The sequence below is a fragment of the Cyanistes caeruleus genome, chromosome 8, assembly GCF_971803275.1.
Source record: "Cyanistes caeruleus chromosome 8, bCyaCae1.hap1.1, whole genome shotgun sequence".
NCBI classification, from domain to species: domain Eukaryota; kingdom Metazoa; phylum Chordata; class Aves; order Passeriformes; family Paridae; genus Cyanistes; species Cyanistes caeruleus.
In genome coordinates, this window is record NC_141708.1 from 31,753,269 (window position 1) to 31,823,653 (window position 70,385).

General features: G+C 46.9%; 1 protein-coding gene and 3 long non-coding RNA genes across 5 annotated transcripts; 2 read left to right on the plus strand and 2 right to left on the minus strand.

Annotated features, from left to right (window-relative positions):
* The first annotated feature begins 4,833 nt into the window (after window positions 1-4,833).
* On the plus strand, window positions 4,834-7,446 carry LOC147651975 (uncharacterized). The gene is made up of 4 exons (XR_015289881.1): window positions 4,834-4,972; window positions 5,809-5,923; window positions 6,395-6,549; window positions 6,941-7,446. It is a non-coding gene; the product is annotated as an uncharacterized LOC147651975 (long non-coding RNA).
* Window positions 7,447-38,143: 30,697 nt separating this feature from the next.
* Window positions 38,144-39,773, minus strand: LOC147651976 (uncharacterized). Its single transcript, XR_015290083.1, has 2 exons — window positions 39,486-39,773; window positions 38,144-38,949 (listed from the first exon to the last, which is right to left on the minus strand). It is a non-coding gene; the product is annotated as an uncharacterized LOC147651976 (long non-coding RNA).
* A 6,250-nt stretch (window positions 39,774-46,023) lies between these two features.
* On the minus strand, window positions 46,024-48,158 carry LOC147651977 (uncharacterized). 2 transcript variants are annotated; one of them, XR_015289851.1, is made up of 3 exons: window positions 48,100-48,158; window positions 46,523-47,263; window positions 46,024-46,131 (listed from the first exon to the last, which is right to left on the minus strand). It is a non-coding gene; the product is annotated as an uncharacterized LOC147651977 (long non-coding RNA). The 2 variants fall into 2 exon arrangements; XR_015289852.1 differs by lacking the exon at window positions 46,024-46,131 and having other exon boundaries at window positions 46,203-46,677; window positions 47,149-47,263.
* A 5,874-nt stretch (window positions 48,159-54,032) lies between these two features.
* Window positions 54,033-55,081, plus strand: LOC147651978 (uncharacterized). The gene is made up of 2 exons (XM_086900377.1): window positions 54,033-54,311; window positions 54,627-55,081. The coding sequence occupies exons 1-2, from the start codon at window positions 54,057-54,059 to the stop codon at window positions 54,822-54,824; spliced, it is 453 nt and encodes a 150-aa protein (XP_086756503.1). The 5' UTR covers window positions 54,033-54,056; the 3' UTR covers window positions 54,825-55,081.
* The last annotated feature ends 15,304 nt before the right edge of the window (window positions 55,082-70,385 follow it).

A 70,385-nucleotide genomic window follows, 5' to 3' on the forward strand; every position in this document is an offset into this window, starting at 1 on the left:
CAAAATCTCCCAATATCCAACAAAATTCCAGGAAAAATCCCACAAAATTCCCTAAATCTTCTCAAAACACGACCAAATTCTAGAAAAATATCCCTCCAAATCTCCACAAATTCCCACAAAATACATGAGAAATCCCTCAAGATCCCTAAATCGCCTCAATATCCCACAAAATCACACAAAAATCACACAAAACCTCCACAAGTTTCCACAAAATCTAAGAAAAATTCCTCAAAATTCTTCAAGTCTCCTCAGAATCCCACACAATACCAGAAAAAACACACAAAATTCCAGAGAAGTCCCACAAAACTCCCTCAATCATTTCAAAACCCTACCAATTCACAGGAATGTCCCACAAAATCTCCACCAATTCCCAGAACATCCCACAGAAATCCCACAAAAATCCCTAAATCTTCTGAAAACTCGACCAAATTCCTGAAACGCCCCATAAAATCAGCACAGTTTCCCACAAAATTCAAGAAAAAACACCACAAAATTCCCTAAATCTTCTCAAAACACGACCAAATTCTAAAAAAATATCCCACCAAATCTCCACACATTCCCACAGAATACATGAAAAATCCCTGATAATTCGTCAGTTCTCTACAGAATCTCACCAAATTCCAGAAAAGTCCCTCAAAGTTCCACAAACATCCCACAAAATCTCCCTAATATCCAACAAAATTCCAGGAAAAATCCCACAAAATTTCCTAAATCTTCTCAAAACACGACCAAATTCTAGAAAATTATCCCACCAAATCTCCACAAATTCCCACAAAATACATGAAAAATCCCTCAAGATCTCTAAATCGCCTCAATATCCCACAAAATCACACAAAAATCACACAAAACCTCCACAAGTTTCCACAAAATCTAAGAAAAATTCCTCAAAATTCTTCAAGTCTCCTCAAAACCACACAAAGTTTGTGAAAAGGCCCACCAAATTCCAGAAAAATCCCACAGAATCTCCACAAATTCCCACAAAAATCTAAAACAAATTCCTCAAAATTCTTCAAGTCTCCTCAGAATCCCACACAATTCCAGAAAAAACACACCAAATTCCAGAAAAGTCCCACAAAACTCCCTAAATCATTTCAAAACCCTACCAATTCACAGGAATGTCCCACAAAATCTCTACCAATTCCCAGAACATCCCACAAAAATCTCACAAAAATCCCTAACACTTCTGAAAACTCGACCAAATTCCAGAAACGCCCCATAAAATCAGCACAGTTTCCCACAAAATTCAAGAAAAAACACCACAAAATTCCCTAAACCTTTTCAAAATACCACAAAATTCTTGACAAGCCCCACCAAATTCCAGAAACATCCCACAAAATGTCCTCAATATCCAACAAAATCCCAGAAAAATCACACAAAATTCCCTAAATCTTCTCAAAACACGGCCAAAATCCACAAAAATCCCACAGAATCTCCACAAATTCCCACAGAATACATGAAAAATCCCTGATAATTCGTCAGTTCTCTGCAGAATCTCACCAAATTCCAGAAAAGTCCCTCAAAGTTCCACAAACCACCCACAAAATCTCCCCAGTATCCAACAAAATTCCAGGAAAAATCCCACAAAATTCCCTAAATCTTCTCAAAACACGACCAAATTCTAGAAAAATATCCCACCAAATCTCCACAAAATCCCACAAAATACATGAAAAATCCCTCAAGATCCCTAAATCGCCACAATATCCCACAAAATCCCACAAAAATCACACAAAACCTCCACAAGTTTCCACACAATCTAAGAAAAATTCCTCAAAATTCTTCAAGTCTCCTCAAAACCACACAAAGTCCTTGAAAAGGCCCACCAAATTCCAGAAAAATCCCACAGAATCTCCACAAATTCCCACAAAAATCTAAAACAAATTCCTCAAAATTCTTCAAGTCTCCTCAGAATCCCACACAATTCCAGAAAAACCCCACCAAATTCCAGAGAAGTCCCACAAAACTCCCTAAATCATTTCAAAACCCTACCAATTCACAGGAATGTCCCACAAAATCTCCACCAATTCCCAGAACATCTCACAGAAATCCCACAAAAATCCCTAAATCTTCTGAAAACTCGACCAAATTCCAGAAACGCCCCATAAAATCAGCACAGTTTCCCACAAAATTCAAGAAAAAACAACACAGAATTCCCTAAATCTTCTCAAAACTCTACCAAATTCCAGAAAAATCCCACCAAATCTCCACAAATTCCCACAGAATACATGAAAAATCCCTGATAATTCGTCAGTTCTCTACAGAATCTCACCAAATTCCAGAAAAGTCCCTCAAAGTTCCAAAACATCCCACAAAAATCTCACAAAAATCCCTAAATCTTCTGAAAACTCGACCAAATTCCAGAAACGCCCCATAAAATCAGCACAGTTTACCACAAAATTCAAGAAAAAACACCACAAAATTCCCTAAACCTTTTCAAAATACCACAAAATCCTTGAAAAGCCCCACAAAATTCCAGAAACATCCCACAAAATGTCCTCAATACCCAACAAAATCCCAGAAAAATCACACAAAATTCCCTAAATTCTCTCAAAACATAACCAAAATTCCGGAAAAATCCCACCGAATCTCCACAAATTCCCACAGAATACGTGAAAAATCCCTGATAATTCGTCAGTTCTCTACAGAATCTCACCAAATTCCAGAAAAGTCCCTCAAAGTTCCACAAACATCCCACAAAATCTCCTCAATATCCCACAAAATTCCAGGAAAAATCCCACAAAATTCTCTAAATCTTCTCAAAACACGACCAAATACTAGAAAAATATCCCACCAAATCGCCACAAATTCCCACAAAATACATGAAAAATCCCTGATAATTCGTCAGTTCTCTACAGAATCTCACCAAATTCCAGAAAAGTCCCTCAAAGTTCCACAAGCATCCCAGAAAATCTCCCTAATAGCCAACAAAATTCCAGGAAAAATCTCACAAAATTCCCTAAATCTTCTGAAAACTCGACCAAATTCCAGAAACGCCCCATAAAATCAGCACAGTTTCCCACAAAATTCAAGAAAAAACACCACTAAATTCCCTAAATCTTCTCAAAACACGACCAAATTCTAGAAAAATATCCCACCATATCTCCACAAATTCCCACAAAATACATGAGAAATCCCTCAAGATCCCTAAATCGCCTCAATATCCCACAAAATCACACAAAAATCACACAAAACCTCCACAAGTTTCCACAAAATCTAAGAAAAATTCCTCAAAATTCTTCAAGTCTCCTCAGAATCCCACACAATTCCAGAAAAAACACACAAAATTCCAGAGAAGTCCCACAAAACTCCCTAAATCATTTCAAAACCCTACCAATTCACAGGAATGTCCCACAAAATCTCCACCAATTCCCAGAACATCCCACAGAAATCCCACAAAAATCCCTAAATCTTCTGAAAACTCGACCAAATTCCAGAAACGCCCCATAAAATCAGCACAGTTTCCCACAAAATTCAAGAAAAAACACCACAAAATTCCCTAAATCTTTTCAAAATACCACAAAATTCTTGAAAAGCCCCACCAAATTCCCGAAACATCCCACAAAATGTCCTCAATATCCAACAAAATCCCAGAAAAGTCCCACAAAATTCCCTAAATCTTCTCAAAACTCTACCAAATTTCAGAAAAATCCCACAGAATCTCCACAAATTCCCACAGAATGCATGAAAAATCCCTGATAATTCGTCAGTTCTCTACAGAATATCACCAAATTCCAGAAGAGTCCCTCAAAGTTCCACAAACATCCCACAAAATCTCCCAATATCCAACAAAATTCCAGGAAAAATCTCACAAAATTCCCTAAATCTTCTGAAAACTTGACCAAATTCCAGAAGCGCCCCATAAAATCAGCACAGTTTCCCACAAAATTCAAGAAAAAACAACACAAAATTCCCTAAATCTTCTCAAAACACGACCAAATTCTAGAAAAATATCCCACCAAATCTCCACAAATTCCCACAAAATACATGAAAAATCCCTCAAGATCCCTAAATCGCCTCAATATCCCACAAAATCACACAAAAATCACACAAAACCTCCACAAGTTTCCACAAAATCTAAGAAAAATTCCTCAAAATTCTTCAAGTCTCCTCAGAAGGTTCTGGATGAGGGTAGAAATAATTAAAAAGCATCTTAAAAGTAACATCATATTTTTGTCAGCCATCTCTTCAGGGACTACTTTAAATCCCAGAATGTTCAAGAGCCATCATCACTGTACAAACAGAAGCTCCAACTGAACGAAACCAGAAGAAGTGGATATGGCAAATTCTCTGGTCCAAGTGGTGATATTAATCTGGTGAGGCTCTGGATTCCCATTTCAGACATACTATCACAGCTTAAATATAGGAAAAAATTGGGATTTTACTTTGCTGTGGTCTCTTTTTGTTTTGCAAAATATGTGATAGTTAATATATGAGTAAAATCTTGTATAAAAACAGGTTTGTTTTTTGGTTTTTTTTCTAACAAATAGCCAAATGCATATTACCTGCCTTGCTGGAAAATAATTGAGGTCTTCCTCTAAGAAATTTTTTCTCAGAGTGCCTTTCTTTGTGATTTGTGTTCTTATCTTAGGAAGATACAGGAGTTGCTCATTTTAATGCTGTCCAGCAGACTATTCCATGCTTTCTCAGCTGTTTGGATCTGCAGTTCAGGATTGGACCAAGAAAAATGGTGATGGGATGAAATTATTTTTATTCTTAAATGAGGACAATTCCATTTTTAAACATACACATGTGCTTCCAATGCTTTCAGTAGTCAAGGATGAAATTTTGAACAGACATGAATTCCTCAGCCTTTGTTTCTTTTTCCCTGAAGGATGGAATTTGGACTTTGCCCACCAGTGCAGTCCTTGCTATGGGCAGATGTTTCTTCTGTTCTTCTTACCAGCAGTAGGAGTGGTTGGACACTGAACCTCAAAGAAGAGGGAGCTAACATCCCTTACCTGGATAAGTCCCACAGGTAAGCACCTTGGAGAAGTTCTTCAACCAAAACCAGTTCCTGTAAGGCTTTCCAGCCCTTGACAGGAAATAAGCTGATTCCTGCAGGCTGCAACATGAAGACTTCCAGACTGAAGTGAGCATCCTGCTATAAGGAAGGATTTGGGAGTAGTGAGTCATCATTTGTATGGGAAATTAATCTGTGATTTTTATTTATTGTTTTTTTTCATTTGAAGTAACATCACATCATCATAGAGAGACATTGTCTGTCATTTCTGGTGTGGATACCTGAATAACTCAGCTAGACAGGTAGCATGATAAGGTAATACAATGCAGATATTGAAAGGAATTTTTTGGATGATTTTTTTGTTAGTTCAAGCTGCAGTCCCTGATTTATTCAGGCTTTGAAGTACCATGCAAGCCTTTCCCACAGAAGAAATTCTGTTTTATGTAAATAATGCACTGTGCAGTAAACTAGAAGAAAGCAGGGAGCAACAAAACTTCCTAGAACTTAAAATCTTCACATTTGGTGTGACTGTACAGTAAATGTTAGAAGAAAATTTTTAAAAGCTTTCTTCCTTTAAGTTCCATTGAAGCATTCACCCATTGTTTAATGTGCTTTTATTGTTACTCTCCATAAGTTTTCCCTGTTACATTTTTTTGATTGCAAATGGTTTACTGTGCTAGCTTTTTCCATTGTCACACAGTAAGAAGCCATAACTAAAGAATGATCATTTTTTTGTAATTTGAAATAATGATGGAAGCTTTATTCAAATGGAAAATATTGCCAACTCTGCTCTCCCTTGCCCCCTTGAAATCCAGTTTTAGAATTACAGAACTCTGTATTCTCCATTCCAGAAAAATGAATATGTAGACATCTGCCTGGACTAATCAAGTAATCACTGCTCTTTGTGATCTTCAATGCCGTTCTTCACTCAAAAACCTCAAAGCACAAAGAATTTTTCTGAGGCAGGTAAGAGAGCCACTTGCATTTCCTCTTTCAGTCTCGCAGCCATTCCTGTAGCTCACGTGACAATCATTTGGGCAGGCACATAAGAGTTGAAACTATGGGGTGAACTATCCTTCAGATACAGTCTCTTCCTGTACATCTTGGAAAACTCTGAACCAAATAGTGTAGTTCAGCACAGTTCAGTGCTTTGACTTTGCTAAAATGAACTTGGCAGTAGCAGCAATACTGGAATATTGTGATTCTGGTGCCTATCATGAATAATTATAAATATCAGAAAAAAATGAAGCTGCAGCAGTAGTGGAATATTGTGATACTGGTGCCTGTTACAAGTGCTTCTAAACATCATAAATATTTAAAATGACTAACAGAAATCTAAATTCCTAAGTTAATCTCCAAGACTGCAATTTTTAAGGACCCAAATTTTACTGATCCTGAAAAACCTGGGGATTAATATTTCCTTGGCTTTTGTGTCAGAAAGCCATGCACAGTGGAGCTGTTTGTGCATTGAGGGCAATCTCCTTTGGCTTTTTTGAGCTCAAGTTCTTCAAGCAAGTATTAGTGTGAACAGCAGCAGCTTAAAGCACTCCCTAATCTTGAAGAGACCATAAGTAACACACTGCTTGAACAAGGTGGGTTTGGACCAGATTTAACAACGTGATTTGCTTTTTCCTGTGTTTTAGTTTAAATTTTGCTTAAAACGGAGTTGTTTTAGCACTGGAATAGTTTAGATTATTCAGCATTTATATATACAAGAAAAAGGTTTCTAGAGTTTTGTTCTTAGTGTTCATTGTAATGTGAGTTATGTATCTAAACCCATAGAAATTCTGTGAAATTTTAAATTCTAAGGGGTCAAGGATTTGGTTTTGGGTTGGTTCTGTTATTCCTGTGCGGATTGGAATGATTTGTTCAAACTCTGTGCATGTTACATGACATCTGTAGTAAGTGAATCCCAGAAGATTTTAAGGTTTATTTTGAGTCTGTTTCAATCTTGAATATAATTCCAAAATTATTTTTATCTAGTCCCTGTAGATGGAAGCATCTTTGAGACTAATTCCATCATATCTTGGGGATTAGAAGAAATGGGGAAAATCTGTGAGAAATGAGGAGAGCAAATTATTGTCTTTCAATGAAGTAAGCACCAACTCAGATCTTGTCATACATTATGAATAATCTCATTTTTGCTGGAATCCTGTACTATATTAAAGACATTATGGCAGGTAAAATTACCTAGGGGAGTACTGCTTTCTTAGGTACCTTTGTACCAGAAGATGGAGCCGGAGAGCCTGGATTCAGCATCTCTGCAGGGTCAACGTTCTTTCAGTAGAGCTGACCCGGCTTTTGTTATCTCCATGGATGAGATCAAAAAAGGAAAATGGAGGTCACAGCTATTTCACAGTTTAATAGCCCTGTAACCATTAAAACATAGTAAACCCAAGAATAAAAACAGAACCCAAGTGAAGTCAATTTAAATAGTTAAGGAACAAGGACGTGTTTCAGTGGGAAACATCCATAAGGTAATGCATAACTTTTTTTTCCCTATCACATACTTAGAGATGAATTTTAAATTCCAGTGTGACAGGTCTCAAAGGTAAAGCTGAACATGATAATTAATATAAGATCATTCATACCTGATTCTCTGCAGGACTTTTATTGAATTGTGAAAAGTAAGAGATATGATTCTGCAAACTTTTTCCCCGGCAGACCTCACACAGAAAGTGTTGCTGTGGAAGTTTTAAGCAAGATTGCCAACACCAATTAATTTGAAGAGCTAATGCATGTTTGGATCCTCTGATGAATGGTGCTGAGGATCAGTATTTTGCAAACTATTTCATATCTTAGAGAGCCCCAGCCATGAAATATGCCCACATGAATGCCATTTTCAGGGTTTCTAAGCAAAACAAAAGTATGTACATTTTATTAACACAGATGGCGGCATTTTTAAAAAGAATCCTAATCATCCACGGACATTGCAACTTCCCCCTCTCCCTCCCACCACTATTGCATGCACTAAGGATCTAACTCACATTACAAAAATAACTTCAGAGAAGGCTTGAAACTAAATTTCATCATTTCCCTTTTTTAATGGCAACAGTTTCAAATGTGTACATAATGTTGCTGCCACTCAATCAGTTTATTGTAAATACCACATACAAATCAGTGGGGTTTTTTTCTGTTTTCAAAACAAATCTTGAATATTTGAAAAGCACTCTGAAAAGAAGTCCTTGTTTCAATATTTAGCTTAAAAAGTAGTCTATTCTGTTATTTATTTTTGCCCCAAACCCTCGTTGTTTTATTAAGAACTCCTCGGGAAGTTTTGCATTGTTGGACATGAATTCATTCCATCCTCCAGACAAAACAGTGCTTGTGGAACTTGATCAGCTTGAGGTTGCTGTTGGAGTAATAGACAGCTCTTGGACTTCTCATGGGAAACAGCCCCGTTTTTATCATCCTTGCCTTCTATTCTTCTTCCTAGCAGCCATTTGTGCTTTAAATTATTGTGAACACTATCTCTGGCTAACAAAACACCAATAGTTCCTGGGCCAGGATTTGGTTTCTGTTCCCAAGGTCATGATGTGGCGCAGTGCGGGTCTGATTCTCTGGTGTGCTACTGCAGATTTTTGAAACAAGCAGGAGAAATGATATTTATGTTGGTCATATTCTGACACCAGTCATTTTATGAAAGAGCTACAACCTTTGAGTCACTTGGAAAAATTACTTGAGTGACGCTGTGTGCTTCATTCAGTTATTTCATGAAGTGCCTAAATGCTTCAAGCATTTCTTCATATGAACATTACATTACTATGATATGGAATCTCTTGCTATGAATGTTCTGTCAAAATGGGTTTTTGTGAATGGTTAATGCTTGCATAGAAAAATAAACCCATGCACTTCAGAGTTCTCAGAGAGGTAGGGCTGTAATTCCAGAAACATGCCTGCTTTTGATATTCCCAGTGGCACCCTGCCTATGTTTTAGTAAGTGAAACACAAGCGTTCATGAAACTCTAGTCCTTCTACTTTTTTATTTACTTCTGAATAATGAACAGAAATGCATCTGTGTATTGTATCCAACTGCATATGGGATTCTTGCTAGGTGATTGTAATTCTGTGGTGAGCCCAGAGTGTGATTATTAACAAATAATGCTGTGTCGTGATCAACAATAAGCCAGTGGGCTTGAAAATTTGAGAAAAAACCTCTTGTATTAATTTTCTGGAATGTGAAGCTCTCAGGTAAATCAGAAGAGCTGGCTCACAGGAGTGGCAGAGCACTGCAGATTTATTCCCTAGGTCAGTAATTTACACCCACTTCTACTTGACTCCCTGTTCTAATGTGTAATGTCAGTAACATTCTCCTGCTTATTAAAAATGATTAATAGGCAAAATATGGGGTCAGAGGATGCAGAACTCATCTTTTTAATCTGCCCCCAAATATCCAAAGTACTGTTTCCTTTCAATGGAGAAACGAATGAATTTAAATCTTCTAGTTTTGCTTAAAATTGCTGCATCATTTCTGAAGGCTTTGCTATTACACAAATTCCACTCAAAATTGGTAGTGAGGTCTCAAGTCACTCTTGTTATGGGTCATGAAGTTCTGCACAGAATAGAAGAACCATGTGAGTCTTGGTGTGAGGCCACTGAAGCAGAGTTTTCTCTCTGGTTTCACTCACCCAACTCTCTTGTCATTCACAGGATCCTATAAGCACGTGAGATCAGTCTTAGAAAATAAATCCAAACTATTGCTTCTCTACCATAAAAAGTGTGGAAGTCACTTTCTGTTGTTTCCATTCTGTTTTGTTTGTGTGAGTATTTCAGGTCCTCAAATTTGTCAGTGTCCTACTTGATCATCACATTTAATCCTTTAGAGGTGCTAAAGATGCTCTTGTCTAAAATGACTTTGGGGAACAGTCATTCTTTGGTCTGCACTCAGTAATTGTGTGATTTACTCAAAGGACTGTAATCCTATGACAGAAGAAGAGCAATTAAATATCAGAATTATTCAATTACTCTTAATGTAGGGATTTAAATGTGTTTTGTTGCATTGTAGTGGTTTTGAATACTTTAGGACACTTGCACAGGCATAGGGTCTGAAACTCATAAAACAAGAAAAATGCCTAATTGCTCTATGCATGGATTATTTATAACTGTGTGGTCTATGAAGGAATAAGAGTCCATAAAAAGAATGCCACTGAGTGTTAAAACCAATCTACTTGCTGCATTTTAATTGGGAGGAGAGTCTTAGCTCTTTGGTTTCAGAATCATTGCGTTATGGATATGGTGCTTGCTTTCTAATTTTAAATCAGTAGGAGGAGGAGTAAATATTGATTGAGGAACTTGGTGTGTCAGGGTATAATTACTCTATAACAGATGAAGCCATGAAACCTTTGGAGATTTCTGTTTTCTTTGCTCTGAAGTTTAGACCTGCTAATTTACTCGGGAGGGGCAGGGAGAGGTTAGAATTACTGTATCTGCATATGGATTTGGGGAGGCATACCCTGAGTTAGGCAGAAGTGTTTATGTCAGCCTACCTCTCTCTCTTCCTATTTATTTCCTTGATTTGTTTGTCCTCAGCTCTCTTAATGAACACATGGATTTAAACCTCTTGGGGCACACTGAGGCTTCCTTCTGGTTCTCTCCTTGTCTGGAAGATACCAGCATAGGTTATGCCGGTGCACGGGTTTTGTCTAACAAGCTTGGCACAGAATTTGTTCAAGGTTGGCAAATGGTGACATCAGGAATGCAAAATACATTTAATTTCATTGAACGTGTAAAATTATTTCCTCCTGAATTCCCTTAAGTGATGCAATTCAGCCCAGAGTCAAGTTTTACATCCAAGTTGTTACAGAAATAGTAATAATTCAGTCATATAATGGCTGAAACAGCACTGCTATAGTGCACAATTCAAATCTGTCCCTACAGTGGTACTAAAATCAGTTATCACCTTTGAAAGCTTCTCTGGACACTTGGCACTTAAATTGATCAATTGATCCATTAACGCTCCCCTTTTGCTAACCTATTGGTTAGCTGGTCTCCTTTAATTTTCCCCTTTGGTGAAGCAGTTCCACTGGTCTGCATGTAATTATGGTCCTACATGCATGCCTTTTCAAAAACTGCATTTTGGGAAGCTTGTGCTGGTTTTTGTGTGGGAGAAGTAGGGAAATTGTTGTTACCTGTGGTAACTATCCAGAAAAGGAAAAGAAACCCCAAACCCCCATAGCTGATGTACTGTATCTATCTGGTTTATATTTCACATGGCCTAGAATTTGTTACCTGTGGCTGAAGGGAAACAAACAAACAAAAGCTACAAATGATAAAAAAGTCACAACTGAAAGAGGTGTAAGTTGTGAAAATGAGTTGGAAAGAAATGGCACTTGGAGTTGGATTAGATATAGCAAGACCAGGCTTGCTCTGTTCTGAGAGTGAGGAATAATAGAAGAGATTGAAAAGTAACCTTAGCACTCAAGGGTCAAGAAGAAATAATGTTGGTTATTTTTCTTAACAACATCTTTTGATTTTAAATTTTCCTCTGATAATTGGCAGTATAGCAGAAGATGTATTCAGCAGCAACAGCAAATCTGTGCCACATTCAGTTTAACCATTTACCCATAGACTAGGAAATCAGTGCTGTTTAATAAGGATAAAGGAGGGCAAAATTGTGATTCAAAACACTTTTCCTTCATAAAGCAAGTATTTTGTTTAAGCATTTTTAAAAATACAATACTGCTTCAGCAGAGTGTCCTAATAATGAAATAGTTTGTTAAATGTATACATTCAAATAGCCAGTAACTCTGTATTTACAGAGCTAATAGTGCTCTTGCTGGAAACACCAGGGAGGATAAAAACACTAAGTGGTTATTTTGCTTGGGAGAAAAATGATTTGGCTTCAGCAAATTGTCTGCTGATATTGAGGATTCTCAAACAACACATACCTTCCCATCCCTTGTCTACCTTGAAATCCCATTTCAATACGTTTCATTATCCTGTAAGTTAAATAAGAAAAGCTGAGAACGTAGGCAAGGCTTAACAGTGATGATCCATGTGAAGAGGGGTTATTTTTCTGTTTTACATTAAAAATTGAACAGGCTTTGAAAAGAAGCAGGCCCAGGTATTGTTTTGAAGTAAATTGTAACATCAGTACATTTGTAGTGAAATTGTTCCTGGTTGCTATTATGTAGCAGCAAAACTGCAGAGGTGAACAGAAGATGCAGAATGGATTTGAGGTGGAATTATTAACTACTTGGTGTAGGCTTCAAAGAGACAAGAGCTGCAACCATCAGCTCCTTGTGGTGCCTGGTCTGGGTGCTCCTTTAGGGTTTGGAGGTGGGGTAGAAAGCTGGTGCTTTGGAAGGCTTGAGTGTGTTTGTATCCATCTGTGCATGCCCAGCTTTATGATGGGTGGTACTGATTTAGCTCTTCACTTCTATTTCCTCTGGGAACCTAAATAAACATGATAGGACTCTTGGGAAACCCAGCTACTAGTACTGCATCACTGGCACCATGGCAGAGCTCAAATTATTAAAGCAAGGCAAAAAACCTCAAATCTAGTAAGTAAAAGTTCTATTTCATTTCTATTCCCTGGCAGTCGTATTTCTGGCCTATGACTGTAGTGTGTTGTAGATGTTCAAGATAAAAGTTGATTTCAGGTGATAAAGTACACTTAAATTTTCATAAGTCTTCATGTAAAAAACAGATCCTAAGCTTGTACAATTTTATGATTCACCCTTAGTCACTGGAGCTTAGAGTAGAGAATATATTCTGAAAGTGCCATGTTATCAGTGGCTTGTCAAGTCCTTTCTGATTTAGCCCCTGGCTCTAAGCAGACTGTCCTGCTTTCTGTGAGAGTAATAAAAAGATAAGCCTTGAGAGATGTGTAGGGGGGAGAAGGAGCTCATTTGCATTCAGATGAGCTATTCTTCCAGCCTCTCTCTCTATTTGATCTTATAAAAATTATCCTAGATTTGATCAAGAGCAGAGAAAAGATGGATAAATCCAAAGACAGGTTAACAGCAGAGTTTCTCATCATGGTAACTCCAGTAGAAAAGTGATGCATAGGAACACATCTTTGCACTCACTGAAACCTGTGTACAGTGTCTTGTGTCATTGGTCAGGAGTATTAGATGTGACACTGAGACATCAAACAACTTCACAATGAGCTGAAATAGAGAATTCCATCTTAATAACGCTTCTCCTAAAATGTTGGTAGGGTCCCTTATCTTTGATGACATTAATTTTCTTTTTGGCCACCATTGCACATGGCATGCCAAATATTTTATTGCTAGAAACTATATTCCAAGGCTGTAGGGTTGTGTTCATGACACAGATACCATAAATTATCTTCAGCCATAGCATCTGATAATTCTCCTAAAGTAGAGCTACTCATACAGGCCTGTGGGGCAATGCATTTGTAAATTTGTATTTCTAATGGAAGTGTCCTTACATTCATTTAGTACAAATGAGTGCAGACCCTCAGTGGTGTAAAGTCATTGGGATCCACTAAGCCAAGAACACTAGGCAGAGATATTTTCCAGCCCAGAATCCTGCTAGGATGCACAAATGTAGACCCTTCTCAGCCTTCCCCAATGACTTTGAGCTTATGGAAATAAGATTATAGGACAGGATGTAAAATTTGGTGGCAGATAGAGAACACTGCTGTTTCTTCTTCTCTGGCAGACTGTTCAGGAGGAAGTTTACTTGTAGTAATACCTTTTGGACCCAAAAAATGAAAGTAAACTTTAGAAAGTACGTACCTCTGAGAAGAGCTGAACTCAGAATGTGGTTTAACATGGCAGATAAACACAAGATGCAGAGCAGGTATTTTTCTTTCACCTTTTTCACATTAATTGCCACGGGGGGAAAAGCTCCTACATCCTTGTTCTGTATGAGACTCTTTTTCTCTTTTACCAACTGTGGAGGAGCGAACCCAGGAATGAGCTGGGGAGGAAAAAGGACTGAACAGTTCTTTATTTTGGCCTCTGGAGAATCAAAGTTGTGGCCTGAAACCTACCCGAGCCAAGTGTATTTTCAGTTTGTAGAAGCTTGCTCTGCTATGAATTTCTGTCTCTTGGCTGGATACTCAGCATCTCTAAGTGCAGAATCCTCCCTGGCACCGTATATCCTCGCCTTGTCCCTGCCACCACCACTCAAATATTTTCCTTTCATTGTAAAGTGAGTGAGATTTTACTTGGCTGGAATTCTGCAGTGCTGGGAATGAAGGTTTTTTCCTTCTTCATTTTTTTATAATGAATTTCTTTTTTATTCTATTCACACCTTCTGAGTGAGCCTTTCATAAGGGCTTCTGTATTTCACAGCGGCTACACCTATTTGGGCCTGAAGACTTTGATACAATTGTAATCACTTGGAAATGGAACCTGTTTGATTTGTATGGAAGGCAGCCATTCTCCCTGTTCCAAACTTCCTAAAATTGTTTATCCACGTTGAAAAAAAAAATACCTCTTGGAGATAATGAAGAGAGTGCATGATGGTGATTCCAGGGATGGAGAAGAAGGACCATCACCTTCCTCACACCATCAAACTTGAGACTAAGGTTTGCAGTTCTAATTTTAATCCACAGTAATCTACAGACAATCCTTTATTATCTAAAAAAGCTGATACCGTCAAGTTGGAAGCAAGCTGAAGTTGGAAGAGTTAGGTTTCTTCAAAGCTCTTGTTTCCAGCAGGATTGGAGAGCCTTTACCTTTTGTACCAGGAAGGTTTTAAATTTGTAATGCTGACCTTGCAACTGGAACTTGGTCGCTCCATTGTTGCACTTGCAGCAGCCAGATGACCTCAAAGGAGAAGTGCGTTGTTCTGACTTCTGTGGAAGCAGTGGCTGCAAATACCATCAGGAAGTGCTGGACTGGCAGGACATTGGATGGATGCTCTTAGGCCACAGAGCTGGAAATATCAGCTGTAGCCACATGGTAAGTCCATTTATGTAATTCCAAATCTGTTCCTCACACGATCTGTGCTCCTCTATTCCGTATCAGCTTGGTGAGGAGGTAGATGAGACTGTTGGGGGAAAGAAACCACTTATATTTAAAGCAGAGTAACTGTCCTATTATAAATGATGAAGATAAACCTGTGAGGCTACCAAAGAAATCTTTCTTTGTCTTCCAGTTAATAACTTCAAATGGATAACAAATCTATGCTGTATAATCTGCTTTGAATGGATTTCCTTTGGAACGTGTGCTTCTTCCTGAATGACAGAACTGCAATATTTTCACACTTGCAGTTTCACCCTCAAATGGCCACAGGAAATGCAGCAGCTTCTGTTTTCTGTTGCTTCTGTTTGTTAATGCTTCAAGGTGTTGCTCTGTATTTGTACCCAGCTGTCATGACCTTAGAAAGAGAATGTTCTAAAGATAGGAGTAAAAAAGCCAGAGAGCTCCTCCTTGCAGCAGACACGGGCAGCATTGGATCCTAATAGTTTTTGCAAGGCATCCTGATGGGGAGAGGCAGATGTCAAGAATGGCAACTTCAGCAGGTGTGTGGCTGCTTCGTAGCTTGGGCTGGATTCAGGAAGGGCAGTGTTCCAGAGAGCAAAGTCAAGAGTTTGAATCAAGTAAGTGTGAGGTGCCCAGAAAGGCAGGGCCCACACTGCTCATGTGTGTCGGGGGAAGGTGAGAATCAGGCCCATCTGCTCCTAGAAATGCAGGTTCCATCTTTAGCAGCCAAAGGCTATGCAAATAAATGGCTTCTATGTATTGGAGAGCATAGAGCATGAAGTTAGTGTTTCATGCAGTTGTTTGAAGGCAATATGGGATTCCAGAGCTTAGTGTTTGAATTGCAACTTGAATTTCCTTCTTTGCTGTTATTTAGACTGCTCTGAAGTAGTCATGAGAAGCAAAAATGAAAGGCAATGTTGTTTGATGGGGACTGTGGTAGGGCTTTCTTGCCAGATTTGAAATGGCTTGAATTGATTAAAATCTCCAGGTGAGGGGAAGGTTGTATCCATTCCTCTCTCTTATTAAAGCAAATTTTCCAAGAGGGATGTAAAATTGCAGTTGAGGGTTGGGGTGGTTTTTTCTTTTTTCCCTTCTTTCATGTGCAACCTAACAACTCCAATTTCACAGGCCTATTTAACATTTGATCCCTAAAAGTCAGTCCTTTGCTTTGTATTTTGGGCACTTGTTCATCTTGGGGAATTTGTCATCTTCTCAGGGCATTGAAGGTCAACCAAATGCTGCAGGTTTCATTCTTCCTTTCATATGGTCTATGTCCTGGGGTTTGACTCTTAAGCAGAGCTATTTTTTTATTTTGCAGCCTAGCAGTTGTACGGTGGGGCTGTGTGCAGGTGAATTCACTTGAGAACGATGGGTAAATCAGCTCCTGGGAAGATGTGCACTGCCTGGCCCCGATGCTTCAGCATGCTTGAGGTCAGCTTGGCTGTCTCTGACTGTCTAATAATAATGCAGAATAACAGAATTAAGTATTCATTGTAATTTGTGATCAATAAGATTTGTTTTCAGCTAAGTCTGCGTGCTAGTTTCTAAAGCACTCCAGTCTGTTTCATCAATGACCTTTGTGGTTTTAGCTTAAGCTAAAAATCTAGTTTCTGCTGTTGTTATTTTCTGCCCTGTCGCTGTGAGAGGAAGGGATGATGGCTGGAGGTTTGGCAGTCAGCGAGGGCCTGGCCACCACTGCAGTTCTGTACACTCAGCCTTGGAGATAGGATCAGGAATGTGCTGTTAGTTGCCAGTTTTGTATTGCAAAGACTGAGCATGCTGCCATCACTGTGTTTGATGAGTGAGTTTTCATTGGTTTGGTCCAACTCCAAAGCAGCCTTAATTTGAAGGTGGAATTCTTTGTGGATGAGGCTGTGAAGAATATGGTGTTTATACTCCCATCCTACGGGCAGTACGGTAGAACAACTCCTAACTGATTTGGTAATAAAGACCTAGTTTTTCTTCACTAAACCTGCCCTAGCCAAATTCATCAGCTGGTGATAGCTATCTCTGGAGTGGGAGTTCTTTATTGAGTTGATTGACAATTTAATATACTTTGTCAAGCTGTGTTGTTTAGTTTCTGTTGATCCAGAGACACCTGAGGCTCCTTTTGCTTCCTAAGGGATTAAAGTAGCAAGCACTTAGAATGAGATATTGGGAAGATGGGTGCAGGAGACTTTGTAATTTACTATGGAAAAACATAATAATGATGATGAATATTTCAGGTGGAAATGATAGTATTTCACTATATACTATGTGAAATGCTTTTATGTGATTTTTTTTCATTTCTCTTTTATTTTTTAATCCTGGATAAATTAAATGAGGCTTTTGGGGAAAGCATGAGCTGGAATTTCTATTGAGGTTGATAATCTCTGATTCTGCTCTTGTTTGTCTGTCTGCTGGAACTTGTAGCAAACTAGCTATGTCCAAGTTTAATTGTGTAATAATTATCTTTCAAATCGAGCCTTTCTCACTTGGTGCTGATGTATTTGGGGGAGGGAGGGGAATGGAGAGTAAAGAGCTCCTTTCATGAATACAATTGAAATTTCATCTTGCTGATTTGAGCCTTTCCAAGATTCAAGTGAGCATTGGATCAGGTTGGAACTGAGGGGATGACTCATGACTCTGGCATAAAAACTACATTGCATTCCACATATTGGGAGTTTTCTGTTGCCCACAAGAAAGTTCAGGAAAAAAAAGAAAAATATAGAAATGGGTTTCAAATTTCCTGTGCTATTTTCAGTTGACTCCTCTTTCTGGAGGTGCCTTAGCAAGTGTAGGACATCTGAAAAACTTGGAACTGCAACTTTCTTGTTGAGGCTCTGATGAACATTGCTTCTGTCATCAAGATCTTGTGTTCATACTTTGAACTTAGCTGAGTAATGTTGGTATCAGCAGACTCTACTAAAGCCATGCCTTCCTAATTAATAATGCATTCTTAATAAAAAAAAAAAAATCTATTTCTTCATGTATTTAATTACCTAGTGAGTGTAAGACTGAATGAAGTTAATACCGTGCAGATTTCAAGCAAAACGCTGCTTTTTAATGTGCTTCAGCATAGGCTATGCACAAGTCAATAGACATGATTTTTAAGCCTCAGTTACCTTTCATTACCCTGTGCATATTCAAATTCAGATTGATGAATGCTGAACCAAAAGCAGACATCATAGAGTTAATTGAAGTTCTTTAAATTCAGCGGCAAACTATTTTCATAGCTTTGTTTTGAGGGTGGGTTGCTTTTGATGTCTGGGGTTTTTTTGGCTAAGGCAATGGCAAACATTTATTTATCCTGCTCCCTCCCCATTTTCCACCATCGTTGTTGCCAGTGATGCCTGCAGTGCTCAGTGGTCAATGACCCTCAGCCAGGGTGAGCTGCAGGAGCCTTACAGACGGGCCTGTTCTTTCTCCCAGTGCTAGAACAAGTGCAACAGCACAGTGCCATTTTGCTAAAAGCTAATATTTTTCCCAGCAGCTTCTTCTCCAGGCAGAATGAAATGCTTTCTTCAAGAGCAACCACATCTTTTCTCTGCCTGAAAGGTTGTGTTTGTTTGGGTTTTTTTCTCTTGCTTTAGGTGAGAGATAAAAAAAAAATGAAGAGGAAAGCCCAAGGAAATGCCAAAAGTACCACCTGGTAGTAATTTTGTGTGAGTGTCTCCATTTACACTTCAAACTTGCTCTTGGAGAACTTGGAGCTGCATTTAAAATGTATTTTGGTAGGTGGTCAGCTGTTGACTATCTGCATTTCTTCTTCCATTTCTTTTCTGTGCTTGTTTGGTATTGCTGCTGAATGTCCCCAAAGAGTAAAGTGGTGTGGAAGAGTTGAGGAAGCAGCTTTTGAAATTCTAAAGCTGATGTGTAGGTTTTGTTCCTCTTGGATTTTTAAAAGCAGGTATGTCATCCAAGTTAACTTTCTTCAGCAAGTAACAAGATTGTCGTCCTTCCACTGATGCTCTGTATTTTAACAGAGGTATTTGATGGTGCTGGAAAGGAGCAAGATGCAGAATGAGTTTGAGAGAAGTGATTTAAAGTGGGAGCACAGATGGTTGATTCCTAAAAATCAAAAAACGGATGTTTTGTTTTGTAGGAAAATGAAATCTAATCCTATTTGAGGGTCAACAGGATAAATACAAAGAACTAAATACAGATGTAGATACAGATATACATATATGCGTATATATATATATATATATATATATATGTATAACCCCGCCCCCCGAAATCTATGAAGCAGGACTGATTGGTGCCATAGCCCAGGCAGCCTGTGGATCTAATTGCCTGCCTGTATTCAGCCCTTGCCTGGATGCCAGGGGAGACGTCTCTGGATTTGTCTCCAGACAGCTTTCCAGGGATGATCCTGCTCCTTTCCTGGTGCCCCAGAGTGCTGCAAGCCCCCCGTCCTGGGGCCATGGTGATGCCTGCCGGGGCCTTTAGGGTCCCCCCTAAAGGCAGACAGGGTTTGACTGCAAGCTTCCTTGGAAGGTGGAGGCAGGTGAATATTGGCCACCTTCTTCTTTCCCGCTGCCCTCTGCCCTCTTGCAAAGCCTGCTGGGGCACTGGGGCTCTCCATTGCAGGCAGTCTGGAGCTGCCATGCAAAGCCATCTCTCAAGGAGTCCCCAGGTCTCAGGTGCAACCTCAAGAAAATGACACAGCAACGTGTAGAAAACGTGAACTTTATTCACTTGACTACTTCTAAAATCTACAATCCAACGTTACTAGAAGACTATGGGGTAAGAATCTTAAGGCTAAAAAACTTCAATGCTTCAACTGTTTAGAACTGAACACTAAGGGAAAGGTCAACTTCTTGGGGGAAACGTGGTGGGGAATCGAACAACAACAGGGGTGTGGCTAACTTGTAAGGTGGGGAACGTCGCAGTGCCTGGGCTGGGCACTGGTCACCCGTTCCCCGTAAGGTTCTTTAGATGGAGCGCGACGCCGGAGGTCAGAGCTGTGGGGAGGTGCGGAGTCTCCTGTCACTGCCCTCTTTTGCCGCCATCTTGGTGGTTGGCCTCCTCGGCTGAGAGCTGTAGCGAAGGTGCAGCCGCATCAGGTCACGGTTTTGCCTGAGCAGCTGCATCAACTTGGTGGGACAGCCGAGTCTTCGATGGCGGCGGGGCCCCGCACGGCCCGAAGGGCTCTGGAGATTCCGCTGCAAGGCAAAGCACAGGGATCCCCATGGAAGAGGCAGAGAGGCAGAGCGGGGCCGGCACCTGTGGGGCTGCCTTTGGCCTGGGAGACAGAGACTCGGGCCCAGTTGGGCTGGGCTGGCCCGGGGAAGAGGCTGCAGCAGGCAGAGCTCTGCCGCCTCTGCTTGGTGCTGTCCATGGAGCTCAGCCCCTGGGCCACATTCCCCAGCCAGGAGCTCAGGCCCCTTCTGCCGCAGGGCATTGGCCAAAGGGTGCCCAAGAGGCCCTCAAGGTCTGCCCCATCCCACCTGCCCCTGACCCCCCACCCCCTGCCTCACCTCTCCCCAGCGTCTCTGAAATCTTCTTCCAAGGGCCCATCCCATGGCCATTCCTATGAGGAGCACGTCAATGAGCAGGAGTGTCCTGGACGCCCACCAGAGGAGCGCAGAGTCCTTCTCCTCCAGGTCGAAATCCTCCGGAACCAGAGGAGAGGCACCCGTGCTCCTCTCGGGTTTGCTCACAGGGTCGAGGGGATGAGCCAAGAGCAGCAGCACGTAAAGCTGCAGCAGCGCGGAGGAGCCGTGAGCAGCCATAGTGCTCCGCCAGCAGCACCGAGGCTCTGGGCGTCTCTCTGCGAGCAGCTGTGCCTGGGCTCTGGGGCGCAGCAACAGCTGGGGACAGTTGCCAGCCAGCGTGCCGTCCCCAGAGGCTGTGATGTCACAGAAGCACAGAACGCCCTGGCTGCAGAGAGCCCTGAGAGAATGTTGAGTCCAAGCTGGGAGCCATGGCGGCAAGTATGGCCAGCAGAGCGGGGCCCGAGCGCTGCGGCCTGGCTTGCCTTGCACCCGTGCCACAATGATGACTCCAGCAGCCCCTGTCAGGCCATTGCAGTATCTGATGGCCCACGCTGGGCACAAGTTCTTCCCAATGGCCAGCGTAAACCTCCCTTGGCCCAGCTTCCAAGCCTTGTTGGCATCTGCTCTCTCTTGTCCTTGCCCACCTGGCTGGCGCTGCCGTGTTGCTCGCTGGCCTGTCTGTGGGAGAAGAGGCTGTGCCAATGAGTGCTGCTCAACTTGGAGGCCATTCAAAGGAGGATTTGATTGTGCCTGCTGTGGGAAGAAGGAATATGCGTGCACATGGCCACTTCCCATAGGTTTTACCCCAGATTTTCATGAGCAGCTGTCCTAGTGAAAGTCAAGTCTGTTTTAGTGAGTATTTGAGGGCTTCCAGAGCACAGTGCCATCTCAGGGGAATTCTGCTGGTTGAGTTCTACTGAGGCTTTGAGATGAGTTGCAAATCCTGAAAATGTTCTCCTTGCCCAGGTAGTAATTTCACAGTTTAGACTGTGGGGATATTGATTGCTCAGTGTTGAGGACCTCATGTAACTTTCAGCCCCAGAAACTTTCAACCTCCAGTGATTGTCCTTGAGACAAAACCATTTGAAATCTTTTTTTCTGTGGACAGGAATTGCTTCGGTGTTACTTCACATCATCCATTAAAAATTTGATGCCTGGAACAAGTCCCGAGTGCTGTGTGATTTCCTTGGTCGTGTTCCTTGGAATGGCTTCCCCCCCATTTTCTGAAGCTGGCCCCAGAAAGGTCATAGATGGGTGAGAAGTTCTGAAGGGTCAAGTGGTGCAGATCTTTGCCTCCTGTTTCGAGGCCTGCGGTGAGCTGTGAGTCAAAGAGCTGATTTGAAGTGATGGTGAAAACACAATTGAACCTTTTTGCAGCAGGGTGGATGGATAGAAGCAAAGCACAGCACGGCTGGCAGCAGCAAATGAATTAAAATGCATCCCTGGAATATGTTTCTTGGATTGTTCTTCTAGTATTGTGGTAGTAATTCTGATGTCTGAGTAGTGAACAAGCAACAAGTAGTGAACACGTGATTTGTAGTCAATTTTCTATTTCTTATGTAGTGGAGAGTATGGATGCTAGCTTTGGAGCAGGCTGCAGAGAGCTGCAGAAACTGCAGGCCCCATGGCCTATCAGTCCTGCCCGAGAAGCTAGCCTGGGAATTCATAGGAGGATTTCAAAACAATCCTCACAGACAGAAAACAACTGCCAGGTGCTGTTTGTCTGTCCTCTTGTTTTCCTTGCAGGAGAAAGTCGGGGGGGGTGGTGAGCCCTGCTGACCAATGATGGTGATGTAGCACTTTACTAAGCAATAAGAGTTTCCTTTCTGTACTTTCCACATATCTGTCTATTAGACAAGCCTAGAGTAATAAAGTAGAGAAGATTCTCCTGTTGTGACTCCCTTGAGAGTCCGTGTCGTTCTTTCCCACCGTTCCCAATCAGAACGACAGAAGAGATTTTTAAGAATTGTGTTTTTCTCTCCTGGTTGAGGAATGTGTTCTTCACGGGCTGAATCTTCATATCACTTTGTTTTTGTAGAAGAGCAGTTTCAGCAGCAGATGATTCTCCTTGCCCTCCTTTTCATTTTTCTTGTCTGTATTATTGCCTGGCAGGTTAACCTTTTCAAATTGCGTGCTGCAAAACGTTGCTACTAAGGATAGTTGGTGTCCAAACAGGTTCTTTTCTCGCTTGGATTTCAACTATTGCAGGATGAAAGGTTTCTAATGAAGCTACAGAATTGCATATCACTGGGACCTTGACTTCTTCCCTGCTTGGATCTAGATAAAGAGATTCTTGCCAATTGAACTGCTGACATATTATGTAGAGATCAGGAGTGGCCACCACAAGTGGTACTGAATTCTTGGAAATGTGGTGATTTTTGTTAGAAATGATTTTAGCTTCGACAGTGCAAGCTTATCATATCCATCTGCATTTGTGTTCTATTAATCATGGGGTTTTGTATTAAGCATGGGCTTCAGTTTGCTGTCTTTTTGTCACTTCTTCAAATACCAGTTTTCTACACCTGCTGGCTTGTTCCTTCTGACTTCAAATGGTATCTCTTGGGCACATAACTTCATCTTATTGTGAACAGCGCAAAGAACATGTTTTGGTCTGTCTTGATTTGATGGAGTGATTGCTGTGGAAAGACTGGGAGGTTTTGTGGTTTAAGGTGAAAGAAGTTCAGCAGCCTTGGCAAGTAAGTGTGCCAGTTTACAAGGTGAATCTACAGAAACCCCCGTGCTTCAGCTGCAATGTACAATCTCTGAGGCTGCTGCTGTCGGGGTGCCTTTGTTCTGTTGGTTTGGGAACCCATATTCTACACAGCATCATTTGTCAGAACTCCATTTCACTTGTACAGTCCCTCTGTTTTCCCATTTCTGAATGATGGTTTTCTCTGTGCCTTTAACATGGGGAATTCTGGGTGATAAAAATAATACATATTCCATAATGTTTTACGTTTCCTCTTGGAGTTTTTTCTAGTTTTCAAATAATTACCTTTTGTTTCTAGCTGGGGGCAAAATGCATTTGCAGTTTCAGTGGTTTTTTTTCCCAATTTCTAATCTTACTTGGGCACTAGATAAGGGAGAAAAATGCCCTAGTTTCATGGAAAAGATTCTGTGTTATTCCATGCCTTGAAATGAATTAAAATACGGTTCTATTGCTCTCTGTTTCATTTCTTCACTTCATTTGGTAGAGTTTAGAAATCTCTTGCCATGAACTAGGTAGTGCAGAGTGCCTGCCTTGCTGTGTTGAACTCCTGGGTGAGCATGCCAGGCTTAGTTTAGAGATTTGCTTATAAACATCCCTTATTCCTTGTGAAATCTATCATTTGGTTTGTTTGTAGTTGTGTTAGAAGATAAAGAGGAGGGGGATCAGCCTGGAAAATTTGTCATCTGAACTGAATTTGTACCCTTTAGGCCATCAGTGACTGCTCCTTAGCTTTCTCAAGGCATGAAGGACACTGGGAGTTCCTCCCAGACTCTTCTTTTGGGACAGCAGTCCTTTCTCTTTGGCTCCATGAGATGCTCTGCACAGGAGTGCTTGAGCTCTGAAGGGCAGGGGCATTCCATGAGGGTGAATAATAAAGAACTCCTGTAGCCTGAACTGTTTCCAACTTAACCCAGCAGAAGGAGTTGTTTCCCAATTCTGAGTCTAATGGTGCTGCTGACAAATTGTGCAGTTTCAGAGCAGCAGTGCAAGATGTGCAAGGGGCTTGTGTAGAGGGAGAGCAGCAGCTTGTAACACTGGACCTTTGTCCCGTGGGCAGCTGTGCGGTTTTAAGCGGGAATGTTCCGGAGGGGTGTGGAATTGAAGAAATGTTTGGAAGATTTGTAGGTTTGTTGCTGTAGGTGTGAAGGGTGGGGACAAGTCTTGTCCAGTGACGGAGCAAAGATTAGGTAAGGTACTGGGAGAGCATCTGAGGATGGTGTTGCTGTTGCATGTGATTTTTCTGGAGGCCATCTGATGCACACAAGATTTGTTATGACTACCAGGATTGCAACTAAACAGAATGCAGTCATTTTTCTTGTAATTTAGTGCAGCATCTTTTGATCCGTGATGAGCTGAAGGCTCAGTGCACAAGGCTGAAAGGAAATGGCACGCTCTCAAGAGATTTTGGTCTTTGCGGCTTCATGAAGGTGGATAGGACATAATTCCTTCGCTCATTGGAGCTGCAGAGTTTAGTTTGATCTCCTCTGTTTCTAAGCCGTGCTAAAAGGTGTTCCTTCCCTCAATTTTGATGGCAGCAGAGAGTCAGCTAATGAATGTGGATCTAGGTAAGGTTTGTGGAACAAAATCAAACACAATTGTCTGAAAAGCTGTTAGACATGCCTACAGTCAGTGTCAACAGAGAAGGAAGAGGTTAAAATTCCATCTTAATTTTAGAGCTCTTCCTCTCTTCTGTCTGCTTTTCCCATAGTGCATATGGAACCAGCATAGTTCATTTGATCCCTACCCCTGAGTGCAGCAGCTCACCTGCTTTCTGCTGCCCGCCTTTGCTTTCTTGTCAGATGGAAACACTGAAATAGAAAAGGTGATGTGACTTAATTGACTTCATTCAAATGCCTTGGCAATTGAATTTCTGTCTCTTGGCTGGATACTCAGCATCTCTAAGTGCAGAATCCTCCCTGGCACTGTATATCCTCGCCTTGTCCCTGCCACCACCACTCAAATATTTTCCTTTCATTGTAAAGTGAGTGAGATTTTACTCAGGTGGAATTCTGCAGTGCTGGGAATGAAGGTTTTTTCCTTCTTCATTTTTATATAATGAATTTCTTTTTTATTCTATTCACACCTTCTGAGTGAGCCTTTCATAAGGGCTTCTGTATTTCACAGAGGCTACACCTATTTGGGCCTGAAGACTTTGATACAATTGTAATCACTTGGAAATGGAACCTGTTTGATTTGTATGGAAGGCAGCCATTCTCCCTGTTCCAAACTTCCTAAAACTGTTTATCCACGTTGAAAAAAAAAATACCTCTTGGAGATAGTCGAGACAGTGCATGATGGTGATTCCAGGGATGGAGAAGAAGGACCATCACCTTCCTCACTAATAGTCAGGTCTGCAGTTCTAATTTTAATCCACAGTAATCTACAGACAATCCTTTATTATCTAAAAAAGCTGATACCGTTCAAGTTGGAAGCAAGCTGAAGTTGGAAGAGTTAGGTTTCTTCAAAGCTCTTGTTTCCAGCAGGATTGGAGAGCCTTTACCTTTTGTACCAGGAAGGTTTTAAATTTGTAATGCTGACCTTGCAACTGGAACTTGGTGGCTCCATTGTTGCACTTGCAGCAGCCAGATGACCTCAAAGGAGAAGTGCGTTGTTCTGACTTCTGTGGAAGCAGTGGCTGCAAATACCATCAGGAAGTGCTGGACTGGCAGGACATTGGATGGATGCTCTTAGGCCACAGAGCTGGAAATATCAGCTGTAGCCACATGGTAAGTCCATTTATGTAATTCCAAATCTGTTCCTCACACGATCTGTGCTCCTCTATTCTGTATCAGCTTGGTGAGGAGGTAGATGAGACTGTTGGGGGAAAGAAACCACTTATATTTAAAGCAGAGTAACTGTCCTATTATAAATGATGAAGATAAACCTGTGAGGCTACCAAAGAAATCTTTCTTTGTCTTCCAGTTAATAACTTCAAATGGATAACAAATCTATGCTGTATAATCTGCTTTGGATGGATTTCCTTTGGAACATGTGCTTCTTCCTGAATTACAGAACTGCAATATTTTCACTGCTTCCCAGCTCTGCCATCCCAGCATCTCCCCTGCTTCCCAGCCCTCTGCCATCAGCATCTCCCCTGCTTCACAGCTTCCCAGCCAGGTCAGTGCACTGGGGGCCGGGGTGGGCAGTGAGTTATGGGGTTTTGGGATGCGCAGGGATCCCAAAGGAGCCCCTGTGGAATGGGCCCGACATCCCAGCGTGCTCCCGGTGCCCCGGCAGGGCGGTTTGCCTGGAGAAGCTGTCAGGCAGGATTTGCTGGGTTTTTCACAGCTCTGATTTCTCCATCCCCCGGAGTGCCCTTGCTAAGAGGAAGCATTGATTGCTGCCAGGCAGCACACACACGTGGGAATGTGATTCATTCCGGCCCAGGCCTCAGAATAACTTCTGTGAGCTGTTATCCCTGCTAAAATGAGCCTTTTCACAGTTCTCTCTTTCCACCTAGCGCACACACACACACACACAGTAAAATTACAGAGGGAAATAAACTTCCCTTGGCTTGGGAAGAAATTTTGTGTTGTTGTAGGGAGCTCTTTCTGAAGGAATAACAGGTGCCTTTCTACTACAATAATTTATATGGAAACCCAGCACCGTGTTTATTTGGTGTCAGTCTAGGGTGAACAGAAACCAGCACAGGCAGCTGGAAACAAAGGTCCTCTCGTCCCATTCCACAATATTGGTGTTTAAAATCTCTGTTCAAGGCCAGATTCCACCACAGGAATCTGGCTAAGAAAATAAGAGCTTATTCAATAAGAAAATGCCGCACTCAGAATGTTTCTTTGCATTAGGATTTTCCCAAGTATCTCGTTTAGCTTTTGTTAATAGGTTAAAGGTAAAAGGGTTTTGGTAACCCTTTTTAAGTGTACCTATTTCCTCTGTTAAATGGGAGAACAGGAGTGCAAAGCCCTATGGACGGGGGCTGCTGGAGAGATCCTATAAACCTGATTATGTCCTAGAGACCTGAGTCATCATTTCATCCCATTGCAAAGTCTCTTATTCTTTCAGTTCAGTTAAACCTGCAAAGAATTCAACCCTTAGAGCTTTAATATTTTTAAAGAGACATTCATGTCCAGAAGGTGTCTCAAGGTGTTTGTTCCATCAGGCTGGGTTTGATATCCCTATTAAAAATATATATGGCTCAATTGATGAGAAAATCTTCTTCAGAGAGAAGGATTTTTCTTCAGCTTAAAATCTGAACTATAAAATTGAGTACAATAAAGTGAAGAGTTGAGTCATGAAGCAAGGGATAGAAAAGAAAAATGACCATGCACATCTTGTGCTGAAACTGTTTGGATTTATTAGGAAAGGTCCAGCAAAATCCTCTGTTAGGAAGCCAATTAGAATTATTTATTCTATTGAGGGGGTTTGTGCCAGATCTGAAGAAATCCCTTGAAGAAGGAAACTTATTTGAAAGCTGCAAACATAAATGTTCTTTTTTTGACCGAGTGATGGAGAGGTGAACAGAAAGGGGTGGCTTGGGGCCTTGCCTTGTGGCAAAGAGCAGAAGGGGCTCTGGCAGGACAGGGAGCAATCCGAGCGCTCGGGTTTTGTTTCATTTGTGGCTCAGCACGGTCGGCTTCGCTGCGGGCAGGCCCGGGAGCAGCGGGTGAACAGCGTGGGGACAGCCCGGGCACGGCTCTCTGCCCTCTGCCCAGGGCAATCCTGGCACTGCCGGGAGCTCCGGCCGCTCCCGCTGATCCTTCCCTGCGCCTCCGGGAGCAGGGATGTATCCGGTAACGTGGCACAGGCGAGGGCAGACGTGTTAAAGGTGAAACTTTGCCATGATTGTCCTTACAAACTCTTGGTGCTCCTTTTCCTTCCTGCTGCCGTCACTTACCTCCAGGGGCTGCTGGGTCAGTGTTTGTGTTTGGTGCCGCTGCTTCCTACAGCAGAAACATTTTGTAGCTACAGATTTGGAAGGAGAATAATGCTGTGTTCTAATTTATTTTTGAAAAAGCTGCGCTTAGCAAAGGTTCAGAAAGCGTGGGCCTAGGACCCTGCTGTTGCAGCACTTGATGGGAGGAATCCAGGTAGGCAGGGAAGGGGCAGGTTTCTCTTCCAGCTGTTGTGAGCTCTGCTGCCAGGTTTGGAGCAAGTAGGAGTGGTGCTGTGACCCACGCAGTTGGAGCAGGCAAAGGTGACCTGTCTCTAAAGAAGTGCCACAATGGTGCAGTGATGATCTCCATCTCAGCACTCTGACTCTCTCGGGATGCAGGGACATCCTCTGGTTGATGGGCCTTTCCTGCTCAGAAAACTCCATCCTGGGTCTCCTGGCCCAGTGTCAGAGCAGGGGCAGCAGACAGAGAAATGGGGGTGGTTGTGCACTTTTGTGATCCAGTGTTCTATGAAGCATATTATGCTAAGAAGCATAATCAGTGCCAGAAGTTGAAATTATTTGTCAGTAGCTCAGGCTTTCGCAAGAGCTGTGAATTTGGGTGGAGGTGAAAATCAGTCCCTGTGGTTTTGTGTTCCATTACAGGAATTCACAGCTAGTCCTGGGCTGAGGGCTGACCCTCTCCAGGACTGGGGCTCCTATTTTATTCCTGGGTAGAGGATTGTCCTGGGGGCATGGTTTGGCTGGATGATGGCTGTGATTGCTGTTTGTGGGACACCTATTCAATTTCCAGATTTGACACTGAATTTCTCTATGATTCTGAACCATTGCTGTATGAGCTTTATCGATAAAATGCTTGATCATCCAAAGTAGGAAACAATAAATGATCGTTCAGCAGATTTGGAAGATGGGTGCAATTAGTCAGATAGACAAAGCCAGGCCTTTCATCATTCCATTTCATCATGATGGGTTATGATATGAAATAAAAACCACTAGCATTTCAGTCACTCATAGATCCTTTTCTAGAAATACTCTGTAAGAGAATTTTCAAACCCATGCCTTTACCAAGCACCACATAATGAGGTAATAGCAAGTGCTGTTTCATGTATAAAATGAGAGATTCAATCTTGCAGCTCCAGGAGAAACAGATTCTATCCACAGAACCTGAGGTGTGTTGAGCTCGGTGCTGTCCGCAGCAAGCAGAGCTTTTCCGTGTCAGCTCTTGTAACTCACCTTACAAACTCAGTAAGGCACAGCAATCCTCAGTGCCAAGGCTGGAATCTTCCAAGGCTGAGGTCACAGAGCTGCAGAAGCTCAGGTCCCTTTGCCAGTGGAGTGGGCTCTGTCTGCACCACTCGTTGTTTTATTGTTCTCCTCTCCTTGCAGGCACACTAAACCCACCACAGTGGATTTGAGTAAAGCGGGGATTCCTTGGTGTTTGCCCCTGCTGTTTCTAGAGAACGGGGTCTCCTGGGGGGCATTAGGAGTGAACTCCCTCTCTCCAGTCTTGGAAATGCTGGATCACATCTACCTTGAGCCTCTGATTCATTTTGACACCACCTTCCATATTCCTGCCTTAAAGGTCCAAGCTGCTCCTTTGGCAGCGCCATCTGCCAACCGCGAGTGTCGGTGCTGAGGAGAGCGACAGGCGGGACAGGTTAATGTGCTCTTTATCAACTGAGCCCAAGAGATGCTCTTGAGAAGAGACTGGGGAGATTCACCATAAGCATTCCTGAGTCTGTCAAAAGCTCAGCTTAAGCTTCCTCTCAAACAGAGTCAGCGTCGTCGCTGTCATAGCTGAGGAGTGCAGGGGGACCAGGGGGTGCCAGGTTTTCCTGTCACTTAGCGCTACTCCATCGATGAACCTGACTGCAGAATCTGCAAAGGTGCCCTCCAGACAGAACTGGTTTCACAGGACCTCACTGTCCAGAGAGCTCCAAGAGAGGTACTTTGTGTTTTTCTCATCTCTGTTTCTGGAGCTGAAAAACAGACAAAGGAATTTTAAAGTATTTGGAAAAAACCCAGAGCAAGCTCCGTTTATTCCATGTATGTCCACAGTGGCACTGCAGCTTTAGCTGGAGTGTTTGGCATAGTAAGATTGGTATGGATACCAAGAGGGAGAACAGGGTTGATTGGGATAAGGAGCAGGAAGGATAAGTGGCCCACAACTCTCGATGAGGAACATCTCCAGGAGCAGCGGTTCCCTGTTTCCCCCCAGCTGAAGAGCTTGGGGTCGGCAGCTGAAGTTACCACGGGCCAGTTTGAGAAATGAGAGGTCCTGAAGCCACTGAACGTGGCACCTCAGACTGCTGCTGGTGCAGGCAGCTCAGGAATGCCAAACAATCCATCAGACATTCATGGGCAGGGGCAATAGTCACTAAACAGAATCCTCTGCCATGGCCCAGTAAATTCCCAGTAAGAAGGGAAGTGTAGCCTGGGAGAGACCAGGCCAGTCCTCACAGTCAGGTGATTTTATCCCTGAACTCTCCTGCTCTCTCTCAGGAGCCAGTTCTGGACTCGTCCCTGGGCTGGGCAGGGGCAGTCTGTGCCTGTCTGTTTTTCCATGCTCCTCGTGGCTGCCTCTTACTGCTCTGGTTTAGGGTGCTAGAGGATGGCAGGTGAATTACAGCTTTTGTGCTGGAAAACACATTTTTTATACTGAGCAGAAAATAGTCCGTCTGTTGGGGGGGAAATAATTGTAATTTACCTAAACACTCCGAAAAGGTACTTTCTCTACAATATGTCTGTTTGTCTGGATTCCTCTGACTTTGGGAATATGCAGTCACAGAATCATTTGGGTTGGAGAAAATCCCTCAAGATCCCTGGGTCAAACAGTGAAACATTAAATGGGCTTGGGCTGCCTACAAAGAAATGATTGCCTTGGGTCTTGGCAGTGCTGCCCTTCAGGCTGTTCAAAGCTGAGCCCAGCTCAGGGTGGTGTGACACATCATCCTGGAAAAAATTTCACATGTCTCTTCAGGCCACTTTCTGGCCTTGCAGAGATCATAACGCACTTTTCTTCCCCTTTTAATCTTTCTCCTTGCTGGCAAGGAAATGAAAGGAGGGAGAGATGATGTGAGAGGAGCTCAGTGAAGGGCACTGGCAGAGTTCCTCGCTCTGCCCCTTGCAATGAGGAGGGGGAGCATTGCCCAGCAGGCAGGAGATGGAACTGGTGGGGATGCCTTGTGAGGAAGGTGTAAGGAATGAATATGTGTAGAGGCCAAGTGAGTGCTGAGGGTGGATCCTGGAGATGCACAAAGACATTCTCCCAGCCATGGGAAGAAGCGGTTTCTCACATTCCTGGGGATATCAGGGTGGCTGTAGCTGCTGTTCCCATTGGGACTCTCACCCCAGGGCTCAGGCCATGGCCAGCAATGATTTCTGCCAGGTTATGGGGATTGCTGGATGTCTCCTTTGCTGCTCAGTGATGCTCAGCAGTCTCAGTTCTGGTCAAAACAATTTTGTAGTGGGAACTACAAGGCATGGAGACAACTGGAGCGGTTTTCACAAGGACGTCTCTCCCTCATGAATGAAGGGTGCAATCCCAGCAGGGCAGGGGCAGCTCTCCCTGCCTGAGTTTCCTCTCAGGACCTGAATGAGCCTCAGTGTTTGGCAAGAGAGGGGCTCCAGTGAACTGTCTCCTTTCTCCTCTTATTGGAGTCCCAGCTGCAGACAGAATTAAGCAATGAGGAGAAATAATTGTTTCGAATTACTGAAAATTAATCTTGATCACAGCCTCCAAAGCAAGAGCCACAATCTTTGCATTTGCATTCTCAGGAGAGCACGAGAAGTCACTGCCAGGCTGCAGTGCTGGTGGTGTCTCAGCGAGCAGGAAATGGGGTGCCTTGGCTGCACTGCTCATAAGCACTGGATCCAGTATTCCTGGGTGAATTCCCAGGCACCAGGCGCATCAGTCCCCATCCTCAGGAGAGGCTTCCAGCTCCCCAGCTGCTGTCCTGGCAGCGATCCGTGAGCTCTGGGACACCAAAGGTTTGCAGCAGCCCGGCTGACCCTGGGGAATGTGCGGGGCTGGTGGCTGCCCTGGGCAGGGCGAGGAATCCCTGCTGCTCACAGGTGGGAACTGGCCGGGCACAGCAGGGAGGAGCCAAGGGAAAGGGACACGAGCTGGGGCAGAACAGAGCAGGCTGAAGGCAGCAGCTGCTGGGGGAGCTGAACCAGAGGCAGCCCGGGCAAGGCAGAGGATGGCAATGCCGAAAGGTGAGTGTGCCAAGCCTTGCCAAGGGCAGAAAGCAAAAGTCCACACAAGCAAGAGACAACAGAAGCCATGAAGATAAAAGGACTCTTAATTTGCCTTTTAATCACAAAATGAATGCTTTGCCTTCCAAGAGGCCTTTGTTTATCCCTGGGCTTCTCAGTCCTCATCCTGGAATATCTGAAAGGTCTTGGACCAAAGCAGAGCAGTGTTTGAGCTGCCAGGAGCAGCACCTCGCCTTGGGTGAGCTGATGGGGGTGAGGAAGTGTCCACAACCCTCCCTCTGGAGGGGCTGAGGTGAGGGTGGCCAGGGATACTGGGATTCAGGCAGCTCTTCCTGTCACACCAAAGCCCTTCCCTTCAATCAGAACTGTTTGTTCCCGTGAGATCAGATTGTTGCAGTGCCCACACCTGGTGAGACAATGCCCGAACAATATTTCTATTGTCAAATCCTCCAGTTCATCATTCCTGCCAGCTGGACTGGTTGGGATGTGGGAAATTCCTTAGCGATGGAGGTCATCTGCCTGACCCGCCCGGCAGCCAGCCCGGAGCATCCCTCCCTGGACAATCCGCGTTGCTCCCGACACATCCCAGGCATCAGCAGCGGCTGGAGAATAAAGGGAAGTGCTGCAGCTCGGGCAGAGCTTTGGGAGCCACGCCCGGACTGCCGGGGGAGCTGTTCCTCAGTGCCGCAGGAGCCAGCTGGAGCTCCTCAGCCAGGCGGGAGTGGGCTCCTGATCCCAATCGGGCACAATCAGAGCCTTCCTCTGAGCTCAGCCGGCTCGGGCCGGGCGCTCAGCCGCCTTTCATTGCGGACCGAGGGAAGGGCTCGGGCCCGGAAGCGCCTCCCGGTGCTGCCGGATAATCGGAACCTGGCCCGGCTGAGCCGCAGCCGGGCTCGAGCTGAGTCTCCCGGCTCTGATCCCGTGGCTTTCACCGCAGGTTGCGCAGGCGGGGATGGCTTTGTGCAACGGGAGCGCGGCTTCCCGGGAGCGGCTGTGCCTGCTGCCAGGGATTCCAGCAGGCTCCGTGCCTGCAGGCTTGGCCTCATCCCTGCCCGGAAATGAGGATGGGAACCAGCCTTTTCCTCCTCTCCTTCCACCTCTGCTCAGCTCAGCAGCTTTCTAAGCAGCTCTTCCAGTTCTTACCTTGCACACGGCGAAGATTTGTCTGGATTGTCCCAGCAGCCTTTAAATATCCTCGGGATCCCATGTGCCCTCCTGTCAGGTGGTGCAGGGAACAGGCAATTCCCAGGGAGGTGCACAGCTGGAAAGATCATACACACGGCTGGGCTTTGGCTCACCTCTGTTCTACCTCACTTTGCTTTGATTCCACTTCTGAAAGATCAGGACCTATCAGGAAGATCTCAATTAGCACAGAGGCTGATCCAAGAGCACTGAAAAGTGGGAATAAGACACTCGAACTCCAGGAAGGGCTCTTCCCTTGTGTGCCAAGGGCAAAGAGAGCTCCAGCAGTAATTCCTGCTTTGGTGGCGTTTTACACCGTGTGTTTTCTACAGGGGAAGGCTGGAATAAAAGCAGCTCCGTGTTTAGATCATGTTGAGAGCTACTCGTGAGTCCTGTCACCTCATTTCACAGCTCCAGCTGCCCCAGTTGTACCGGGGGAAAGAACAAGATGAAATTGTTTTTGCCATTATCTGTGTGACAACAACGTGTGCCATGCAAATGTCATGAGCAGAGGTGACCTCAGGCTTTGGTGTGAGGAGCAGAACAGGTTGGATTTAGGGTATCCTAATGGGATTAGAGTGAGACAAAATATAATACGAGCAGAGGAGCAGGTGGATCCATCCAGGGATTTCTGTAATGGAAAGCTAAATATGCAAAGGTCGGGCATCGGATTTAATTTATCACTTTCATCTTCCTGCTTTGGAGACCCAGTCAGTAGCACGGTCTTGGCCAGAGTTTTAAGAAGAAAACGCCATCGGGTATTATTAATCCTACCTACATTTAATTGCCTGAAAGAGGGAAAGGAAAACCACGTTGTTTATCTTTGTTTTGAAGCCTGCAGCCATCGCGGCTGTTTTGCCTCGCGCACATTGGGATCGGTGGATGGGACAGTCTGGGAAATGAACACCAGAAGCTTCTGGCCATCCCTCTCTGCTGCTCAGGGAACACAGAGCGAGTTCTCTCCCGCGGGGACCGGCCCTGTCGGCTGCCAGCGCCAGGCACAGCCGGGCACTCCCATCCCGCTCCTTCCTCCTCCCGGCGGGGCCGGAGCCGAGCCCGCGGGTCCCGAGCGCCCGTGGGGGCCGTCCCTGCGCTGCTGCCCCGCCCCGAGCGCCGGGACCGGAGCTGCTCCTCCGAAAGAGAGGGCAGGGCAGCGCATGGAGCGCGGGCATCCCCGGGGAGCCGCCTCAGCCCGAGCTCCGGACACGGGAGGAGCCCCTGGATCATCCCCTGCTCGGGCCTGGGCATCTCCAGCCCTTCAGTTCCGCAGGGCCGAGCAGCTCCGGGCGTGTTCCCGGTGCCTCGGGAGCGGCCGGAGCCACGGGCGGGGTCAGGCAGTGAGCTGGAGGCGGCAGCACAGAGCGGGGCTGGGATAACGGGATAGCACATGGCTGGGATAATAAGGAAATGCGGATTGGCTACACGTGCCTTCGCTCCAGGGGAGCCTTCCAGCCTTTTTATCCCACGTGTGGTTTTTGCCAGTCTGAAGCAGTTCTCAGGGCAGGATCAGAGGTGTGAGAGCTCCGTTCCCTGTCAGCCCCTGTGGGGATGTCCACAGTGAAATCCACAGCCCTGTGAGCTGAGATTAATAAATGGAGCATTTTTCTGGTCTCAGAATCGGAGTCTTGAATCCTGTGGGGTTTTTTGGTGGGGGTGAAGGTGTGGAGGGCTCAGGGACCAAGTGCTGGGTCTGGCCGGGCCGAGGGCTGTGGAACAGCGACTTGAGCCCCGTGTTCTGGGAGTGCAAAGCGAGACTCGCCCGGGCCGTGAGCACGGAGCCCAAATCCCGCATTTTGGGGCTCAGGGACGGAGCCCAAATGCTGCGAGCGAGCGCTCGGAACACGGAGTCCCGGCCCGGCGCTGTCCGGGCCCGGCCCCGGGCTCAGGGGGCGCCTTCGGGGCTGAGAGCAGCGGCCGAGCTCCGGCTGCTCCCGAGTCCTCCCGCAGCGGGACACCCGCGGGGCCTCTCGGCGGGGCCCGAGCGCCGCAGGGTGTTTGTGTTCTATCCGCCTACAGCTTTCCCTGTTTCCCGTTTATTTCCCTATTTCCCTGTTTATTTCCCTGTTTCCGCAGCCGGGAGCGGCCCCGCGCGGGAAGGGCCGGGGGCGGGGCCTCAGGGCGGGGGCGGGGCCGGGCTCAGGTGCTCGGGGCGGGGCCTCGGGGCGGGGGCGGGACCGGGCTCAGGTGCTCGGGGCGGGGCCTCGGGGCGGGGGCGGGGCCGGGCTCAGGTGCTCGGGGCGGGGCCTCGGGGCGGGGGCGGGGCCGGGCTCAGGTGCTCGGGGTTGGGCCGGGCGGGGCCGGGCAGGTGCGCGGGGCCCCAGGGCGGCTGCGCGGGGCGGGGCCGAGGGGGATTTAAGACCCGGAAGTCGCTCCCGCCGCCATTTGCTCCCCAGCGCTCGAAGGTGCCGGCACGGGCCGGGCCGGGCTCCCCGGCGGGGCCCAGGTGAGGCGCGGGAGCCTCGGCTTCCCACTCCTGCTTCTCTCTAACCCTTCTTTCCTCCCTTCCTTTCTCCCGCTTATCTCCGTCTCCTCCCCGCAAACCCCCCTTTCCTCTCCCCCGTTGCTCTTCTCTTCCTCCCCTGCACCTGGCTCTTCCCCTGTCCCTCCTCCTTGCACACCCGACCCTCCAGTGTATCCCTCCTCCTTCCTCCTCCTTCTCAGCCCGCTCCTTCTCCCCTCCTGAGCACCCCCAGCCCTCCTTCCTCCCCTCTCCTTGCCCCGGGCACCCAGCCTGAGCGCCCCCCATTCCCGCTCGGCCTTTGCCACCTGCACCTCCCTCTCGTGCTTCCCTCCCAAGGCCGAGCCCGCTTCTGTTCCTCTTTCCCGCTCTCCCTGCACTCTGTGCCCCTGCTGCCCTCCGCTCCTGCTCCCTTCTGCCTCCTTGTGCGCTGTCTCTCGGCCCTTTCCCTCCGTGTCCCCGTGTCCCCTTCTCCCCTTGGTCTCTGTTTGCCCTTGGCAGAGAAGCCGCGAGGTTCGGGGCGCCGGATAATAAAGCCCCGAGGGCCGGAGCCGGCGCCCCTGCTTTGAGTGCCCAAAAGGGGCCGGAGCCGCTGTGCGGGTCCCCCCAGCAGCTGCCAACACCGCCCTACACTGCCGGGGTTCCGGCTTTCCCTTCATCACACCGGGCCGGGGCTGGGGGGTCAGGGGGGCCCCTCCTCAGGAGGGGTCTGGGGTGGGGTAGCGAGGGTTGGGGGGCTGGGGGGGTTTGGGAAGGGCCCCCTCGTTAGGAGGGGGTCCCGGGTGGGGAGGGGGGGGATTTAGGGTGGGCCCCCTCCGGAGGAGGAGCCCCGGGGAGGGGCGGGGGGCGGGGCCTCTCCGGAGGGGGGTGTCCCGGGTGGGAGGGGCTGGGGGTGTCCGCCCCCCTAAGCCCCTCCCGCCCCCGTCCCTCCCCTCCGCGCACCTGCCCGGCCCCGCCCGGCCCAACCCCGAACACCTGCGCCGGCCCCGCCCCGGCTCTTGGCCCGCTCCTGGCCCATCCCGTCCCGTTCCTGTCCCGCCCCGCGGGTGCCGCTGTCCCGGGGGCCTCGCTCGGGATCCCCGCTCGGCGCTGTGCGGGCCCCGGCCCGGCCCGGGCGCTCTCGGCGGGGCCGCTCCGAGCCCGGGGCGCTGCGGCGGGGCCGGGCCGGGAGCCGGAGGTTCGCGCCCGGGTCCCGCTCCGGCCGCTCGGGGCCCCGGGCACGGTCCCGCTCCGGCCGCGGGGAGCCGGGGCTCTGCCGGTGCCGAGGCGGCCCCCGGGGCCCCGAGCGGAGCCCGACGCGCCGGGCCGGGCTCTGCCCGTGGCCCCCAACGCGGGGTTCGGGCTCCGCTCCGAGCCCCAAACGCGGCTCCGCCGCCGGCCCCAGAGGCAGCTCCGAGTCGCCGGCTCTGAGCTCTCCGCGGGGCCAAAGGCGGCCCTTAGAGCTGAGAGGCTGCGACTGACGCTGCCCGAACGAGCCCGCTCTGAACACCGAAGCACCGCGGCTGGGATTTACTTCAAGCCCCCCGAACGCGAAGCTCTGTGAAGCCAAATCCCCAGAAGGCGGGACTCGGTCTCTGCCTCGAGCCCCTAAAATGCACAACTTGCTCTCTGTGAGCCCGGATGCTCGCTCTGAGGGACCGGGCTTTCACGTCCCCAAATCTCAGCTCGGTTCATCGCTGTCTGCACTTGGCCAGCGCAGCCTGGCTTTGAGAGTCAATCGGCGGCACTCGGGCTCTGGAGCCTGGACTCGCTCGCTCGGACCGAAACCCCGAAACCAGGGCTCAGTCTCTGTGCCTGAAGCCCAAATCCAGGCCGGACGTGAGCCCGCTGCTGTCAGAGTCCAAAACGCAGGATTCGGTCTTTGCTTTTAAGCTCTGAGCCTGAATTTTGAGCCCCTCAAACGCGGCACTCGCCGCCTTCTGTGAAGCCCCAAAGTGATGGGGTGAGTCTGGTTCTGAGCTCCCCAAACACAGCCAAGGGTCTGTGTGAGCCACAGCTGCAGGAGCGGGGCTCAGCTCCGAGCCCCCGAAGGCAGCGCCGGCTGTCTCTGGGAGCCGCAGCAGCCCTGAAGCCCGGCCGGCAGCTCCGCACCAGCAGCAGCATCGGGAGGGGAATCGGAGCCATTTCCCTGGCTCCTGAGGCAAAGCGTATGAAGCAGGAGGCTCTGAAAACCAATCAAAACTTGCTTCTGTATCGGTTTCAGCTGGGACTTCTCATTTCTTCTAATTTCAACTCGGTTATGATCATCAGCAGTGGCTTAGGATCGGCTTCTCTCTGCACTGCGCGGCTCCGGGGCTGTCCTTAGGCACAGGGAAACCCGTCCTGCTGCTTCCCGGGGAATCCGGGCTTGGCACATCCCAATAAAACACCATCGTCAAAGCCAGGAATGCCACACGAACTTTATTTGATAAAACACGATGAGAGAGAGCCGCAGACCTGGGAGCAAACAAATCCCGTAGAGCAGTCAGCTCCCGGCTTCTCTGACAGCCAGGAGTGGCCCCGGCTGTGCAGCTGCCCCAGGGGCTTCTGATCAGGAGAAGATTAAAAAAAAAAAAAAGAAAAAAAAAAAAAGAAAAAAGAAAAATTTACAAAAAGACAGGAAAGCACCGAGGTCACGTGAGAGAAGAGGGGGGGGGAAAAAAACCCACAGCAGAAAATAAATATTAAAAAAGGGGGAATGAAAGGGGGAAAAAACAGTCAAAAGGAAAAGAGAAAAATGAAAATAAAGAGCCTAAAATAATAAAGTAGGGGTGCAGAAGAAGCGAAATGCAGATTGAACCCTTCCATGCACACAACAGGCAGCTGGGCAGGGGGTAAAGCTGATGAAGCAGCAAAACTGACCCTCAAAGCACTCTCTAAATAACTAAAAGCCAAACCAGCAAACAAAAAGCCCCAACCAAATCCCCACCCAATCCCTGCTGGATGCAGGAGCCAGTCTGAGCTGCTGGAACCCGACCGAGACAGAAATCCTGCAGGGGCCCCTCCTGTGGCACTCGGCCCAGGTGGGAAAGCCCTGCCGAGCCCCCCGGGCCTTGGGCGAGTTCCCGGTGACCTTTGGGAGCAGAGAGTGGGGCAGGGGCTGGGAATGAGCTGCTGCCATGGAAGGGCTCCCGGTGTTCCAGGAGAAACCGCTCCTCTCTCGGCTCCCAGCTCTCCTTGCCTTCCATGTGCAGCGTCTGGAGCCGGTCTGCACCTGGGGGGAAAAGGTGTGCAGGGAGCTGGGCACACCTCGGGCACGGCCTTCAGCCCAGGGCTTGCATTTCCATCTCTCCCCAATCCACTCCTCAGAGCCAATTAGGTGCCTAAATAATTAGCAATTCTAACAGAGCTGACACACAATCCCCTGGAAGGGGCAGCCCCCAGTCTGGGACACCTGCTCTGGTTCTTTTCCGGCTGTTTCCCAAGGAAAATGCCGCCCTTTCTCATAGTGCCACAGATGCCCATTTTGAGGTGATGGAAATGAGAGACAACTCAGGGAAACAGGAAAGGCTTAAGGAACTTAAGGCTTCAGCTGCACCAGCAGCGATGGAGAAAACCTACAGCTCCTTCTTGTGTTTAGGGACCGGCCAGAGCAGCAGGAGAAGCTTGGTTTCTGTTCTGTACAGGGACAATTGTGTTGTAATCCCTTTGTGCTCGTCTTCAAGTGAATGTGTCACGTGGTGGTGCCAATCAATATTCAATGGAGGGAATAGCTCCTGCTCTTTTTCCCCTATTCAGTGCTGTCCTTACCTCAATCTGAAGTGCCGGTGCACACTGGAGGATGGAAGGATGCACACTCCAAGGATGAAAGCAGGACTCCTGAGGCAGATGGATGGCCCTGGTGCTCCAGGTCTGGGTGCACAGCACCCACGGCACTTGCTGAAAAAGATCCAGCTTTCCATTTGTCAAGCACTTTGTAAATGTTCTGCAGAGAGCTGTGGCTGTGCCTCCTCAAATATCTGGTTAATAACTACTGCGTTTTGGGGTTTTTTAAACTGTGTTTAACAGAGTTACCAACACACCTACCCACCTGTCCTCCTGCTCCTTTTCCTTTTCAATGATTTTAAGCAGGTGACTTTTCCATCTCAGTATCAGGGTGACATCAGGATCTGCTTTGGCTGTTGTATTTAATCTGTTAGGAGTAACCTTCCACCTCCATCCAATTCCGTGGGATCTGCTTTCCCAGCAGGGCCATTTATGATCGCTTGTCTTGGATTTTATGTATTGCTTTCCATTGTCTATCTCAGACATTTCCATGCTTGCACTGAATAAAAAGTGACAAGAAGTGATGGAATGTGTTGTTAGAAACACTTTTGGCGATGCCTGATTGCAGAAATGTTACTTGATGAGCCACAGGCCGTCCTGGGGGGCACTTTGGGGTGAGGAGGGGACGGTGCCCAAGGTGTGTCATCTTTGGCTCTTCTTCTCAGCAAATGGAATGAGCCCCAATGTTTTGCATAAACCAAGTACTCAGTGAGACTCAGGGGACACCTGGTCCTGGCCCCTGTAGCTGTCAGGAGGCTGTAGCCAGGGAGGGATTTGTCTCTGCCCAAACAACAAGATTTTATAATCCCAGGGTGAAGGAAGCCTTGTCACTGCTCTCTGTTGCTCTTCAGCAGGACCACACAAGGCCAAACCAAACCTCAGTCCAAGGGAAAAGGACTAAGGAAGTGCAGAATCACCTTTTCTGCTTCAGGACAGCATCTGCAATAAACAGAATCAATAAGGGTTTTAATAATTTTGGGAGCTGTTGGCTGTAGGGTGTGTGAGAGCTCTGATTTCTGTGTTCATTTAGTTGTCTTCAGAGTTATAGAAAGACTGAAGCAATGACTGCTTCAAGATTGCTGGGTCTGCCTCATTTCTGCAAATTGGCTATTAAGGTTGTGGGGCTTTTTTTAAATCTTCATTTTGTTTATGACAAACAGTGCAGCAGAAAACATTGGGTATTGAGGACATTTTGTGGGATGTTTCTGGAATTTGGTGGGGCTTTTCAGGAATTTTGTGGTATTTTGAAAACATTTAGGGAATTGTGTGGTGTTTTTTCTTGAATTTTGTGGGAAACTGTGCTGATTTTATGGGGCGTTTCTGGAATTTGGTCGAGTTTTCAGAAGATTTAGGGATTTTTGTGGGATTTCTGTGGGATGTTCTGGGAATTGGTGGAGATTTTGTGGGACATTCCTGTGAATTGGTAGGGTTTTGAAATGATTTAGGGAGTTTTGTGGGACTTCTCTGGAATTTTGTGGGGTTTTTCTGGAATTGTGTGAGATTCTGAGGAGACTTGAAGAATTTTGAGGAATTTGTTTTAGATTTTGTGGGAATTTGTGTAGATTCTGTGGGATTTTACTGGAATTTGGTGGGCCTTTTCAAGGACGTTCTGTGGTTTTGAGGAGACTTGAAGAATTTTGAGGAATTTTTCTTAGATTTTGTGGAAACTTGTGGAGGTTTTGTGTGATTTTTGTGGGATTTTGTGGGATATTGAGGCGATTTAGGGATCTTGAGGGATTTTTCATGTATTTTGTGGGAATTTGTGGAGATTTGGTGGGATATTTTTCTAGAATTTGGTCGTGTTTTGAGAAGATTTAGGGAATTTTGTGTGATTTTTCTGGGATTTTGTTGGATATTGAGGAGATTTTGTGGGATGTTTCTGGAATTTGGTGGGGCTTTTCTGGAATTTGGTGAGATTCTGTCGAGAACTGACGAATTATCAGGGATTTTTCATGTATTCTGTGGGAATTTGTGGAGATTCGGTGGGATTTTTGTGGATTTTGGCCGTGTTTTGAGAAGATTTAGGGAATTTTGTGTGATTTTTCTGGGATTTTGTTGGGTATTGAGGACATTTTGTGGGATGTTTCTGGAATTTGGTGGGGCTTTTCAAGAATTTTGTGGTATTTTGAAAAGATTTAGAGAATTTTGTGGTGTTTTTTCTTGAATTTTGTGGGAAACTGTGCTGTTTTTATGGGGTGTTTCTGGAATTTGGTCAAGTTTTCAGAAGATTTAGGGATTTTTATGGGATGTTCTGGGAATTGGTGGAGATTTTGTGGGACATTCCTGTGAATTGGTAGGGTTTTGAAATGATTTAGGTAGTTTTGTGGGACTTCTCTGGAAATTGGAGAGGTTTTTCAGGAATTGTGTGGGATTCTGAGGAGACTTGAAGAATTTTGAGGAATTTGTTTTAGATTTTTGTGGGAATTTGTGGTGATTCTGTGGGATTTTACTGGAATTTGGTGGGCCTTTTCCAGGACGTTGTGTGGTTTTGAGGAGACTTGAAGAATTTTGAGGAATTTTTCTTAGATTTTGTGGAAACTTGTGGAGGTTTTGTGTGATTTTTGTGGAATTATGCGGGATATTGAGGTGATTTACGGATCTTGAGGGATTTTTCATGTATTTTGTGGGAATTTGTGGAGATTTGGTGGGATATTTTTCTAGAATTTGGCCGTGTTTTGAGAAGATTTAGGGAATTTGGTGGGATTATTCTTGGAATTTTGTTGGATATTGAGGAGATTTTGTGGGTGGTTTGTGGAACTTTGAGGGACTTTTCTGGAATTTGGTGAGATTCTGTAGAGAACTGACAAATTATCAGGGATTTTTCATGTATTCTGTGGGAATTTGTGGAGATTCTGTGGGATTTTTGTGGATTTTGGCCGTGTTTTGAGAAGATTTAGGGAATTTTGTGGGACTTTTCTGGGATTTTGTTGGGTATTGAGGACATTTTGTGGGATGTTTCTGGAATTTGGTGGGGCTTTTCAAGAATTTTGTGGTATTTTGAAAAGATTTAGGGAATTTTGTGGTGTTTTTCCTTGAATTTTGTGGGAAACTGTGCTGTTTTTATGGGGCGTTTCTGGAATTTGGTCGAGTTTTCAGAAGATTTAGGGATTTTTGTGAGATTTTTGTGGGATGTTCTGGGAATTGGTGGAGATTTTGTGGGACATTCCTGTGAATTGGTAGGGTTTTGAAATGATTTAGGGAGTTTTGTGGGACTTCTCTGGAATTTTGTGGGGTTTTTCTGGAATTGTGTGGTTTTGAGGAGACTTGAAGAATTTTGAGGAATTTCTCTTAGATTTTGTGGAAACTTGTGGAGGTTTTGTGGGATTTTTGTGGGATTTTGGGGGATATTGAGGCGATTTAGGGATCTTGAGGGATTTTTCATGTATTTTGTGGGAATTTGTGGAGATTTGGTGGGATTTTTGTGGATTTTGGCCGTGTTTTGAGTCCCCTCAAAACCACACGAAGTCCTTGAAAAGGTCCACCAAATTCCAGAAAAATCCCACCGAATCTCCACAAATTCCCACAGAATACATGAAAAATCCCTGATAATTCGTCAGTTCTCTACAGAATCTCACCAAATTCCAGAAAAGTCCCTCGAAGTTCCACAAACATCCCAAAAAATCTCCCAATATCCAACAAAATTCCAGGAAAAGTCCCACAAAATTCCCTAAATCTTCTCAAAACACGACCAAATTCTAGAAAAATATCCCACCAAATTCCACAAATTCCCACAAAATACATGAAAAATCCCTCAAGATCTCTAAATCGCCTCAATATCCCACAAAATCACACAAAAATCCCACAAAACCTCCACAAGTTTCCACAAAATCTAAGAAAAATTCCTCAAAATACTTCAACTCTCCTCAAAACTACACAAAGTCCTTGAAAAAAACCACCAAATTCCAGTAAAATACCACAGAATCTCACAAATTCCCACAAAATCTAAAACAAGTTCCTCAAAATTCTTCAAGTTTCCTCAGAATCCCACACAATTCCATAAAAAACACACAAAATTCCAGAGAAGTCCCACAAAACTCCCTAAATCATTTCAAAACCCTACCAATTCACAGGAATGTCCCACAAAATCTCCACCAATTCCCAGAACATCCCACAAAAATCTCACAAAAATCCCTAAATCTTCTGAAAACTCGACCAAATTCCAGAAACGCCCCATAAAATCAGCACAGTTTCCCACAAAATTCAAGAAAAAACACCACAAAATTCCCTAAACCTTTTCAAAATACCACGAAATTCTGAGAAGCCCCACCAAATTCCAGAAACATCCCACAAAATGTCCTCAATACCCAACAAAATCCCAGAAAAGTCACACAAAATTCCCTAAATCTTTTCAAAACATGGCCAAAATCCACAAAAATCCAACCGAATCTCCACAAATTCCCACAGAATACATGAAAAATCCCTGATAATTTGTCAGTTCTCTACAGAATCTCACCAAATTCCAGAAAAGTCCCTCAAAGTTCCACAAACATCCCACAAAATCTCCTCAATATACCACAAAATTCAAGAAAAATCCCACAAAATTCCCCAAAACTTCTCAAAACACGACCAAATTCTAGAAAAATATCCCACCAAATCTCCACAAATTCCCAAAAAATACATGAAAAATCCCTCAAGATCCCTAAATCGCCTCAATGTCGCACAAAATCACACAAAAATCACACAAAACCTCCACAAGTTTCCACAAAATCTAAGAGAAATTCCTCAAAATTCTTCAAGTCTCCTCAAAACCACACAATTCCAGAAAAACCCCACAAAATTCCAGAGAAGTCCCACAAAACTCCCTAAATCATTTCAAAACCCTACCAATTCACAGGAATGTCCCACAAAATCTCCACCAATTCCCAGAACATCCCACAAAAATCTCACAAAAATCCCTAAATCTTCTGAAAACTCGACCAAATTCCAGAAACGCCCCATAAAATCAGCACAGTTTCCCACAAAATTCAAGATAAAACACCACAAAATTCCCTAAATCTTTTCAAAATACCACAAAATTCTTGAAAAGCCCCACCAAATTCCAGAAACATCCCACAAAATGTCCTCAATACCCAACAAAATCCCAGAAAAGTCCCACAAAATTCCCTAAATCTTCTCAAAACACGGCCAAAATCCACAAAAATCCCACCAAATCTCCACAAATTCCCACAGAATACATGAAAAATCCCTGATAATTTGTCAGTTCTCTACAGAATCTCACCAAATTCCAGAAAAGTCCCTCAAAGTTCCACAAACATCCCACAAAATCTCCCTAATATCCAACAAAATTCCAGGAAAAATCCCACAAAATTCCCTAAATCTTCTCAAAACACGACCGAAATCCACAAAAATATCCCACCGAATCTCCACAAATTCCCACAGAATACATGAAAAATCCCTGATAATTCTTCAGTTCTCTACAGAATCTCAAGGACTTCTTTTCAGAGTGCTTTTCAAATATTCAAGATTTGTTTTGAAAACAGAAAAAAACCCCACTGATTTGTATGTGGTATTTACAATAAACTGATTGAGTGGCAGCAACATTATGTACACATTTGAAACTGTTGCCATTAAAAAAGGGAAATGATGAAATTTAGTTTCAAGCCTTCTCTGAAGTTATTTTTGTAATGTGAGTTAGATCCTTAGTGCATGCAATAGTGGTGGGAGGGAGAGGGGGAAGTTGCAATGTCCGTGGATGATTAGGATTCTTTTTAAAAATGCCGCCATCTGTGTTAATAAAATGTACATACTTTTGTTTTGCTTAGAAACCCTGAAAATGGCATTCATGTGGGCATATTTCATGGCTGGGGCTCTCTAAGATATGAAATAGTTTGCAAAATACTGATCCTCAGCACCATTCATCAGAGGATCCAAACATGCATTAGCTCTTCAAATTAATTGGTGTTGAGAATCTTGCTTAAAACTTCCACAGCAACACTTTCTGTGTGAGGTCTGCCGGGGAAAAAGTTTGCAGAATCATATCTCTTACTTTTCACAATTCAATAAAAGTCCTGCAGAGAATCAGGTATGAATGATCTTATATTAATTATCATGTTCAGCTTTACCTTTGAGACCTGTCACACTGGAATTTAAAATTCATCTCTAAGTATGTGATAGGGAAAAAAAAAGTTATGCATTACCTTATGGATGTTTCCCACTGAAACACGTCCTTGTTCCTTAACTATTTAAATTGACTTCACTTGGGTTCTGTTTTTATTCTTGGGTTTACTATGTTTTAATGGTTACAGGGCTATTAAACTGTGAAATAGCTGTGACCTCCATTTTCCTTTTTTGATCTCATCCATGGAGATAACAAAAGCCGGGTCAGCTCTACTGAAAGAACGTTGACCCTGCAGAGATGCTGAATCCAGGCTCTCCGGCTCCATCTTCTGGTACAAAGGTACCTAAGAAAGCAGTACTCCCCTAGGTAATTTTACCTGCCATAATGTCTTTAATATAGTACAGGATTCCAGCAAAAATGAGATTATTCATAATGTATGACAAGATCTGAGTTGGTGCTTACTCCATTGAAAGACAATAATTTGCTCTCCTCATTTCTCACAGATTTTCCCCATTTCTTCTAATCCCCAAGATATGATGGAATTAGTCTCAAAGATGCTTCCATCTACAGGGACTAGATAAAAATAATTTTGGAATTATATTCAAGATTGAAACAGACTCAAAATAAACCTTAAAATCTTCTGGGATTCACTTACTACAGATGTCATGTAACATGCACAGAGTTTGAACAAATCATTCCAATCCGCACAGGAATAACAGAACCAACCCAAAACCAAATCCTTGACCCCTTAGAATTTAAAATTTCACAGAATTTCTATGGGTTTAGATACATAACTCACATTACAATGAACACTAAGAACAAAACTCTAGAAACCTTTTTCTTGTATATATAAATGCTGAATAATCTAAACTATTCCAGTGCTAAAACAACTCCGTTTTAAGCAAAATTTAAACTAAAACACAGGAAAAAGCAAATCACGTTGTTAAATCTGGTCCAAACCCACCTTGTTCAAGCAGTGTGTTACTTATGGTCTCTTCAAGATTAGGGAGTGCTTTAAGCTGCTGCTGTTCACACTAATACTTGCTTGAAGAACTTGAGCTCAAAAAAGCCAAAGGAGATTGCCCTCAATGCACAAACAGCTCCACTGTGCATGGCTTTCTGACACAAAAGCCAAGGAAATATTAATCCCCAGGTTTTTCAGGATCAGTAAAATTTGGGTCCTTAAAAATTGCAGTCTTGGAGATTAACTTAGGAATTTAGATTTCTGTTAGTCATTTTAAATATTTATGATGTTTAGAAGCACTTGTAACAGGCACCAGTATCACAATATTCCACTACTGCTGCAGCTTCATTTTTTTCTGATATTTATAATTATTCATGATAGGCACCAGAATCACAATATTCCAGTATTGCTGCTACTGCCAAGTTCATTTTAGCAAAGTCAAAGCACTGAACTGTGCTGAACTACACTATTTGGTTCAGAGTTTTCCAAGATGTACAGGAAGAGACTGTATCTGAAGGATAGTTCACCCCATAGTTTCAACTCTTATGTGCCTGCCCAAATGATTGTCACGTGAGCTACAGGAATGGCTGCGAGACTGAAAGAGGAAATGCAAGTGGCTCTCTTACCTGCCTCAGAAAAATTCTTTGTGCTTTGAGGTTTTTGAGTGAAGAACGGCATTGAAGATCACAAAGAGCAGTGATTACTTGATTAGTCCAGGCAGATGTCTACATATTCATTTTTCTGGAATGGAGAATACAGAGTTCTGTAATTCTAAAACTGGATTTCAAGGGGGCAAGGGAGAGCAGAGTTGGCAATATTTTCCATTTGAATAAAGCTTCCATCATTATTTCAAATTACAAAAAAATGATCATTCTTTAGTTATGGCTTCTTACTGTGTGACAATGGAAAAAGCTAGCACAGTAAACCATTTGCAATCAAAAAAATGTAACAGGGAAAACTTATGGAGAGTAACAATAAAAGCACATTAAACAATGGGTGAATGCTTCAATGGAACTTAAAGGAAGAAAGCTTTTAAAAATTTTCTTCTAACATTTACTGTACAGTCACACCAAATGTGAAGATTTTAAGTTCTAGGAAGTTTTGTTGCTCCCTGCTTTCTTCTAGTTTACTGCACAGTGCATTATTTACATAAAACAGAATTTCTTCTGTGGGAAAGGCTTGCATGGTACTTCAAAGCCTGAATAAATCAGGGACTGCAGCTTGAACTAACAAAAAAATCATCCAAAAAATTCCTTTCAATATCTGCATTGTATTACCTTATCATGCTACCTGTCTAGCTGAGTTATTCAGGTATCCACACCAGAAATGACAGACAATGTCTCTCTATGATGATGTGATGTTACTTCAAATGAAAAAAAACAATAAATAAAAATCACAGATTAATTTCCCATACAAATGATGACTCACTACTCCCAAATCCTTCCTTATAGCAGGATGCTCACTTCAGTCTGGAAGTCTTCATGTTGCAGCCTGCAGGAATCAGCTTATTTCCTGTCAAGGGCTGGAAAGCCTTACAGGAACTGGTTTTGGTTGAAGAACTTCTCCAAGGTGCTTACCTGTGGGACTTATCCAGGTAAGGGATGTTAGCTCCCTCTTCTTTGAGGTTCAGTGTCCAGCCACTCCTACTGCTGGTAAGAAGAACAGAAGAAACATCTGCCCATAGCAAGGACTGCACTGGTGGGCAAAGTCCAAATTCCATCCTTCAGGGAAAAAGAAACAAAGACTGAGGAATTCATGTCTGTTCAAAATTTCATCCTTGACTACTGAAAGCATTGGAAGCACATGTGTATGTTTAAAAATGGAATTGTCCTCATTTAAGAATAAAAATAATTTCATCCCATCACCATTTTTCTTGGTCCAATCCTGAACTGCAGATCCAAACAGCTGAGAAAGCATGGAATAGTCTGCTGGACAGCATTAAAATGAGCAACTCCTGTATCTTCCTAAGATAAGAACACAAATCACAAAGAAAGGCACTCTGAGAAAAAATTTCTTAGAGGAAGACCTCAATTATTTTCCAGCAAGGCAGGTAATATGCATTTGGCTATTTGTTAGAAAAAAAACCAAAAAACAAACCTGTTTTTATACAAGATTTTACTCATATATTAACTATCACATATTTTGCAAAACAAAAAGAGACCACAGCAAAGTAAAATCCCAATTTTTTCCTATATTTAAGCTGTGATAGTATGTCTGAAATGGGAATCCAGAGCCTCACCAGATTAATATCACCACTTGGACCAGAGAATTTGCCATATCCACTTCTTCTGGTTTCGTTCAGTTGGAGCTTCTGTTTGTACAGTGATGATGGCTCTTGAACATTCTGGGATTTAAAGTAGTCCCTGAAGAGATGGCTGACAAAAATATGATGTTACTTTTAAGATGCTTTTTAATTATTTCTACCCTCATCCAGAACCTGCAAACATCTGATCTCCTTCACTATGCTCCAAGCTCATTAAAACTGGAACGCTAAATAAGAATATTCAAAATATTTTGTTTTGCATTGCTAAAGGCACCACTGCAGGTACTTGACTCATCCTTCAGACTGTAAATAAATAAATGAAGTCTAGGACAGGTCAAATAAAGACACTATGTTTTCTGTGTTTTGTTGGGGTTGGTTTTAGAAGACTTAGGAGATTTGAAACAGGTCTTTTATTAAGGAATTGTTCCTAAGGGACTTGACTTACAGAAATTAATTTATACTTGGCAGTGCATTTGATTGATTGCAGTTCCTTTTTTTCAAATACAAACCAGCATTTTCACTACCAGGTGTGGTGGTTGGAAATGTTGGGACTGTAGAACACTGCAAGGCTAATTTCTCCTCCAGTCTCCATCATTTTTATGTAGCTCAGCATTTTCTCATCCTTACTGAGATCTGCTGCAAATTTAAAATACCCTAACAGGGCTGAGAGAGTATTGCAACAGTGTTTATCTAGTGTATCATTACAGTTCTTGTTACCCTAATTCCACAGTTCTGAGCAACAACTCTCATTTTATGGGCAGGTAATTGAGCTCTATGATACATGAATTGATTTGCAGGGGAAATACATTAAAACCTGGCTGGAAAAGAAAATTATTCAGGATCTTCACTCTGATTGCCTTTTACAGCTACCACTCTAGGACCACTGAAAGAGCTTACTTTAGCTCATGTCAATGAAGCTACAATTCAGTGTTTGTCAAAAAAATGTTCACATTCTAAAATGAAGGTTACTGTGGTTTCCTGAGTTATAAAGGCAGAATTAAAGATTACTGCAGATTCTTAGATCAGGACCACTTCCCAGCTCAAGAACTATTTAGTGGGAAGAGCCAAGGCAAAAGGCAGCATTCAAGCAAGTGTTGCTGATCAAGTGAGTTATGGGTTCTACATGAAAATGTTAGCAAGGGTGATCCAGTCAGATCTCATGTCTGCCTGTGGTTCAGCACTGCAGCTGCTAACACCCAGAGCACCAGATCCAATCACTCCTGAGGAGCAGGTTTGTTCAAGCAGGCACTGTTGTTTCAGGACCAGTGAAAGACAGGACAGAGACAAAATTGATAGTACTCCCTCAGTGCAAACAGAACTTGCCCTGCGACAAATTTGCTCCTCTCTGGCCCTACTTTTAACATCCCTGCTCTCAAATTCCTATTTTTAGCAGCTTCTCATAAAAGGCATTCTTACTCAGAGAAGTGAATGTTAGAAGTGTTCATTTGAATGAAGCAAACAATTAAGCAACATCTTCCCTAAAGTGATTTTGTAAAAGTTATGGTTTAGTTTTCTTCCTAATTGCTTGGAAAAATCGGATTGGCGCAGGAAATGGGAAGGGTTGGCTAAAAGGAGTCAGCTGATGGGAAGCAGCCAGTAACTCCTGCTGCTGCTGACCTGCTGCAACTCCCAGGTAAGAGGACAAGTGCCTCATTTGTAATCAAGTCTATATAAAACACAAAAGAGGCAGAAGGACAAACCTGGTTCATAAAGGCAGCAGTCTGTGACCAAAAGCAGCAGAGCCAGCAGCCAGTGTTTCACTCCTGATGAGAGCCCACTTGCAAAAGTTCCACTTGAGTACCTGCTGCAGAGCAGAGGCTGTTCTTCATTGATGTGTCAAACCATGACAGCCATACTTCTGTTGCTATTCAAAGAACAGGGATAAACTCCGGGGTTTGTTAGGTTTTAAATAGTTTCCAATTTCAGGCCTAATAGAAGGCAAAATGGAAAATATCACATGTAATAGGACTTAAAAATAGAAATATGGAAGAACACAATGTTATACTCATGTTACCTATTACTTTTTTCAGCTGAGCAAAGTCTTCACAAACACTATAAATACATATCTTTTTCCCCCAATGAAAATAATAATAAAAAAATCTGTCTTGTAACCTGAAAGAAAAGAGATAAAACCAAAGCAAACCTGATTCTTGTAAACAGAAAATGTTGCTTAAAAATTGAGTTTGGGGAGCATAAATATTTAATTGCCTTGAGCATGTCTTAGGAATTCACATTTACTCAAAATAGTGTCAAGAGCAAACAAAACTGCAAAACAATCTCTTTTAGTAGGAAATACCTTGTGAGAATCAAGTGTTTTCTTATCATCTTTCACTGTTTCACTTGATGTCTGAATCTTCTAACTCCAACTCCTAGAACAGCATCAGTGGGGGAGAGAGACAATGAACACTCCTTCTGTTATTTGACTGACTGCAAGGTTTTGACATGTAGAGTATTAATAAAAATAATTTATTCTCACAGGGTTTTGTCAGAATAACAAGCTGGTAGCTTTAAATATGGTTAAGAAAATTTTATGTATGTTAGGAAAAAACAAACAAAAAGAAACATTTGCAGTAGTAGGACAAAACCATCATAAAAAAGGTATATAGCAGATATACATATTTATATTCATATATATATATCTCCAATTTCCCAAAGCATTGCTCTAAGAATTAGACAAAACTGGCTACAAAATTCAGATTTTTTAGGTTATTTATTGACTGTAAAGTGAATCCTGACTGACAATAAATATCACTGGGGAACATTAATTATTAAATATACATTGTCCAATCTTTAACAAATCAACTTTAGTAAGAACAGTTTTAAATCTAAAAATAAAAACAATTTCCAAGACACTTATTTTAAGTAATTGCACTAAGAAATAGTAAGACCTTATATATAGTTAAATGACTAGCAGCCAACTCACATCATCATAGTAAGAATAATATATATGTACTGCAATTTTAAGTGTTATGACTTCAAGAACTTGTAGTAATAACCAAGCATTACTTGCTAAATAACACAAAATTTGTCTGATTAAGTCTGTTTAAAAGAATATGCAATGGGAATAACTAAGAGCTGAAATTAATGGTGTTAGCTTGTAAAGACAGAAATTTACTTCTTACAAGTAGGAAAACATGCAATATATTCCTATACTTAACACATGTTCGTAGTACAGACATTCCTGTTAATAAATTTCAGGTTAAAATTGACAAATGTGACATGTTCTACTATATGGAATTTCTTCAAGTGACTGTTGTTCCATCGGACAACACAAACTAAAAAATGTCCTGCCTCTCAGAAATATTATTCTGTTTCTACTCTTTACTTTATTTTTTTATTTTTTTTTTTCACTTTTAGAAAAACACAGATTTTTTTTTTTTTAGTATTAGAAAAATATAGGACAAAAACAAGGCTTAAGTTTTAGATAGGGAAGAGAGAATAAGGAGATGCTTTATAAGCTGAAATATTTTTCTCTTAAAGCTATGGAGATGGACAACCATGTTCTGAAAAAAACTCCTTTAATTCATGACAGAGTATATTGGGAAGCATGGAGTGTTCAAAGTGTGGATTTTGAGTAAAAAGTAGAGTAATTGTGATACAGTGAGGCGCTGGAACAGAGTGGAGTGAAGATTTGAGGCCTTGAGGGCAATGAGAAAACTGTTTTCCTGCGAAGCTCACAGAGACAGATGAAGAGGACTCATGGCCCATACACACCTCAGAGTGATGTGAAATGGGAGGAGTGAACTCATGGCAGATTTCCGGGCAGCTGGCATCAAACAAATAGAAAACTATAACAGAAATATTTTTCTTGTGAGAAACCCCATAGATTAGCAGAAGAAGATTTCTGTTTCTATACAAACACTGATAAAGAGACTCTAGCAAGAATTGGGACTGTTTTAAACACCAAAGTTCCAAAGTCTTTTGTCTCTATCTTGTCATGTGAACAAGGGAATGCTGGGTAGTGCGGGATAAAAGGGTTTTCTGAAAGTTTATTCTGGTGTTCTTATTCTTGTAGTTTTGTGAATAAACTTTCTTTATTCCTTTTAAGTTTTAAGCCTGTTTTGCTCTTGCTCTAATCCATATCTCACAGCAAGAAATAAGTAAGTTTTCTAGTATTTTTTCAGTTACTGCTTTAAAACCACGACAACTGTGTTTTCACCATCACGTCAGGTCAGCTCTTGGACTCACAGCTCACCGCAGACCTCGAAACAGGAGGCAAAGATCTGCACCACTTGGCCTTTCAGAACTTCTCACCCATCTATGACCTTTTTGGGGCCAGCTTCACAAAATGAGGGGGAAGCCATTCCAAAGAACACGACCAAGGAAATCACACAGCACTCGGGATTTGTTCCAGGCATCAAATTTTTAATGGATGATGTGAAGTAACACCGAAGCAATTCCTGTCCACAGAAAAAAAGATTTCAAATGGTTTTGTCTCAAGGACAATCACTGGAGGTTGAAAGTTTCTGGGGCTGAAAGTTACATGAGGTCCTCAACACTGAGCAATCAATATCCCCACAGTCTAAACTGTGAAATTACTACCTGGGCAAGGAGAACATTTTCAGGATTTGCAACTCATCTCAAAGCCTCAGTAGAACTCAACCAGCAGAATTCCCCTGAGATGGCACTGTGCTCTGGAAGCCCTCAAATACTCACTAAAACAGACTTGACTTTCACTAGGACAGCTGCTCATGAAAATCTGGGGTAAAACCTATGGGAAGTGGCCATGTGCACGCATATTCCTTCTTCCCACAGCAGGCACAATCAAATCCTCCTTTGAATGGCCTCCAAGTTGAGCAGCACTCATTGGCACAGCCTCTTCTCCCACAGACAGGCCAGCGAGCAACACGGCAGCGCCAGCCAGGTGGGCAAGGACAAGAGAGAGCAGATGCCAACAAGGCTTGGAAGCTGGGCCAAGGGAGGTTTACGCTGGCCATTGGGAAGAACTTGTGCCCAGCGTGGGCCATCAGATACTGCAATGGCCTGACAGGGGCTGCTGGAGTCATCACTGTGGCACGGGTGCAAGGCAAGCCAGGCCGCAGCGCTCGGGCCCCGCTCTGCTGGCCATGCTTGCCGCCATGGCTCCCAGCTTGGACTCAACATTCTCTCAGGGCTCTCTGCAGCCAGGGCGTTCTGTGCTTCTGTGACATCACAGCCTCTGGGGACGGCACGCTGGCTGGCAACTGTCCCCAGCTGTTGCTGCGCCCCAGTGCCCAGGCACAGCTGCTCGCAGAGAGACGCCCAGAGCCTCGGTGCTGCTGGCAGAGCACTATGGCTGCTCACGGCTCCTCCGCGCTGCTGCAGCTTTACGTGCTGCTGCTCTTGGCTCATCCCCTCGACCCTGTGAGCAAACCTGAGCGCAGCACGGATGCCTCTCCTCTGCTTCTGGAGGATTGTCATCTGGACGAGTCGGACACTGAGCGCATCCGGTGGGCGGCAAGGACATTCCTGCTCATCGACCTGCTCATCATAGGAATGGCCATGGGATGGTCGCTCGGAAAAAGAATTCAGAGACGCTGGCGAGAGGTGAGGAGGGGGGTGGGGGGTCAGGGGCAGGTGGGATGGGGCAGACCTTGAGGGCTTCTTGGGCACCCTTTGGCCAATGCCCTGCGGCAGAAGGGGCCTGAGCTCCTGGCTGGGGAATGCGGCCCAGGGGCTGAGCTCCATGGACAGCACCAAGCAGAGGCGGCAGAGCTCTGCCTGCTGCAGCCTCTTCCCCGGGCCAGCCCAGCCCAACTGGGCCCGAGTCTCTGTCTCCCAGGCCAAAGGCAGCCCCACAGGTGCCGGCCCCGCTCTGCCCCTCTGCCTCTTCCATGGGGATCCCTGTGCTTTGCCTTGCAGCGGAATCTCCAGAGCCCTTCGGGCCGTGCGGGGCCCCGCCGCCATCGAAGACAGGGCTGTCCCACGGAGCTGATGCAGCTGCTGATGGACAACCGCGACCTGATGCGGCTGCTCCTTCGCGACAGCCCTCAACCAACCACCAAGATGGCGGCAAAAGAGGGCAGTGACAGGAGACTCCGCACCTCCCCACAGCTCTGACCTCCAGCGTCGTGCTCCAGCTACAGAACCTTACGGGGAACGGGTGACCAGTGCCCAGCCCAGGCACTGCGACGTTCCCCACCTTACAAGTTAGCCACACTCCTGTTGTTGTTCGATTCCCCACCACGTTTCCCCCAAGAAGTTGACCTTTCCCTTAGTGTTCAGTTCTAAACAGTTGAAGCATTGAAGTTTCTTAGCCTTAAGATTCTTACCCCATAGTCTTCTAGTAACATTGGATTGTAGATTTTAGAAGTAGTCAAGTGAATAAAGTTCACGTTTTCTACACGTTGCTGTGTCATTTTCTTGAGGTTGCACCTGAGACCTGGGGACTCCTTGAGAGATGGCTTTGCATGGCAGCTCCAGACTGCCTGCAATGGAGAGCCCCAGTGCCCCAGCAGGCTTTGCAAGAGCACGGAGGGCAGCGGGAAAGAAGAAGGTGGCCAATATTCACCTGCCTCCACCTTCCAAGGAAGCTTGCAGTCAAACCCTGTCTGCCCTTTAGGGGGGACCCTAAAGGCCCCGGCAGGCATCACCATGGCCCCAGGACGGGGGGCTTGCAGCACTCTGGGGCACCAGGAAAGGAGCAGGATCATCCCTGGAAAGCTGTCTGGAGACAAATCCAGAGACGTCTCCCCTGGCATCCAGGCAAGGGCTGAATACAGGCAGGCAATTAGATCCACAGGCTGCCTGGGCTATGGCACCAATCAGTCCTGCTTCATAGATTTCGGGGGGCGGGGTTATACATATATATATATATATATATATATACGCATATATGTATATATGTATCTACATCTGTATTTAGTTCTTTGTATTTATCCTGTTGACCCTCAAATAGGATTAGATTTCATTTTCCTACAAAACAAAACATCCGTTTTTTGATTTTTAGGAATCAACCATCTGTGCTCCCACAGGCATCTGGCACGCGAAACTTTCAGACTGCAAGTGGAACTTAGCTGCTGCTCGCACGCTTGTTGATTAGTCGCTAGTTGTCGTGTGGAACAAGTACGGCCATGACTTCCTTCTGCTGCTCCCTACTGCTGTTGCTACCCTCTGCCACAACAATTGCGCTTTCCCTTGGACTCCCAGATGCAGAGAAATGCCCTGGGCAGCACAGAAAGCTGTCACCCCATGGGTGGAATAGGGTGCTGCAAATCCGTGCTTGTGTCAGTGGCAGGGGTAAGCTGCACAAACATGTGCTCTCCTGTCACACGTTCTCCTCGCCAGACGCAGAGCAAAAGCTTTCCGCTTGCATTAAGAGCAAAGAAAAGCAGAAGCCGCGACTCCGCAGTTCGGAGAAGGTAACCGCAAGAGGCGAGCCTCCTTCGGCAGAAGCTGCATTCCGGAGCTCTTGGCAACCGGCCAACTTCCCATGTATGTCTGAGGGAGAATGCCGGTCAGCGCGCGGGCGGGGGAAAGCGCGAGCGCTGCGGGCAGGCGAATAAGGAAGGTGTTGAACAGGCATGTGGCACGGGAAACTTTCAGACTGCAAGTGGAACTTAGCTGCTGCTCGCACGCTTGTTGATTAGTCGCTAGTTGTCGTGTGGAACAAGTACGGCCATGACTTCCTTCTGCTGCTCCCTACTGCTGTTGCTACCCTCTGCCACAACAATTTTACTTTCCCTTGGACTCCCAGATGCAGAGAAATGCCCTGGGCAGCACAGAAAGCTGTCACCCCATTGGTGGAATAGGGTGCTGCAAATCCGTGCTTGTGTCAGTGGCAGGGGTAAGCTGCACAAACATGTGCTCTCCTGTCACACGTTCTCCTCGTCAGACTCAGAGCAAAAGCTTTCCGCTTGCATTAAGAGCAAAGAAAAGCAGAAGCCGCGACTCCGCAGTTCGGAGAAGGTAACCGCAAGAGGCGAGCCTCCTTCGGCAGAAGCTGCATTCCGGAGCTCTTGGCAACCGGCCAACTTCCCATGTATGTCTGAGGGAGAGTGCCGGTCAGCGCGCGGGCGGGGGAAAGCGCGAGCGCTGCGGGCAGGCGAATAAGGAAGGTGTTGAACAGGCATCTGGCACGCGAAACTTTCAGACTGCAAGTGGAACTTAGCTGCTGCTCGCACGCTTGTTGATTAGTCGCTAGTTGTCGTGTGGAACAAGTACGGCCATGACTTCCTTCTGCTGCTCCCTACTGCTGTTGCTACCCTCTGCCACAACAATTGCGCTTTCCCTTGGACTCCCAGATGCAGAGAAATGCCCTGGGCAGCACAGAAAGCTGTCACCACATGGGTGGAATAGGGTGCTGCAAATCCGTGCTTGTGTCAGTGGCAGGGGTAAGCTGCACAAACATGTGCTCTCCTGTCACACGTTCTCCTCGTCAGACGCAGAGCAAAAGCTTTCCGCTTGCATTAAGAGCAAAGAAAAGCAGAAGCCGCGACTCCGCAGTTCGGAGAAGGTAACCGCAAGAGGCGAGCCTCCTTCGGCAGAAGCTGCATTCCGGAGCTCTTGGCAACCGGCCAAAGTACCATGTGTGTCTGAGGGAGAGTGCCGGTCAGCGCGCGGGCGGGGGAAAGCGCGAGCGCTGCGGGCAGGCGAATAAGGAAGGTGTTGAACAGGTATCTGGCAGGCGAAACTTTCAGATTTCAAGTGGAACATAGCTGCCGCTCGCACGCTTGCTGATTAGTTGCTAGATGTAGTGTGGAAGAAGTACTGAAACGACTTCCTTCTGCTGATCACTACTGCTGTTGCTGCTCTCTGCGGCAACAATTTTACTTTCCCTTGGACTCCCAGATGCAGAGAAATGCCCTGCACAGCGCAGAAACCTGTCACACCATGGGTGGAATAGGGTGCTGCAAATCCGTGCTTGTGTCAGTGGCAGGGGTGAGCTGCACAAACATGTGCTGTCCTGTCACACGTTCTCCTCGCCAGACGCAGTGCAAAAGCTTTCTGCTTGCATTAAGAGCAAGAAAGGCAGAAGCCAGGACTCCGGAGCTCAGAGAAGGTAACCGCAAGAGGCGAGCCTCCTTCGGCAGAAGCTGCTTTCCGGAGCTCTTGGCAACCGGCCAAGGAACCATGTGTGTCAGAGGGAGAGTGCCGATCAGAGCGCGGGCGGGGGAAAGCGCGAGCGCTGCGGGCAGGCGAATAAGGAACGTGTTGAACAGGCATGTGGCACGCGAAACTTTCAGACTGCAAATGGAACTTAGCTGCTGCTCAGCCGCTTGCTGACAAGTCTCTAGTTGTCTTGTATAAGAAGTACGGCCACGAGTTCCTTCTGCTGCTCCCTACTGCTGTTGCTGCTCTCTGCGACAACAATTTTACTTTCCCTTGGACTCCCAGATGCATAGAAATGCCCTGCACAGCGCAGAAACCTGTCACACCATGGGTGGAATAGGGTGCTGCAAATCCGTGCTTGTGTCAGTGGCAGGGGTGAGCTGCACAAACATGTGCTGTCCTGTCACACGTTCTCCTCGCCAGACGCAGTGCAAAAGCTTTCTGCTTGCATTAAGAGCAAGAAAGGCAGAAGGCAGGACTCCGGAGCTCAGAGAAGGTAACCGCAAGAGGCGAGCCTCCTTCGGCAGAAGCTGCTTTCCGGAGCTCTTGGCAACCGGCCAAGGAACCATGTGTGTCAGAGGGAGAGTGCCGGTCAGAGCGCGGGCGGGGGAAAGCGCGAGCGCTGCGGGCAGGCGAATAAGGAAGGTGTTGAACAGGCATGTGGCACGGGAAACTTTCAGACTGCAAGTGGAACGTAGATGCTGCTCAGCCGCTTGCTGACAAGTCTCTAGTTGTCTTGTAGAAGAAGTACGGGCAAGACTTCCTTCTGCTGCTCCCTACTGCTGTTGCTGCTCTCTGCGACAGCAATTTTACTTTCCCTTGGACTCCCAGATGCAGAGAAATGCCCTGCACAGCGCAGAAACCTGTCACACCATGGGTGGAATAGGGTGCTGCAAATCCGTGCTTGTGTCAGTGGCAGGGGTGAGCTGCACAAACATGTGCTGTCCTGTCACACGTTCTCCTCGCCAGACGCAGTGCAAAAGCTTTCTGCTTGCATTAAGAGCAAGAAAGGCAGAAGCCAGGACTCCGGAGCTCAGAGAAGGTAACCGCAAGAGGCGAGCCTCCTTCGGCAGAAGCTGCTTTCCGGAGCTCTTGGCAACCGGCCAAGGAACCATGTGTGTCAGAGGGAGAGTGCCGATCAGAGCGCGGGCGGGGGAAAGCGCGAGCGCTGCGGGCAGGCGAATAAGGAACGTGTTGAACAGGCATGTGGCACGCGAAACTTTCAGACTGCAAATGGAACTTAGCTGCTGCTCAGCCGCTTGCTGACAAGTCTCTAGTTGTCTTGTATAAGAAGTACGGCCACGAGTTCCTTCTGCTGCTCCCTACTGCTGTTGCTGGTCTCTGCGACAACAATTTTACTTTCCCTTGGACTCCCAGATGCAGAGAAATGCCCTGCACAGCGCAGAAACCTGTCACACCATGGGTGGAATAGGGTGCTGCAAATCCGTGCTTGTGTCAGTGGCAGGGATGAGCTGCACAAACATGTGCTGTCCTGTCACACGTTCTCCTCGCCAGACGCAGTGCAAAAGCTTTCTGCTTGCATTAAGAGCAAGAAAGGCAGAAGCCAGGACTCCGGAGCTCAGAGAAGGTAACCATAAGAGGCGAGCCTCCTTCGGCAGAAGCTGCATTCCGGAGCTCTTGGCAACCGGCCAAGGAACCATGTGTGTCAGAGGGAGAGTGCCGGTCAGAGCGCGGGCGGGGGAAAGCGCGAGCGCTGCGGGCAGGCGAATAAGGAAGGTGTTGAACAGGCATGTGGCACGGGAAACTTTCAGACTGCAAGTGGAACGTAGATGCTGCTCAGCCGCTTGCTGACAAGTCTCTAGTTGTCTTGTAGAAGAAGTACGGGCAAGACTTCCTTCTGCTGCTCCCTACTGCTGTTGCTGCTCTCTGCGACAGCAATTTTACTTTCCCTTGGACTCCCAGATGCAGAGAAATGCCCTGGGCAGCACAGAAAGCTGTCACCCCATGGGTGGAATAGGGTGCTGCAAATCCGTGCTTGTGTCAGTGGCAGGGGTAAGCTGCACAAACATGTGCTCTCCTGTCACACGTTCTCCTCGCCAGACGCAGAGCAAAAGCTTTCCGCTTGCATTAAGAGCAAAGAAAAGCAGAAGCCAGGACTCCGGAGCTCAGAGAAGGTAACCGCAAGAGGCGAGCCTCCTTCGGCAGAAGCTGCATTCCGGAGCTCTTGGCAACCGGCCAAGGAACCATGTGTGTTAGAGGGAGCGTGCCGATCAGCGCGCTGGCGGGGGAAAGAGCGAGCGCTGCGGGCAGGCGAATAAGGAAGGTGTTGAAGAGGTATCTGGAGCGCGAAACTTTCATATTGCAAGTGGAACATAGCTGCCGCTCGCACGCTTGCTGATTAGTTGCTAGATGTCGTGTGGAAGAAGTACAGAAACGACTTCATTCTGCTGCTCCCTACTGCTGTTGCAGCTCTCTGCTGGCAACAATTTTACTTTCTCATGGATTCCCATATGCAGAGAAATGCCCTGCACAGCGCAGAAACCTGTCACACTAAGAGTGGAATAGGGTGCTGCAAATCCGTGCTTGTGTCAGTGGCAGGGGTGAGCTGCACAAACTTGTGCTGTCCTGTCACACGTTCTCCTCGCCAGACGCAGTGCCAAAGCTTTCTGCTTGCATTAAGAGCAAGAAAGGCAGAAGCCAGGACTCCGGAGCTCAGAGAAGGTAACCGCAAGAGGCGAGCCTCCTTCGGCAGAAGCTGCTTTCCGGAGCTCTTGGCAACCGGCCAAGGAACCATGTGTGTCAGAAGGAGAGTGCCGGTCAGAGCGCGGGCGGGGGAAAGAGCGAGCGCTGCGGGCAGGCGAACCTTCTGCTGCTCCCTACTGCTGTTGCTGCTCTCTGCGACAACAATTGCGCTTTCCCTTGGACTCCCAGATGCAGAGAAATGCCCTGCACAGCGCAGAAACCTGTCACACCATGGGTGGAATAGGGTGCTGCAAATCCGTGCTTGTGTCAGTGGCAGGGGTGAGCTGCACAAACATGTGCTGTCCTGTCACACGTTCTCCTCGCCAGACGCAGTGCAAAAGCTTTCTGCTTGCATTAAGAGCAAGAAAGGCAGAAGCCAGGACTCCGGAGCTCAGAGAAGGTAACCGCAAGAGGCGAGCCTCCTTCGGCAGAAGCTGCTTTCCGGAGCTCTTGGCAACCGGCCAAGGAACCATGTGTGTCAGAGGGAGAGTGCCGGTCAGAGCGCGGGCGGGGGAAAGCGCGAGCGCTGCGGGCAGGCGAATAAGGAAGGTGTTGAACAGGCATGTGGCACGGGAAACTTTCAGACTGCAAGTGGAACGTAGATGCTGCTCAGCCGCTTGCTGACAAGTCTCTAGTTGTCTTGTAGAAGAAGTACGGCCACGAGTTCCTTCTGCTGCTCCCTACTGCTGTTGCTGGTCTCTGCGACAACAATTTTACTTTCCCTTGGACTCCCAGATGCAGAGAAATGCCCTGCACAGCGCAGAAACCTGTCACACCATGGGTGGAATAGGGTGCTGCAAATCCGTGCTTGTGTCAGTGGCAGGGGTGAGCTGCACAAACATGTGCTGTCCTGTCACACGTTCTCCTCGCCAGACGCAGTGCAAAAGCTTTCTGCTTGCATTAAGAGCAAGAAAGGCAGAAGCCAGGACTCCGGAGCTCAGAGAAGGTAACCGCAAGAGGCGAGCCTCCTTCGGCAGAAGCTGCTTTCCGGAGCTCTTGGCAACCGGCCAAGGAACCATGTGTGTCAGAGGGAGCGTGCCGATCAGCGCGCTGGCGGGGGAAAGCGCGAGCGCTGCGGGCAGGCGAATAAGGAAGGTGTTGAACAGGTATCTGGCAGGCGAAACTTTCATATTGCAAGTGGAACATAGCTGCCGCTCGCACCCTTGCTGATTAGTTGCTTGATGTCGTGTGGAAGAAGTACTGAAACGACTTCCTTCTGCTGCTCCCTACTGCTGTTGCTGCTCTCTGCGGCAACAATTTTACTTTCTCTTGGACTCCCAGATGCAGAGAAATGCCCTGCACAGCGCAGAAAGCTGTCACTCTAAGGGTGGAATAGGGTGCTGCAAATCCGTGCTTGTGTCAGTGGCAGGGGTAAGCTGCACAAACATGTGCTCTCCTGTCACACGTTCTCCTCGCCAGACGCAGAGCAAAAGCTTTCCGCTTACATTAAGAGCAAAGAAAAGCAGAAGCCGCGACTCCGCAGTTCGGAGAAGGTAACCGCAAGAGGCGAGCCTCCTTCGGCAGAAGCTGCATTCCGTAGCTCTTGGCAACCGGCCAACTTCCCATGTATGTCTGAGGGAGAGTGCCGGTCAGCGCGCGGGCGGGGGAAAGCGCGAGCGCTGCGGGCAGGCGAATAAGGAAGGTGTTGAACAGGCATGTGGCACGCGAAACTTTCAGACTGCAAGTGGAACTTAGCTGCTGCTCGCACGCTTGTTGATTAGTCGCTAGTTGTCGTGTGGAACAAGTACGGCCATGACTTCCTTCTGCTGCTCCCTACTGCTGTTGCTACCCTCTGCCACAACATTTGCGCTTTCCCTTGGACTCCCAGACGCAGAGAAATGCCCTGGGCAGCACAGAAAGCTGTCACCACATGGGTGGAATAGGGTGCTGCAAATCCGTGCTTGTGTCAGTGGCAGGGGTAAGCTGCACAAACATGTGCTCTCCTGTCACACGTTCTCCTCGGCAGACGCAGAGCAAAAGCTTTCCGCTTGCATTAAGAGCAAAGAAAAGCAGAAGCCGCGACTCCGCAGTTCGGAGAAGGTAACCGCAAGAGGCGAGCCTCCTTCGGCAGAAGCTGCATTCCGGAGCTCTTGGCAACCGGCCAACTTCCCATGTATGTCTGAGGGAGAGTGCCGGTCAGCGCGCGGGCGGGGGAAAGCGCGAGCGCTGCGGGCAGGCGAATAAGGAAGGTGTTGAACAGGCATCTGGCACGCGAAACTTTCAGACTGCAAGTGGAACTTAGCTGCTGCTCGCACGCTTGTTGATTAGTCGCTAATTGTCATGTGGAACAAGTACGGCCATGACTTCCTTCTGCTGCTCCCTACTGCTGTTGCTGCTCTCTGCGACAACAATTGCGCTTTCCCTTGGACTCCCAGATGCAGAGAAATGCCCTGGGCAGCGCAGAAACCTGTCACACCATGGGTGGAATAGGGTGCTGCAAATCCGTGCTTGTGTCAGTGGCAGGGGTGAGCTGCACAGACATGTGCTGTCCTGTCACACGTTCTCCTCGCCAGACGCAGTGCAAAAGCTTTCTGCTTGCATTAAGAGCAAGAAAGGCAGAAGCCAGGACTCCGGAGCTCAGAGAAGGTAACCGCAAGAGGCGAGCCTCCTTCGGCAGAAGCTGCTTTCCGGAGCTCTTGGCAACCGGCCAAGGAACCATGTGTGTCAGAGGGAGAGTGCCGGTCAGAGCGCGGGCGGGGGAAAGCGCGAGCGCTGCGGGCAGGCGAATAAGGAAGGTGTTGAACAGGCATGTGGCACGGGAAACTTTCAGACTGCAAGTGGAACGTAGATGCTGCTCAGCCGCTTGCTGACAAGTCTCTAGTTGTCTTGTAGAAGAAGTACGGCCACGAGTTCCTTCTGCTGCTCCCTACTGCTGTTGCTGGTCTCTGCGACAACAATTTTACTTTCCCTTGGACTCCCATATGCAGAGAAATGCCCTGCACAGCGCAGAAACCTGTCACACCATGGGTGGAATAGGGTGCTGCAAATCCGTGCTTTTGTCAGTGGCAGGGGTGAGCTGCACAAACATGTGCTGTCCTGTCACACGTTCTCCTCGCCAGACGCAGTGCAAAAGCTTTCTGCTTGCATTAAGAGCAAGAAAGGCAGAAGCCAGGACTCCGGAGCTCAGAGAAGGTAACCGCAAGAGGCGAGCCTCCTTCGGCAGAAGCTGCTTTCCGGAGCTCTTGGCAACCGGCCAAGGAACCATGTGTGTCAGAGGGAGAGTGCCGGTCAGAGCGCGGGCGGGGGAAAGCGCGAGCGCTGAGGGCAGGCGAATAAGGAAGGGGTTGAACAGGCATGTGGCACGGGAAACTTTCAGACTGCAAGTGGAACGTAGATGCTGCTCAGCCGCTTGCTGACAAGTCTCTAGTTGTCTTGTAGAAGAAGTACGGCCATGACTTTCTTCTGCTGCTCCCTACTGCTGTTGCTGCTCTCTGCGACAACAATTTTACTTTCCCTTGGACTCCCAGATGCAGAGAAATGCCCTGCACAGCGCAGAAACCTGTCACACCATGGGTGGAATAGGGTGCTGCAAATCCGTGCTTGTGTCAGTGGCAGGGGTGAGCTGCACAAACATGTGCTGTCCTGTCACACGTTCTCCTCGCCAGACGCAGTGCAAAAGCTTTCTGCTTGCATTAAGAGCAAGAAAGGCAGAAGCCAGGACTCCGGAGCTCAGAGAAGGTAACCGCAAGAGGCGAGCCTCCTTCGGCAGAAGCTGCTTTCCGGAGCTCTTGGCAACCGGCCAAGGAACCATGTGTGTCAGAGGGAGAGTGCCTGTCAGAGCGCGGGCGGGGGAAAGAGCGAGCGCTGCGGGCAGGCGAACCTTCTGCTGCTCCCTACTGCTGTTGCTGCTCTCTGCGACAACAATTGCGCTTTCCCTTGGACTCCCAGATGCAGAGAAATGCCCTGGGCAGCGCAGAAACCTGTCACACCATGGGTGGAATAGGGTGCTGCAAATCCGTGCTTGTGTCAGTGGCAGGGGTGAGCTGCACAGACATGTGCTGTCCTGTCACACGTTCTCCTCGCCAGACGCAGTGCAAAAGCTTTCTGCTTGCATTAAGAGCAAGAAAGGCAGAAGCCAGGACTCCGGAGCTCAGAGAAGGTAACCGCAAGAGGCGAGCCTCCTTCGGCAGAAGCTGCTTTCCGGAACTCTTGGCAACCGGCCAAGGAACCATGGGTGTCAGAGGGAGAGTGCCGGTCAGAGCGCGGGCGGGGGAAAGCGCGAGCGCTGCGGGCAGGCGAATAAGGAAGGTGTTGAACAGGCATGTGGCACGGGAAACTTTCAGACTGCAAGTGGAACGTAGATGCTGCTCAGCCGCTTGCTGACAAGTCTCTAGTTGTCTTGTAGAAGAAGTACGGCCACGAGTTCCTTCTGCTGCTCCCTACTGCTGTTGCTGGTCTCTGCGACAACAATTTTACTTTCCCTTGGACTCCCAGATGCAGAGAAATGCCCTGCACAGCGCAGAAACCTGTCACACCATGGGTGGAATAGGGTGCTGCAAATCCGTGCTTGTGTCAGTGGCAGGGGTGAGCTGCACAAACATGTGCTGTCCTGTCACACGTTCTCCTCGCCAGACGCAGTGCAAAAGCTTTCTGCTTGCATTAAGAGCAAGAAAGGCAGAAGCCAGGACTCCGGAGCTCAGAGAAGGTAACCGCAAGAGGCGAGCCTCCTTCGGCAGAAGCTGCTTTCCGGAGCTCTTGGCAACCGGCCAAGGAACCATGTGTGTCAGAGGGAGAGTGCCGGTCAGAGCGCGGGCGGGGGAAAGCGCGAGCGCTGCGGGCAGGCGAATAAGGAAGGGGTTGAACAGGCATCTGGCACGGGAAACTTTCAGACTGCAAGTGGAACGTAGATGCTGCTCAGCCGCTTGCTGACAAGTCTCTAGTTGTCTTGTAGAAGAAGTACGGCCACGACTTCCTTCTGCTGCTCCCTACTGCTGTTGCTGCTCTCTGCGACAACAATTTTACTTTCCCTTGGACTCCCAGATGCAGAGAAATGCCCTGCACAGCGCAGAAACCTGTCACACCATGGGTGGAACAGGGTGCTGCAAATCCGTGCTTGTGTCAGTGGCAGGGGTGAGCTGCACAAACATGTGCTGTCCTGTCACACGTTCTCCTCGCCAGACGCAGTGCAAAAGCTTTCTGCTTGCATTAAGAGCAAGAAAGGCAGAAGCCAGGACTCCGGAGCTCAGAGAAGGTAACCGCAAGAGGCGAGCCTCCTTCGGCAGAAGCTGCTTTCCGGAGCTCTTGGCAACCGGCCAAGGAACCATGTGTGTCAGAGGGAGAGTGCCGGTCAGAGCGCGGGCGGGGGAAAGCGCGAGCGCTGCGGGCAGGCGAATAAGGAAGGTGTTGAACAGGCATGTGGCTCGGGAAACTTTCAGACTGCAAGTGGAACGTAGATGCTGCTCAGCCGCTTGCTGACAAGTCTCTAGTTGTCTTGTAGAAGAAGTACGGGCAAGACTTCCTTCTGCTGCTCCCTACTGCTGTTGCTGCTCTCTGCGACTACAATTTTACTTTCCCTTGGACTCCCAGATGCAGAGAAATGCCCTGCACAGCGCAGAAACCTGTCACACCATGGGTGGAATAGGGTGCTGCAAATCCGTGCTTGTGTCAGTGGCAGGGGTGAGCTGCACAAACATGTGCTGTCCTGTCACACGTTCTCCTCGCCAGACGCAGTGCAAAAGCTTTCTGCTTGCATTAAGAGCAAGAAAGGCAGAAGCCAGGACTCCGGAGCTCAGAGAAGGTAACCGCAAGAGGCGAGCCTCCTTCGGCAGAAGCTGCTTTCCGGAGCTCTTGGCAACCGGCCAAGGAACCATGTGTGTCAGAGGGAGCGTGCCGATCAGCGCGCTGGCGGGGGAAAGAGCGAGCGCTGCGGGCAGGCGAATAAGGAAGGTGTTGAAGAGGTATCTGGAGCGCGAAACTTTCATATTGCAAGTGGAACATAGCTGCCGCTCGCACGCTTGCTGATTAGTTGCTAGATGTCGTGTGGAAGAAGTACTGAAACGACTTCTTTCTGCTGCTCCCTACTGCTGTTGCTGCTCTCTGCGGCAGCAATTTTACTTTCTCATGGACTCCCATATGCAGAGAAATGCCCTGCACAGCGCAGAAACCTGTCACACTAAGAGTGGAATAGGGTGCTGCAAATCCGTGCTTGTGTCAGTGGCAGGGGTGAGCTGCACAAACTTGTGCTGTCCTGTCACACGTTCTCCTCGCCAGACGCAGTGCCAAAGCTTTCTGCTTGCATTAAGAGCAAGAAAGGCAGAAGCCAGGACTCCGGAGCTCAGAGAAGGTAACCGCAAGAGGCGAGCCTCCTTCGGCAGAAGCTGCTTTCCGGAGCTCTTGGCAACCGGCCAAGGAACCATGTGTGTCAGAAGGAGAGTGCCGGTCAGAGCGCGGGCGGGGGAAAGAGCGAGCGCTGCGGGCAGGCGAACCTTCTGCTGCTCCCTACTGCTGTTGCTGCTCTCTGCGACAACAATTGCGCTTTCCCTTGGACTCCCAGATGCAGAGAAATGCCCTGCACAGCGCAGAAACCTGTCACACCATGGGTGGAATAGGGTGCTGCAAATCCGTGCTTGTGTCAGTGGCAGGGGTGAGCTGCACAAACATGTGCTGTCCTGTCACACGTTCTCCTCGCCAGACGCAGTGCAAAAGCTTTCTGCTTGCATTAAGAGCAAGAAAGGCAGAAGCCAGGACTCCGGAGCTCAGAGAAGGTAACCGCAAGAGGCGAGCCTCCTTCGGCAGAAGCTGCTTTCCGGAGCTCTTGGCAACCGGCCAAGGAACCATGTGTGTCAGAGGGAGAGTGCCGGTCAGAGCGCGGGCGGGGGAAAGCGCGAGCGCTGCGGGCAGGCGAATAAGGAAGGTGTTGAACAGGCATGTGGCACGGGAAACTTTCAGACTGCAAGTGGAACGTAGATGCTGCTCAGCCGCTTGCTGACAAGTCTCTAGTTGTCTTGTAGAAGAAGTACGGCCACGAGTTCCTTCTGCTGCTCCCTACTGCTGTTGCTGGTCTCTGCGACAACAATTTTACTTTCCCTTGGACTCCCAGATGCAGAGAAATGCCCTGCACAGCGCAGAAACCTGTCACACCATGGGTGGAATAGGGTGCTGCAAATCCGTGCTTGTGTCAGTGGCAGGGGTGAGCTGCACAAACATGTGCTGTCCTGTCACACGTTCTCCTCGCCAGACGCAGTGCAAAAGCTTTCTGCTTGCATTAAGAGCAAGAAAGGCAGAAGCCAGGACTCCGGAGCTCAGAGAAGGTAACCGCAAGAGGCGAGCCTCCTTCGGCAGAAGCTGCTTTCCGGAGCTCTTGGCAACCGGCCAAGGAACCATGTGTGTCAGAGGGAGCGTGCCGATCAGCGCGCTGGCGGGGGAAAGCGCGAGCGCTGCGGGCAGGCGAATAAGGAAGGTGTTGAACAGGTATCTGGCAGGCGAAACTTTCATATTGCAAGTGGAACATAGCTGCCGCTCGCACCCTTGCTGATTAGTTGCTTGATGTCGTGTGGAAGAAGTACTGAAACGACTTCCTTCTGCTGCTCCCTACTGCTGTTGCTGCTCTCTGCGGCAACAATTTTACTTTCTCTTGGACTCCCAGATGCAGAGAAATGCCCTGCACAGCGCAGAAAGCTGTCACTCTAAGGGTGGAATAGGGTGCTGCAAATCCGTGCTTGTGTCAGTGGCAGGGGTAAGCTGCACAAACATGTGCTCTCCTGTCACACGTTCTCCTCGCCAGACGCAGAGCAAAAGCTTTCCGCTTACATTAAGAGCAAAGAAAAGCAGAAGCCGCGACTCCGCAGTTCGGAGAAGGTAACCGCAAGAGGCGAGCCTCCTTCGGCAGAAGCTGCATTCCGTAGCTCTTGGCAACCGGCCAACTTCCCATGTATGTCTGAGGGAGAGTGCCGGTCAGCGCGCGGGCGGGGGAAAGCGCGAGCGCTGCGGGCAGGCGAATAAGGAAGGTGTTGAACAGGCATGTGGCACGCGAAACTTTCAGACTGCAAGTGGAACTTAGCTGCTGCTCGCACGCTTGTTGATTAGTCGCTAGTTGTCGTGTGGAACAAGTACGGCCATGACTTCCTTCTGCTGCTCCCTACTGCTGTTGCTACCCTCTGCCACAACATTTGCGCTTTCCCTTGGACTCCCAGACGCAGAGAAATGCCCTGGGCAGCACAGAAAGCTGTCACCACATGGGTGGAATAGGGTGCTGCAAATCCGTGCTTGTGTCAGTGGCAGGGGTAAGCTGCACAAACATGTGCTCTCCTGTCACACGTTCTCCTCGGCAGACGCAGAGCAAAAGCTTTCCGCTTGCATTAAGAGCAAAGAAAAGCAGAAGCCGCGACTCCGCAGTTCGGAGAAGGTAACCGCAAGAGGCGAGCCTCCTTCGGCAGAAGCTGCATTCCGGAGCTCTTGGCAACCGGCCAACTTCCCATGTATGTCTGAGGGAGAGTGCCGGTCAGCGCGCGGGCGGGGGAAAGCGCGAGCGCTGCGGGCAGGCGAATAAGGAAGGTGTTGAACAGGCATCTGGCACGCGAAACTTTCAGACTGCAAGTGGAACTTAGCTGCTGCTCGCACGCTTGTTGATTAGTCGCTAATTGTCATGTGGAACAAGTACGGCCATGACTTCCTTCTGCTGCTCCCTACTGCTGTTGCTGCTCTCTGCGACAACAATTGCGCTTTCCCTTGGACTCCCAGATGCAGAGAAATGCCCTGGGCAGCGCAGAAACCTGTCACACCATGGGTGGAATAGGGTGCTGCAAATCCGTGCTTGTGTCAGTGGCAGGGGTGAGCTGCACAGACATGTGCTGTCCTGTCACACGTTCTCCTCGCCAGACGCAGTGCAAAAGCTTTCTGCTTGCATTAAGAGCAAGAAAGGCAGAAGCCAGGACTCCGGAGCTCAGAGAAGGTAACCGCAAGAGGCGAGCCTCCTTCGGCAGAAGCTGCTTTCCGGAGCTCTTGGCAACCGGCCAAGGAACCATGTGTGTCAGAGGGAGAGTGCCGGTCAGAGCGCGGGCGGGGGAAAGCGCGAGCGCTGCGGGCAGGCGAATAAGGAAGGTGTTGAACAGGCATGTGGCACGGGAAACTTTCAGACTGCAAGTGGAACGTAGATGCTGCTCAGCCGCTTGCTGACAAGTCTCTAGTTGTCTTGTAGAAGAAGTACGGCCACGAGTTCCTTCTGCTGCTCCCTACTGCTGTTGCTGGTCTCTGCGACAACAATTTTACTTTCCCTTGGACTCCCATATGCAGAGAAATGCCCTGCACAGCGCAGAAACCTGTCACACCATGGGTGGAATAGGGTGCTGCAAATCCGTGCTTTTGTCAGTGGCAGGGGTGAGCTGCACAAACATGTGCTGTCCTGTCACACGTTCTCCTCGCCAGACGCAGTGCAAAAGCTTTCTGCTTGCATTAAGAGCAAGAAAGGCAGAAGCCAGGACTCCGGAGCTCAGAGAAGGTAACCGCAAGAGGCGAGCCTCCTTCGGCAGAAGCTGCTTTCCGGAGCTCTTGGCAACCGGCCAAGGAACCATGTGTGTCAGAGGGAGAGTGCCGGTCAGAGCGCGGGCGGGGGAAAGCGCGAGCGCTGAGGGCAGGCGAATAAGGAAGGGGTTGAACAGGCATGTGGCACGGGAAACTTTCAGACTGCAAGTGGAACGTAGATGCTGCTCAGCCGCTTGCTGACAAGTCTCTAGTTGTCTTGTAGAAGAAGTACGGCCATGACTTTCTTCTGCTGCTCCCTACTGCTGTTGCTGCTCTCTGCGACAACAATTTTACTTTCCCTTGGACTCCCAGATGCAGAGAAATGCCCTGCACAGCGCAGAAACCTGTCACACCATGTGTGGAATAGGGTGCTGCAAATCCGTGCTTGTGTCAGTGGCAGGGGTGAGC

Excerpts from the sequence above, each read along its gene's own strand:
- LOC147651978 (XM_086900377.1), top strand. The coding sequence starts at position 54,057 with ATGGCTGCTCACGGCTCCTCCGCGCTGCTGCAGCTTTACGTGCTGCTG. Across the intron at positions 54,312-54,626 it reads TTCAGAGACGCTGGCGAGAG|CGGAATCTCCAGAGCCCTTC; the intron begins GTGAGGAGGGGG and ends TTTGCCTTGCAG.